The sequence below is a fragment of the Rhipicephalus sanguineus genome, chromosome 8 (genome assembly GCF_013339695.2).
Source record: "Rhipicephalus sanguineus isolate Rsan-2018 chromosome 8, BIME_Rsan_1.4, whole genome shotgun sequence".
NCBI classification, from domain to species: Eukaryota; Metazoa; Arthropoda; class Arachnida; order Ixodida; family Ixodidae; genus Rhipicephalus; species Rhipicephalus sanguineus.
The window spans coordinates 70,601,560-70,667,902 of record NC_051183.1 but is presented as its reverse complement, the minus strand read 5'-3'; the positions used below and the strand labels follow the sequence as shown (position 1 = coordinate 70,667,902).

Genomic DNA, 66,343 nt, shown 5'->3' with positions numbered 1-66,343 from the left:
GGTGAGAAGGAAAGTGATCTATTGTTTCCGGTTCATTACAACTGCACATAGGTTAGTTAATGAAAATCCTGATTTGTGGAGATAATAATTTAACCGAGGAACTCTACAGCGAAAGCTTGTTAGGGTCACCTCACATTGACGGGAAAGGCAGTTTGCGGTGTTCCATGTGAATTGCAAGTGCCGAATTCTTCAGATTGTAGGAGCGATGTTTCGTTGATTTTTAAGATTAATAGGCGTTTGAATCGTTCAGCAGTAATAAAAGAAAACTGTGGAGCTACTAGTACCACCGGGAAATTTAACGATGCCGAAGCGAGCGAGTCAGCGGTTTCATTTAGTGCAATTCCAGCATGCCCGGGGACCCAAAGAAACCGAACTTCTGATAGGCTACGCGGTACAAGAGACCAAAATATCCTGAGAAGAGGAGACTGCTTTGCGGACGTTAAATGTGTACAAACAGATAAAGCATCCGAAATAATAATAGCTTTTGATTGCTGAGAATTTAGTTTCCGAAGAGCCAATGTAATAGCCAGGAATTCTGCAAGATAAATTGGCGTGAAGTCAGGCAAACGGAGCGCAAAAGACCAATTAAGCTGATGAGAAAAAATGATGAGAAAACTGCGCCAGCCGCTACTTTTCTTTTTTTTTCGCGTTCGCGACACCATCTAGCGACGACGTCAAAAAAACTAACATTATTAAATATTATCACTCAAAGCTGTTGCTGTTTGAAAGAGTGTTTGAGCTTGAGAAGCAAAAACAATAATTTTCTGTAAAGTAGTTATATTTATTAAAAGGCGAGAAACGCTTCACGGTCCCCGTGCCGACGTCACAGGATGCGCGTCTACTTCCGGAAAGCTGTCCGCTTCACGATTGGCTGTTCTCTTCCTCTCGGCGGTTCTAGACGGGAGAGCTGCGCCTCCTCTCACTTTTGTGACGTAGGCACCGCAGAACGAACGCGAACGAACAAAGATCTCCGATCGCCCCCCAGGTGAGGCAGGCGCGCGTCGCAGAGCTATGTTTGGTTTGTATTAGCGTGATGCTGAGCGAGGCCGACGCTTTTACGACGCTTGGGCAAAGGTCGCCACCTGTCGGTGTGTTAAGGCATTGACAAAATTTAACTTCTATTGAAAACGCGCCGAATGGGACGGACGCGTAACGCGTTGCAGGTGCTAGTCGCGGAGGCCACAGCAATGACGAATTACTTTACCTTACCAATCCGAGACGTCAACACCACCCAGCCGACCGGGAGAGTGGTACATATAAAAGGCGCGTTCGTAAAGCCTCCAGAGTCTGTGACCGTGGCGCAGTGGATAGCGTGCCGGCATCTGTTAGTTCGGACCGCGCGGTCGCGGGTTCGATGCCCGTTGACGGTACCTTTTTTTCTTTGCCATCTGACTGTGTATATTTTTTCGACGTCATTTCCGTGACGGAAATACGTCACTGAAGTCTTGGTGGACCCCGGCATAAAACACTTTCGTGTTAAAAAATTTCACCATCTCCCACTAAAGGGAAGCATGTGGGGATGCGAAGGAGCGCATGGGTCGACTTAAAGTTCCGTTCATCACGGGCACCTTGCCCGATGTTAACGCGTCCTTGCATGTGGAGCACACCATGAATTCACTTTAGTTGCTGTTGCTGTTACTCATCCCGAACTCTTGTTGTAGCCCGCCACGCAGGTTCATCGTGCGTCTGCAGAATCTCGTTCCCCGACGCCATCACGCGATTGCTGAGAGAGTGTAAGGGGGAGAGGTCACAGCGTCTTACCCAGCCCCTTCACAGGCCGGAACGTGCTAGCGCGGGTCAGCACACGTGGTTTTGTCTGCGTTACGCCAAGCTAGGGCAGCATACGGCAGCCCGGGGACCTGAAGTGCTCGACACGTAACGTCATAAAGGCGGTCGAAGAACAAGACGAAGAAGACTTCTCCTTGGGCGTGCTCGCGCTCAATATGTTACAGATGGCTATGGTAGGTTTTGTAAAGCGGACGGTCGGCAATGGAACTACGGACAAAGCCCAGCGCAAAAGCTGCTTCGCATCTAAAAGCTTTTTCTTGTAAGAATGTTGCACAGCCTCGCCACAGGAATGACACGTCGAACCGAGCAAGGTCTGTGGTGTGCAATTTGTCCTCGTACGCTCCCAGTCAGCCCGAGATGAGCGTGCTCGAACTCGGACTGAACTTCAACACGAGTGCCGCACTGACCCCCCAAAAAATGATTTGTGCCGTACAGCATGCAATTGGTCAGGTGGATGACTCCGAGCGAGACGAGGCCCGTACTCGTGCGATCAGCATTCTCGCCAAGCTCCCGCGTAAACCGAACTCTGCCTTGTCGCCCGAACAGCATAACGCAATCAGCAATCTTCGCAGGAATCGCGGTATTGTGATACTGCCAGCTGACAAAGGGAATGCCACTGTTATTATGAACACCACTGACTACATCAGCAAGATGTCGGACCTCGTCCAAGATAGCAGCACCTATGCCGTCCTCAAACGTGAGCCCACACTCAAAGTGGAACGGGAACTGCAGAAGCTTCTGGCTGACGTTTTCCACTACGTGAATCCGCAACACAAGGCCCTTTATTTTTTGCTTCTTTGCCACAACGGCTCCGCCCCGGCACTGTACGGCCTTCCCAAAATTCATAAGTCTGGCACGCCAATGCGGCCCACCATGGATTTCACGCATTTGCCTCTCTGCAAACTTTCGAGTTACCTTCACAGTGTGTGTGCTCCACTGGTTGGAAATGGTTCCACGTTCTTCCGTAACTCGCAGGACTTCAATGACAAGGTGCGCCATCTCACTGTAGATGACGATGAAATCATGGCGTCGTTCGACGTCGTTTTTTTACCTGTGTTCCTGTGGCACTTGCTGTGAGCGCCTGCAAAGCTGTTTCTCACCAGCCTGCCCTGCAGGCTGGTGAGAAACTGGGCGAGCGCACCGTGTTTGAAGTGCAGGATCCCGCAAGACTACTGGATTTCTGAAGAATACATACTTTATTTTCCGTGGTGTCATTTACAAGCAACTGCATGGAGCCCCTGTGGGCGCTTCGATCTCCGTAACTGCGGCAAATCTGGCTATGGAATCTGTGGAAAGCCGGGCTCTGGCTTCCTTTGACCCTCCTCCGAAAGTATTCTTCCGCTACGTTGATGATTGCTTTCGCATCATAAAGAGAATCGCCCTGGCCGCATTCACCGACCTTTTGAATGACATCGAGGAAGCTATAAAATTCACTGCGGAAGAGGAGAGCTCTTATCGTCTACCTTTTCTAGACGTAGTGGTACAGCGGGACCGACAACGTCTGTCGCTCAAATTTGACAGAAAGGACACACATAGTGGGCGATATCTTCATATCGCGTCCGTCAATCCTGTAAGCCACAAATGGTATGTGGCTTTTTCTTTAATTAAAAGGGCCCAAAGAATTTTCAGCAAGCCAGAAGACTTGTACTCCGACTTAGCGTGCATCCCACACGAACTCGGCGCGTGCAGGTACCCCAGACATTTTATTGGTTCGTCCGAGAAACGAGCCCTGCGCCCGACTTAGCCACGTGATTCCCTCAGGCAGCGTCGCGCCTCCATTCCGTTCGTTCCCGGCATCAGCGAAGCGTTGGCACGCGTCCTGCGTGGATATAATGTGCAAGTCGCCCCTATTCCGAGCCACATGCTACGTCACGAGCTTGTCAGCGTCAAGGACAAACTACAAAAGGAAAAGTTCCCTGGCGTTGTGTACAAGATTTCTTGCGCTGATTGCAATTACGTCTACGTGGGTGAAAGCGGAAATTTCGAGCGACGACTAAAGCAGCACATGAATGACGTGAAAAACAAAAAAAGTCATTTCCAGTGCCCTCGCAGAGCACGCAGACAAAAACGCATCACGGCTTCGACTGGGACCAAGCTTCAGTTATCACCCGGGAAAAGAACTGGATGAAACGGCAATATCTAGAATCTCTGACTATCCAAACAATAGGGAAAACGCTTAACCGTAACGACGGCAATCTACCACTTACGTATCCAAGATGCCTCAAGCGATTATTTGACCGGATTTAAACTGGATGCTTCGGCCTCCCAGCTTAGTGAATAAGGCTTCCGTGTGGAAGCCGAAATGTCATTTCAATTTTTTTGACACCTCCTTGGTCGGCGTCCTGTCTTTTTCTTTCTACAATTTCATATGTCACGATCGTACGTAACACTCCCGCACAAGAAGCGACCGGCTTCACGACTTTCTTCTTGTTGCATATCTGGGAAGCTGTAACAACCTAGCACACAATGCTCGCGCCGACCCTTTCCATTTGTTACTGATGCTGCTAAATTTTCACCATGTGCCGAAGAAACACGCATGGTCGCAAGAGTATGTATCAGCTACCAACAACGCAACGATGCCAACCAATAGAACCTTGGTGGCTGAGACATTGCATAGCAGTATGGCGATGGAATATGGGTATGAGTACCGATTCACCAGCGTGGTCAGTCACATAAACTTCTGCCGATTCTTTGGCCCTCGTAAGCGACTCACGACGTCAAGTACCAGGCGCTGTCTGAAAAGGCAGGCACTCTTCGCCGCCACCGGCATCTATGACAACCCGATGACTTTCATACCTCAAAGTTGAAGCCACGCCATCCTGGTTGACAGCAAAGATCTGCACGTAGATTACCGTCTACCTGCTCCCACTTAGAGGCTCACTGAGACCATCTCTGGTGTACAGCAGTTCCGTATCGAGGCGATGATTTTAGGGAGAAAAGCAATTCCGTGACCCTGACACAGCTGATAGCTAGTGGGTGCAAGCACGTTAGGCATTCGGTGACTCGCTGATAAAGACGACGAGCAAAGTCCCAGAACAGCATCGTATAAAATCGGTTACGTCGACAGAACGATGTTTTTTGTTTCGTCCGTCACAGTCTCACGTGCCAAATCAAGCAACCATAAGGGAATTCAAATTGATATCGCGGCCTGCAGTACAAAACTTCTAATAACCAAGATATAACCGGATCAATCAACCCAAGTCATCACAAACGTTAATACTTAGCTACTAGCAAAAGTTGTTCAGTTCACATTCTTGATTCATGTAGCATAAAAAGAGTTAACGTTGCAAAAATATATACGGTATCTGTTGTATTAGCATGTTGCATGTATTATTTCCTGGAAGCATGTTTGTTTTATTGATTAATCTGCAGTTTCTTTTTCTATCAATATCCTGGCGTAGTTAAGCACGCAGTTGTCTGGGTTTTTTTCGCAGTTGGGATGTAACCCACAGTATCCACTTTATTTCTGAATCAAGTGTGAATTTGTTTAAAATTGTTTAAATCGTTAAGATGGCGTGCGATAACCAAGATACTTTGTGTTTATTGACAATACTAACTGGTACTAATATTAATTTGTGTATTTTTAAGTGCCGAAACCACGACATGATTATGAGGCACACTGTAGCGGGGGCTCCGCAAAACATCGAACATCCACTGTTCTTTACCGTGCACTGACATCGCGTACTGGTAACGTGCAATGTGCGATGTATGGGGATCTCTAGCATTTCGCCTCTATCGAAATGCGCGCGCCGCGGCCGGGATTGAATCTGCGACTTTCAGGTCAGCAGCTCAGCACTGCAACCCTTGTACCATCGAGGCGAACACTAAGTGCTATGCTGTCTATCTAAAATATGTCTAAATAATGACTGAGTGCTGGGCGAGTTGGCACTCCATTCCTACGAAACACTGCGCAAAATAAACAGGGACAGAGAAGATTTGCGTGTGAACTAAAATATGTGAACTACTGATTGCTAAATGTTGTTCGTCGCTATACCACTGGCCAGGGGACACTTTTGCACCGTCGGCCATTCTATAGCTACGCACATTTTCTGCGTAAAGCAGCTGTGACGTATCGACCCATTGTCCAAACAATGCCTCTGTTGTACAATGGATACGTCCGATGTAACGGGAAGCACAATGCTTCAAGCATATAATAAAGAAATACGCAGATCCAAACGCCGCGAAGAAGTAACTACTTTATTTCGGAAGTAGGCTGCAACAAGGTCGCGGACACCTAATAGCAGCATCGAAAGGAAACCTCTAAGGAAGCTGGGTCGCCACACAGCAGCCATGAACATCTGCACGGCATTGCACTTTTTATTGCTCGTTGTAATCTGCAACTCTTTGGGGAAAGGATTCGATGGTGAGTGCCTCAAATATCCAAATTTCTAGTTTTTCCCCTTGTTTAGGTATTCCATACCGATGGACGGCCTATCTCTCATGACAAGTTTACCGTATGGTACTCAAAGATACATAGGCCACGAGTACATTTGTTGGGGGAACGATATTTGTTATGCAATGTTCTTTTTCTGCTATGGGAATATTTTAGCAAATGAAAATACTACCACTACAACTACTACAACTACTACTACTACTACTACTACTACTACTACTACTAATAATAATAATAATAATAATAATAATAATAATATTAAGCTCCTGTGCTTTATATGTCAAAATCACGACATGATTACCAGTCATACAATTTTGAGAGATTCGAGAATTATTTTATCCGCTTGTTGCCTTCTTTAACGTGCACATACATCTATATAAACGAATATAAGTGAATTGCAGTGCATCGAAATGTGGCTGCCGTGGTTGAGAATTAAATCCGTGACCTAGAGCTAAACCACCATAACGGGTGAGAAAAGATTAATTTTAAGATATAATTGCATAGGTGTACAAATATATTGCGCAAATAGAAACGCTGGTGGCTGGAATTCCATATCCAGAAATTTTAAAGCTCGAGGAACTTTTTGGCAATGTGTAAAGTTACAGATCCGATGTCACTTTGCTGACACAATATTAGGTGCCACAATAATGCGTGACGGCACAGCATAAAAAAATTTGCCACGTACGAACGATGCATTTCGTAGTGAACGTCATCCTAGAGGAGAGCCTCAAGCAGTGATGGAGGTCCGCTTGTTGCGTAGTTCGTCAAAATACGCAACCAAATGAATCGAGCAGACAGTAAGGCCGGGGAAAGCATACAGGACGTTGATCTATGTCTTTGACTTTAGTGTAGTAATTGTGACGTAAAGTGAAATAATTGTAGTGCCAACCTTTACGCCGGTGGAATCTTTCATAGTTCATCTCGATCATGACCTCCCCGTCAAAGCATGTTGGTTCTGATCCCACCAACGGAAAGTAGGATTATCCACTCACTGCAATTGACATCAAAATTAGTACGCTGTAGTTCAAGACGGTAAATAACGTCATCTATGCTTTACGCACCCTAATTTGTCTGTTCGATTCATTTCTTTGTGTCTAACATATGGACAGGCCCCTCTAAAAAAATTACCCTTCTTTTCTTCGTCAAAGCACGCAGTTCATCGAAATGCACTGGTGAGAGCTGCTGACAGCAGTTCTAAGGTATTTGTCAAGAGATTTGTAATTCAGGAAAATAAAATCGTGAAGTTATAAATGACTCATCCGTGGTGCAAATTCAAGGAAGGCAGATGGTTACAAAAAGTTGGAGCTGCTGGAGCAAAATGCGAACGTAAAAAGCATACAAGATAAAGTACTTAACACCAAGGACTTTATTTCTGGTGTCTTTGTCTTTTTTCATTTACAGAAGTGTTGATTTAAAGCACTTCACACGATCCCATGAATCAATAAGGTGGGTGGGAGGTCAGGACAAGCTTAAAAAACGAAATATATGAAAAATACATAAAATACGTGTACGAAAATTTCGTCGTATACAAAACAAAACCTTCTAGAACACAGAAGTATTAGGAGCATCGTAAATACAACATATTACGTGGGGAGGGGGGCTGGGCAGGAGGATCTGTTTAAATACGTTAGTAACATGTTATACAAACGATTATGTAAGATTATTATATGAATGAAAATTCGAATAGTGAAACTTAGCGGAGAAGTTATTACTAGCCAAAGTTACACCGCAAACTTGTGCACGTTTAACTGTGCAGAGCACTTGAAAACCTCAGAAAGCACAATTCACTACACAGGATAATTTTATAGCTAGGGCATGGGTTAGGCGATGGTATGCTTATTAAAGGTGTACTGACACAAATATTTTGCATCTTGTTTTTTCTGTTGCAATAGGTATATGTCTAACGAACCACTTATCACGGCTGGAAACCTTGTAGGCTCGAACGCGCGATGGTTATTTTTTTGAAGATGGGTTTATACCGCTCATTCGTAATTTCGGTTTCGTAGAACACCGAGTGAGACGGCACCCAGAATAGTTTTTGTGTAAACATATCTGATTACGTGAGTACACAAAACCGCGTCCACATGAGCACCACGCGGACAACTTTTTTAAGCGAAAGATACAAATATGCGATGCGTGACCCCCGAAAATGCACTGCCGAGGCAAGGACGTCAGACTTTGCACTCCCATGCATGCCCCCCCCCCTCTCTTTCAGTTGAAAATGTCTACTAGAGAGAGCACTCACAAGAACCATGACAACCAAAACAAACTCAAGACGCAGGTGGCGGTCGGTTGTTCACATGAAGGCTAAATGCGCGTTTTGTGTGCAGTAGCGCGACCCGCACTTTAACAGTGGTTTTAAATATTCACGTAAGATACATTGAAAGTACGTGCGCCAGCCGTTTGCTGCGCCCTCCATTATGTCTACGTCTTGCGTGCAAAACAGAGGAATGAATGAAAAACTTTATTAGTGCAAAGGAATTCCCCCGGCGAAGTGGAACCCACTGTCCAGGGCCCCTGTTGCCTTTGCCATCTTGAGAGCTCTGTCAATCAGCTTGAGCTGTTTTTCAGGCTTCGAGCAGGACAGCACTGCCTCCCACTGCTCCGGTGTTGGTGTGTTGTTTGTTGACACCACGTTTGAGTGTTGGCAAGCCCATGCAACGTGATAAAGCGTTAGGTTTTGCCCGCAGAGCGGGTATTTCTTGTCGCATGTAGCCGTATAGATTTTCTTAAGTAGACTGAGATTTGGGTATGTATTAGTCTGCAGCTGTCGTCAGGCAACCGGCTGCTCTCTACTTAGGTGTTTGCGGGTTTTGGTATTCGTCCGGTGCAGTCGTATTGTACGTCGACAGCCGCAGAACTAGCTACGATGCGCACTGCACTTTGTTTGGTCAATCGGGAACCCCCTCAACAATGGTCAATTTTCAGCGACTCCAGAGCAGCCCTACAATGTGTGCTATCTGCTCTGCGTCAAGGGCCAAACGAACAGCTCGTATTCGAAATTAGATTTCTTCTTCATACTTCACATGAGAAAGGGAATCACGTGACGTTTCAGTGGCTGGCAAGTCACTGCAGCGTCGTAGGGAACGAACACGCCGATAATGCCGTTCGGGCAGCTCTTGAAAGCACACACGAAGATACCATACCACTTTCGAGGTCTGATGATGCCAGCAGTCTTCGAGGGCTTGCACAGGAGTTCACGCTCGCTCTATGGTGCCCATGAAGCGGTCGAACCAACTAGACCAATCGTCAGCGCCACATATCCCCTTTGATGTATCTCTGCATGCCAACTGGTCTTCGCCGAAGGGACACCACACTGCTTTAACCTTATAGCTAGTGGTGGCATTCACGAAATCATATTCTTTTAGCTTTCGAATGGCCGACAACGCTCCTTGCGATGTCTGTCGTTGCGAGGAGATGCTACACTACATCCTCTGCGACTGTCCGGTATAGAATGCTTAGGGATAGTCACTGGCGTCCGTTCTAGCGCACATTGACAATAGACAAATGTCTATTGAAACTATTCTGGCATGTCGTCGACAGAAGACATCGCAGCTCAAGGCGACGAATGCGCTTCTGAGGTTTCTAAGAGAAACATACTTGGACAAGCGGCTGTGACCGTAATCACGTAACACGCAAGAGTGGCGGACTGTGACTGACTGTCTGTGTGCTGTGTTATGCACTGTCTTTCTCTCTCTCTTTCCTCTGCATATTTAAAACTCCTACACCCTGTTCCCATGTGTAGGGTCGCCGACCGGTTTTCCTAAACTAGTTAACCTCCCTGCCTTTATCTTCTCACCAATATTTCTTTTTCTGAGTGTTCTAAAATAGCCCTTTAGCATCCAGTGCCTCTCTCAATGCCAGAGCATACGCCAACCGGGTATTGACGTCGGCGCGCTGGTTCCCAGACACAGCTTCATAGCCTGCTGTCCTCGTAGTGGAACAGCACAAGAAGCTGATTTTCGTTGGCTTGGGTATGCGGATGACAACAGTGGATATGCATCCGCTGCTGCACCGTCTGCACGATCCTTGCGAGTCCGCAGCTATTTCGGCAGTGGAATATTTGCCCTGGTGCGTGGTGGAAATTCCGGTTGCTACTTTCTCAGCCTCGAGGATGTTGATGCTTTTGATCGAACACCCACTACCGCCCCGGAGTGTTCTCTGTATGTGGTTGTGTCAACGTACAATACGTATGTTCTCCCTGTGACATTTCTTTCCTGTGCTTCTGATCTCGTGTTTCTTCTAGTCCTATGTAATTTCAGACGCGTGTTTCTAGGTATCGGGCTGATCTGAAAGATCTGGCGAATGTACTGCTGTATACTCTCCGTATTGTTCATTACTCTGCAAGCATCCCTCATGCCCACTATCTGCAGCGTGTCTCTGTCCATTGGAGTCAGTATGAGTCTAATTTTCTGAGCAGGAAGGTGTGCCTCGATGTGTTCGTGCACTGTGTCGTTTATGCCCAGTTAAAAAAATTACATCATCTCCCGTTAAATGGGACCATGAGGTGATGCGAAGCAGGAGCACTTGCACGATCGCGTTCCGTTTGCTTCCATTGGGCATGCTACCAATCTCGCGTCGTGGAACGCGAAGAGGAACACTGCGCGAGTCGTGTCTTCCCTCTAGCCTTGCAGTTAATTCTCACAGGGTGAGCGGGCAACGTGGTCGTCAGGCGCGCGAGGGGGGGAGCGTAGGAAAGGAGAGAGAGGGGGAGGGGACGCGCATGCGCTGGCGCTCATCGCGGCGTTGCGCCGGAGAGGGGCAAACCATCTCCCGCTGAAGGGGACCAGAGGCGATGCAAAGCAGCGTTTCGGCATGTTGAGCCCGTGCTTCAGAGGGGGAGTTGAGATGAGGAGAGGGGCAGGGAAGAGGGGAGGTAGAGAGGAGGAATGGGGAGGTCGAAAGAGAGAGATGGGAAGTGAAGGTGTGTGGAGAGGAGATATGTGGAGAGGGTTTGCACAGGCGCAGTATGGGTGGTCACGCCGCACACCACCACCACCACCACCTGTTTGAGCTCCCCAGTAATACCCTTGTACGCAGGCAAGCTAACCGCAATTACGACCAACCACGGTTAACCGTGTAGAACCACGGTTAGCGTCAACCACGGTTCGCCGATGTTACATGGCGCACAAGCGTCCTCGGTTAAAGCGCAGTTCTTTTGGCATGAATGGCTCCGTGTCTGGCGGCAGGCCGGCGTTCAACTCGGCTGTTATTTCCGCGTCCACTTTCGCATTACTTCAGGTGCTTTAGATGACGCAACTTGTTTTCCCAAAGCCTAATCAGGATTTCCGTGGTTCGTACTGGCCAACTCGTTCGTTTTTCACGAACTCTCGCCGGCGTGCACACGTCCTCCATGGAGGCCGCCATTTTCTCGGTTAACTGCCAAACCGAGGTCGCCAAACTCGGTTTGGTACAACCGCGGTTACCAGCGGAACCGCGGTTTCACATACCGTGTAACATAAGCGAACCGCGGTTGCGCGTAACCGCGGTTACACTAACCGAGGTTTAGGCTGTCTGTGTAACAAGGGTATAAGATGCTTCGCATCTAAAAATTATCCGTCCAAGTGTTGACTGGCAGCCCGAGGGCGCATTTGCAGGCTTTCCTAAGGATTGCCTTTAATCGTTGCATTTCCTGTTTGAGCGGTGTTTGGTAGGGTACATTGTGTAGAATACTATTATACAATCCTTAATTTGCCTGAGGGCGTCTTGTGCTAACAGGAATTTTCGTAATCCAAACATGGTGTGCGGCATAAGGTCATTATCTTCCAGGTGGGTCTCCAACCTCTGAAGCAAAATTCTCTCGTACACTTTTCCCAAGAATGGGGTCAGTGAATTGGGTATCCGATTTTCCGTGCTGGGAATCTTTCCGGATTTTGGAATGATCACTATTTCCGCATGTTTCCAGTCGGGATGGTACCCTGTTCCCAGTGTTTGTTGACGAATTCGCTAAACCTGTTGATATAATTTTCGTCCAGCTTCCTTATCATGGCCTTGGTGATGCCAGGCGTGCCGTTCTTTGTCACAGACGTCATAGTGTGTATGACTTCTGTGGTAATTGGTTCGTCTAGAACGGCATTCGCTTCGTCCGTGCATGCCAAGTTGGAGTCGGTATTCATTGCATCGCCGATATAGCGCAGCTTGATGTTTTCTAGCATTTCCCGGTCTGTGCTCTGTAAATGGTGCACGGTCCTTTGGGTCATCTTACAGTTTTCGGTCTTGGTCATAGTTGAATCTATGAGAGCCGTTAGCAAGGCCCGTGTCCTTATCCAACCTAGTGTACTCCGTAGCTCCTTGCATAGTAGGCTCCAGTTGCGCCTTGAGAGCTCCGTGGCATAGTCTTCGGCTTCCCTGATGACCGCGGCGACCTTTAGTCTGAACTTCCTGTTGTGTTTCTGCCGTTTCCATCCTCTTAATAGGCCACGGCCAGCGTCCCAGAGGTGTAGGAGACGCGCGTTTGTGAAGAGGGTGACATATCGGATTAGCGCTTAGTAGTCTGCCTTAAATCCTGCGACCCACCTCTTAATGTCCGGAAACTCCGTGTTTTCGGACTCCGCCCTAGTTTCTCTAAAGGCTGCCCAGTCTGTAATTCTAGCTCGGCCATGTCTTGTCTTGATCGGGAGGGTTTCTATCTAGATGCGCAAAATGCAGTGGTGACTGCCAAGCGCTTCCCCGTCGTTTCCCCATCGGGCCTCCCTGACCCCTTTAACGAACTCAATGTACGGGCACGAATCTGAGTTGATAATATTCCTCGCTCGCGTTGATTGGGTGTGGTCAGTAATGAGGCTGAGCCTTCTGCGATGAGCGTCTCTGGCTAGAGCCTTGCCTTTCTGAGTTTCCCTGATATACGCCCAGCTTTCGTGCCAGGCATTAAAGTCCCCTAGAATGACAAGACCCGGCTTGCCTGCTGCTTTTCTACCTTGTCTAGCAGGTAGCTGAGTTTCGCTTTCCGCTGGCTGGGCGGGCTGCATATGTTGAGAAGAAAGATGCTTTCCAGAGTTCTTTTTATAGCGAAAGCTGTTATGAGGGCACCACAATGACGGTTCCTGGCGCCATAGTTGCCTGCCGCCGGTGTTCGTAACTGCCATCGCGCCAAATAAAAAAACGAAATAAGTAAAAATATTGAGGATGGAACGGCTTTTGAACCTGCGCCCTCTGCGTTGGAGCCCATAATAATAATCCATGGGGTTTAACGTGCGTGGGAGTCCAGTATTCTAAAACAGAGCCATGCCGGTGCTTGAAACTGCCCGGCAAAAAGACTGTACAGGCTTCATGTCGGGAAGGAACCACATTAACATATGTAATATAGCGTAGTAGAAGAGTAAATTAACAACCAGCCGTCACACAACGCGAATTCTGTAGCCAGGCGTCACACAATGCGAATTGCGCAACTAGTGGGATGTTGAATGCTTCCAACCCATTACAAAGGGCTGTTCCATAATTCTTAATCTTCGCCAGGCACAGCATCAACCAAGTGTACATAAAGCCTTACAGGTGTTTAGTGGGTACCATGGTTCTCCGCAGAATGACGAAAAATGACATAGTGGCTGCTTCCTTACTTCAAAAAGTTATGATGATTTATAGCGTAGTGGGTTCCTCGCGAGTGCACTTTTATTGGTTACCAAGGAGGCGCATAAGACCCTTATGATTCATTCGCTCAGGGTCTCAATAAAGTTCTTTTCCTCTCTCTTTATCACATTAATGTATGTTATATAGCGTGGTGGGAGACTGAAATAAGAGCCGGGCGTCACACAATGCAAATTACGTAACTAGTGGGTCTTTTAGAGCTTCCAACCTATTACAAAAGGCTCAGCCATAATTATTCATCGTCATCAGCCGTCGCATCAACAAAGCGCACTTAATGCCTTAAAGATGCGGAGCTAGGACCTCGCTTCTCCGCAGGTTGACGAATAATGGCATAGTGGGTGCTTCCCAATTTACGGCGTCGAGGGTGCCCAGCTAGTGTACTTGCATTAGTAGCTCCAAGAAAGTTTAAAACGGGTTCTAGAAAGGCCGCAATCAGCCTTGAGTTATGGTTTTCTGTAGTAAGCCATCCGCCGGTGCCAAGGCTTTTCTTTTGCGATACGCCGGTAGCATGTTTACCCACCTTGAGGCTTTTTTTCGACTGATGTCATGGCTCTGGTGTAGGCAGCCACGTCGTTGTCAGCCATCCTCGCGCGCTCCGCGAATGCTCGAGCAACGTTCAGTCGGTCAGAAGGCCCAACGCCACCTTGGCTTAGAGGAGCGTTTTTTTTCTTCTCCTCGAATGTTCAAATAAGCAGACCATGGGGAAATCTGCAATTATTGTTCACAACTGGTTATCCATCAATTTCGCTTGGTTAGGAGAAAACGATGGAGTACTTCATTTGCGGCGACGAAGAGGCTTTCCGGGTAAGATGAGGCTTCGGGGCAGAAGCTCATGGAAAGCACGTTCACTCTGTGTGGCCCCCAGCGTAGTCTCCAAATAGACGAAGTGAAACGCCGGTGGATCACGCCAGAGTCGCCACTAACAACTCAGGCACGTGCAAGCTGCATGGGACAAGAGACGAAGTCGTGGTGCCGAACTCTGGTGAAGAGCTGGCGTTCTTCCAGTGTTGGACGTAGATATTTTCTCTGACTAGTTTGCTTGCAGGGCACAAGTTCGCCAAGTTTAAGCTACTGAAGAAAAGTGTGATTCTTCAACTGCAAGTGACATACGTGTTAAGGTTGATATTTCGCTGCGTTTTCGTAGATGACGCGTTTGTGTTCTCACAAATGTACCCCACATGTTATCTCACTTAAAACTTTTGCCAGTGCTCCTTTAACTGCCAAAATTACACTAGATTAGCTTGAATTTATTGCGTTAAATGAGTTTCCTGGTTATCAAACACCTGTTGATATTGTGTGACCTACAGATATCTGAGTCACGCCGTGAGTGCAAACCTCGCAGGTAATTCCACCGTTAGCATACGAAGCTGCTTAGGTTTGATGGAAGTATTGCTTCACTGAAATTCTCTAGCATTACGCTGAAAGCATAGGCAATGTTTATATTCAAACGCTCTCATATCTTTACTTTGTCACCTGGATCACCATCTTCTCATTGTAATGCCTTTTTAACAATAAAGCCTTCAATCAACCGATGTGAGCGCTGCAAAACGCTACAATCAAACTTTATTCCCGTTGCTGTTGTCCTCTACATGTCCCTCGTGTTTTGCCGGCAACGAAGGCAATAACTTGGACATTGAAAAAAAGCGGCTGGCGAGCAGCTGCTTTATATACGCAATTGTTGTATTGACCTCCTTGACTCACTGAAGCCTTGATAGCTTAGTGCAAAAAGTTCTTTCCTCCAAATGTCCTATGCACTGCACAATGCAGGTGTGACTTGGGTGCCTATGCTGTTGAACAGAACCAGCAGCGCTCTAATCTAAATCTATTCCTTTATGCTTCTATTCTGATTTGTCAAAGTTATGAAACGGTCAGCGGAAGCACAGGAAGGAGTGCGCAAAATTTTCTTAGCAGCTCAATGAAATTATGTTCCTAATCACAGGAGGATCGCAGCCTTGTGCTGCCGTGTGCAGCGTTCAGCACAAGAACGAGTTTTTAATAATAGCAGCAACACTCGAATGTTCTTTTCAGCGATAACAAAACAATATGGACGAATATGATCAAGAACTCTTTTCATTAAGGTTGCAGGCCCAGCCACTTTCGTGCGTGTTCCGAGATTACAAGGGTGTCAGCGCCGCTCCTGCATTTCGTACTTCACTAACGCGTCCTTGTTTACTGTGTCGTCTTTATTTCGCCGAACAAACGTTTTTCTGGTCATATTTTAGATGCGAAGTATCTTATGGCGGAGTTCAATCCGGGGGTGGTGGTGGTGTGCGGCGTGACCACCATTACCGCGCATGCGCATACCCTCTCCACTTCCCCTCTCCCCTCCCCTCTCCACTTTCAATCTCCCATCCCACTCTCCCCTCCCCCTTTCCCCATCTCCACTTTCCCACCCCTCCCCCTCTCCATTTCCCCTTTCCCCCCTTTCCACTCTTCCTCTGAAACGCGGGCGAGACATGCCGAAATTCTCTCCTGCGCACGCCGCGATGAGCACCAGCGCATGCGCGTCCCCTCCCCCTCTCTCTCCTCTCCTACGCTGCCCCCCTCTCGCATGCCTGCCGACTGCGTTCCCCGCTCGCCCTGTGAGAATGAACGGCCAGGCTAGAGGTAAGACAAGACGCGCGTAGCGTTCCTCTTTGCGTTCCACGACGCGAGGTCGGTAGCATGCCCAAAGAACGCCAACGGAACGCGATCGTGCAAGTGCACCGGCTTCGCATCGCCTCATGGTCCCCTTTAGCGGGAAATGGTGTAATTTTTTTTCTGCGCCAAGCCGTCGCTTACCATCGGGATTGATAAAACTTTGCTTGAAATGTGGTTTGTAAATTCTCTGTTTCCTCCATGGTTTGAAATATATCATATATAAAGATGCTATTCTGTTTCACTTCAATTTTTGAAAGTCATTGCTTTAAAAAGAAAGAAAGAGCAATGCGGCAGTGTTTTGAAGCTTAGGAATGTTTTTCCTGTGGAACAAAAACCACCGTGGTTCGTTGCAGCAAGAAATATTATAAAAGACATTATTTTCATGGTCGCATACAGGTGAAAAATTTTCTCAGAAAGCCTACATATTTCCATACTTATGCACAATACGCGACGTAAAAGACTCATCTGTCGTTGCACATATCCGAAGGAAAAAAAGAATTATAGTCAACGCTCTTGCAGACAAAAAGGGCAGCAGCAACGAATCGTACGCTGAAGACAAAACAACTGACGCCAGCCACATCCGGGAAAGTAAGGCTGAAACGTTTTGAAACCTGTTACGTGAATTCCTAAATACATGCTAAGGAGGACGGCAATACAACAAAATGCATAAAAGCTAGTCCGCTCGCGCATGTACGTTCTATATTTGAACAACAATATGCCTGTTATTACAGTCTGCGTGGTAGAATATGCAGATCCTCGCCCTTCACATTGCGTGTGCTTCGTCTCTCTTGTAAAACACCATTTCAAATCTAACAAATACGTCGGTATCCTGAGGCTCCGCCTATATTTCTGTAGGGAACTGTATTCTCAGCTTCGACGAAGTGACCACCTATAAATGCGCTACCCCCACGCGGCATATTTTCGCGTGCAAATTTAGTATGATACAGGTGCAAGCAAGTTTTTGCCTGCAATTCTTTATAATGGGCACTGCGCACTAACTCGCAAGAAAGAACGCATGAGTACACTGGCGCAAGTTTAAAGCTGCAACAATAGGAACTGGCCAAAAATAGTCATCGAAAGAAGTTGTAGGAGGCACGTGTAAAGCCAAAGTGAAAAAGGTTTCTTCCAGGTAATACAAATACTGCAGACTCTTATAATGCTGCAAGAAAACCCAAAAACGTTTCGTCATGTGGATGAAGCGGACAATATTGTCATGCTATTTTTCCCTATTGCAGCAAAAAAAATGTTTAGGCTTAATATGGATGTCCCTTGTGGTACGCGTATTCGCAATTCGGAAGTTTTTAGGATCGTGAGAAGCTACATCCTCCTATACTGGTGTTCTCAAGGTGTAGTTGACGAGTACACATCGATCCCCAAATATTACAACCGGACAAAAGGAGCAAAAGGCAGACGCCTATTGCTGGCTCCACTTCACGTTTGCAACTTGGAAAATGTGTTCAATTACAATAAGGCTCTTGTTTGGGCTTGTAGGTGCATTTTTGAGCACATACATTGGGGCTGCGCGAAAAAACACGGGCGAAGGGAAGCATACAGGACGAGCGCAAACTTCACCTCTGATACCGAAGGCCAAAGCAGCTCAATATAATCAGCCTGACACGCGCTAAAACACACACACACACATAAATTCTAAGAGAAGAGAACAGAGACAACGGCCTTGCTGCTGACGCTGTTCTTATTCTCTACTTCATCTTTTTCCCTCGTCGCACTAGGGGAGCATGCGCCCGTGCCCGAGCTCCACTATCTTCATTACACTCGGCCACGCTGCGCGCACGGTGTCCTGCCAAAAAAATGACCCTTAACTGACCGTGGTCGTTTCCTTGCTGGTGGAAACATTCAGAGGTCCTGGACGTTGAGCCATCATAGGTAGCACTGATGCTTCTGGCGGGCGGCATTGGCTGGCTCGTAGAGGCCGGTCACCGCCACGCTGCGACACTGCATGGACAGCTGCTGAAACTATCTCTGGCGGGCGGCATTGACTGTGCCGCGGCGGTCGCCCTCGGCCCCGCAGCGACTTTCCTTTGAAACCTGCCTCATTCCCCTCTGGTGGACGTAATTGGCGGTCTCGGTGTAGTCGTGGTTTCTGGTCACGACGATACTTGGCATGACATTTCTTCAGGGACGGTTCTTGCGGGCGGCCCTGACTATTTCGACATGGTCATAGGGCCAACCCAAAGTGCTGAGATTTGTGCCGTCGCCGTTTTGAAAATAGCAGAACATGCGGAACAGCTGAAGACGCAAAATCTGCAAAATGCCGTAGAGTGAAGTGTCGGATTATTTGGAGTCGTTTGCCTGCTTCATGGTTGGTCGAGCTCCAGCGAGGTGTACATCGAGGCTTCTGTGTCAATGAGTGCGTGATAACCTGGGATGAGCTGTGACTCAGCTCATGGTCTTGCAGCATTGTCGCTGCAGTTCTCTTTGAGGTAGTCGAGCTGGCAGGTCTTGACGGTGTGCGGCGGGCATTCAAGCTGTCCCGCTCGAAAGCAGTGCTGCCAGCAGGAGAGTTGGTCTGGCCCGGCAACTTATCGATGACTGTCACCTCAACCGGGATAATCACCTCAATTTCTTCTAAGGAGAGATCGATCAGGAAATCATGAACGTCCGCGCGCTCGTCCACTAACTGCGGCGTTTGGACATATGGCTCAGACTGGTCAGGGCAGGTCTTGTAGGCATCACTGGACAGGCCTAATTTCTGGAGCGATACACGTAGGCCGTTCTGTTAGAGCCATTCGTAGACTGGTGGGGACCGTGGATTCGTGGTTCGTCCGGCACGACAGGGGCCAACGCCTCCATATGCCCAAGTGCTGTCGAGCTTGGAGGCGGCCTCGCCAACTACTCTGGCTCGAATGTGTTGTTGTAGTCTGTCGTGGGGCTGGAGAGCACTGATGAACCATCGACGTGTCGCTCCAAATGAGATCCATGTCCGAGAATGCGCACGTTGTTTACCACGGGCACCGCTGCACCGTGCCCTTCACGATCTCGGTCACCGAGGCAGGGCAGGGGGCTGGAGGCCCGAGCTGCACCGTCGGGATTGTACGTCTCAGAGCTACCATCCGTGGTATACAGTGGGTTGGTAGGCAGGGGGTCGCAGGCATGAAAATGCGGACGAATGAGATTCGTCAACTTCGCACACCACTCCGACCAGGATCGCTGCCGCATGCCTTCGTAAGCATGCCATGGCTTGGCGGCATCGCGAAGGCGGTCAACGACAATCAGCCATTTTTGATGGTCCGACCAGGCGTGCTGGTTACCGAGTGAGTTGATTGTCTCAACCCAACCGAAGACGTCGTCCTGGAAGCCGCGGAACACCGGCACTGCCCAAACAGCCGACGATGGTGAAGCAGCAGGCAAGAACCCGGAGTTCAACGACGTCACGTGGTGGTGTTGACGACAAAGTTTCATAGGACATGCAAGAGGTCCGCGCCGTTGTTGGTTGAGGCACCCGACGAGCCATGGACGGTGTCCACGGTGTACACGGCGGTACCAGTCCTCACAGCGGATGAACCCATGGCCAAGGATGCGTGGACGGCATCCCTGTTCGTGAAGAGGTATCACGGCGTCGGCGAAACGGTGCGGAGCCGTCGAGGAGGCCTAGACGCCGTCCCTGAACGGTGCTGGCACTGGTGGCAGGTGAGCAGGTGCCGAGGAGGCCTGGACGCCGTCCTCAACCCGTGCTTACTGCGGCTGTACGTTGGCGGGTGCCATGGACGAAGAAGCCGGTACGTAACACTTCGTTTTCGTCGACTGCGCCATTGTAAAAGAAGAGAACAGACACAACGCCCGTGCTGCAGGCCGGCTGTTCTTCAGGCCGGCTGCAGGCCGGTCTGCAGGCCCACTGACGTCCCACACAGCAGGCTGGCTGCGTGGGACGTCACTTTCCTCGCAACAAGTTGGAAACGATGGACCAAATGCAATGGTCCAAATGCAATGCAACGAACACGTGTGGTGCTGATCAGATGAGTGGCTGTAGCTGTTTCTTCTTTTATTTTCTTTCTTTCACTGCATATATTTGCGAGCGCAGATATTAAACGTTAGTTGGAAGTTAGCGCTTGTGCTCGTCGTGTTCCTTTGTCCCTTGTGTAGAAGTTCCGCGCTATAAATCTCGTAATTATGGATTACCAACTAGCCCGAAGCAACGCCTTGCCGCGTTCATTGCTTCGCCCTTGCTTCGAAACTGTCACTTTTCTTTTTTTTAATCGCAAGGTTGCAGCTGTTGTTGATACATTTTTACTGGCGTCCAATGGTCTTAAAATCACACACGAGAAGCCGGCTAACGACAGTCTCCAATTCCTCCACTTCGGTCTATTTTTTACGCGCAACCACGTGTGTTTTATGTACACACCAGGAACTACCAAGGCTCTGCTGCCACATGAAAGTGCCCATTATAAGCTCACGGAAAGGGCAATCGCGTCCTTATGTTATCGCTCGGCACTGGACAAATCGTGCCACCATGAGGTGGAAGAAAGCCTTGCACTCCGCGAGCGACGCTTGAGCAAAGCTGGCTACCCGTCAGATGGGCTTTTAAGCTTATGTGAACGACTTCTTCAGAGTACGAAAGGGAAGATGAAGAGTAGCCAGGAAGCGACAGAAAAAAAGAGCAGTGCATGTAATACCCTACATCCACCGCGTGTCCCACAATGTGGAAAAAAGTTGCCATCCCTTACGGCATTAGAACGGTTTTTTTCTGCTGCGTGCAAGTTTGCCAAACTTTGCGCAATGATGAATAAAAGTAGGCGCGTGGTCCTGTGGTAAGCGGCACCTCGATCACTCCACTGAGTGTATAACAGGTGTGGTGTTCAAGGCGCCCCTGCGCTGGGGCGGTTGCTACATAGGACAGACTGGACGCTGCTTCAATGAGATGGCGCGAGAGCACATACTAGCTGTTCGTTCTCACACGGGTGGCCATCCGGATATACACTGTAGGCGATGCGGGTGTACGCCGAATTTGAGGGAGACAGTAATTTTGTACACGTCTGATGACACAATGGAAAGGGAAGTAGAAAAAGCCTTGTTCACTGCTAGCACTGGCCAATGCGTTAGCATGCCTTCGCTGTCTATGCTTCCTAAGGAGCTGCAATTTTAGGATGGTTTTGTGTAATCACATCTAGTGCTCCTGCTGGATAGCGCGTTTTCACCAGTCACCAGTTTCCAGTGTATGCGCGTGTCATTGATAATAATTATTAATCTGCATATTAATAACGTCAATGCTTGTTGATTGGTGGTTGTGCTGTACTCTTTTTACACGCCTTTTTTGTTTTTAGCACGTGTCAGGATGATGTTTAATCATATTTAGCTGCACTGCTTTGGCCTTCAGTATTACAGTTGAAGTTAGCGCCCGTCCTGTGTACTTCCCTTCGTCTGTGTTTTTATGCGCAGCCCTGCCATATGTGTTAATTTATGTTCTTTATGAACGTACGCAGTGCTTGCGCTAAACAAACCGTTATATATGGAAGCAAACGTTGATGTTAGTGACGACTTTTTCCTTGAAAACTGCGCTAGAAGGTAGGACAAATGCACCAAATGACACGTTTCTTTCAGGTTATAGTCGGGTCTTGGCACTGTGCCACCGCCGTACGTCGCCACCTGCAAGCAAGGCCACTGCATTGGTGGTGTCTTGGCAGTGCTACCCATGAATAGGTTTCATGCGTGAGGATAGTATTATCACGGGGTCGTGATGTCGACGAAGGCAGCAGTGGACGTGTCCAAGATGAAACTCTTTATAAGGCCTCACTTGTGGCCGGGAAACGTTAAGTCAAACTGCAGCAATACCCACTGTACACTGATAGCTGCGAACAGAGCGTCGACCTTCGATAAAATGAACATCGCTGGGATGCGCCGTCTTTTATACATCACGCATCGAACTTTCCACCCTTATCACAGGTGGTCGCGCAAGCTCTGAAGTAATCTTGACTATTCGCGTCATGTGCGCAATCTTAACAAAAGGATCTCCTACAATCCAGAATCTTGCCAGACATTCTGGCGCGCTTTGCGCAAGGCAGCAGCTACACGTAACAGAAAACATAGAAAAAAATGGGCCACGTAGCTGCGTGCTTCGCTGCAAATGTCGTCTAAAGACGATAGAAGAGGCGCTGCGTGAGATATGGACGCCATCTGGCAATACGTCGGGAAACATGAGTGCTGTGTTGCGGGCTGGTAGTCCCGGCTCAGCAGCAGGCGAAGACCGGCGGTAACCAACGACACCGGCGGGGACGCCAGCCAGCCCGAACACGGGGTTTGGCGCAAAGCGCCGAAGCAGACAAAACGTCCGCACTCAACGAGTACTCTCCACACACTCTTTTATTTACACGTCGCGTGGGTAAAACAGGAATGCCAGAGCGGCGCCCCATGGCATTCGTACAGTGCAATACTTAACGAAAACAAAACACAACATTGAGCTCGTGCAGAGGGCACGGAGGTAGGCAAGTTTCAGCGCAGTCACATTTTCAGCGCAGCTTAAGAAACTAGGGTTTCTAGAATTATGTATCTATATATTTTCTTTTGAAGGAACCCACCACCTAATACTTACCTAGTGATGTTACGCCTCAGATATGCATAATGTTTGCTTTTTGATCAACAATGTTCACATGTATGAACCTAGTCAGCCGTTCAAGATGGCGGGCCCTTGGCCAAGTGGTTCAACTTTGGCCGGGTGGCTGAATCGAGTGACGTACTGACAAACAGAAAGACCGAAAGACAGACCGAAATTTGTGCGTTTAAGTTCCCCAAGAAAGACTATCGTCTCTAAAAAGGAGCGTGTGTAGCATTGCCCTGCTCTGAAAAGGCATGGTCCCCATGCTTCTAACAAAACATGGAAGGAGAAAAAAGTGCATACACAAGAGAATTACAATAATAAAGCAACAAAGTTCAACAAGTAATAAGTACATGCAAAATTACAATAATAAAATAAAAGGTACAGTCCTCAGGTTCGCTAACGCGCAACAAACGGCTTAAGGCGCACGACATGGACGAACTGCTCTAGACAGTTCGTAATACCGTCCGGGATAACCTCGTAGTCTTGAGCGTCGAGACGTCAAAGCACCTTGTATGGCCCGAAGTATCGCCTAAGAAGTTCTTCACTCAGTACACGTCGGCGTATGGGCGTCCAGACCCACACATGGTCACCGGGCTGGTATTTCATGTGGCGTCTCCAAAGATTATAGTGACGGCTGTCGATTCTCTGCTGGTTCTTGATACGCAGGTCGGGCGAGCTGTCGAGCTTCTTGGGCGCGTTGCAAATAAGTGGCGACGTCAAGATTCTCTTTGTCGATGGTATCTGGCAGCATGACGCCGAGCGTCATTGCGGGCTCTTTCCGTAGACCAACTTGTACGGCGACAGCTCGTTTCTTGTACTGCCGTGTTGTATGCGAAGGTCACTTACGAAAGGATGGCATCCCACGTCTTGTGCTTGATGTCGTCGTACATGACCAGCTCGTTGGCGATGGTCTTGTTTAGACGCTCAGTGAGGCCATTGGTCTGTCGGTGGTAGGCGGTAGTGCGGCCGTGGCCCTTCTGGCTGTACCTCAAGACCACCTGAGCTAGCTCTGCAGTAAAGGCCGTACCTCTGTCGCTGATGAGGACCTCTGGGGCGCCATAACGCAGGAAGATATTCTCAACGAAGGACTTGGCTACCTTGCTGCTGCTGCTTTTGGGCAGGCCCCGTGTTTCGGCGTAGCGGGTGAGGTAGTCGGTAGCTTCGACGATCCACTTATTGCCGCATACCGGCGTTGGGAACGGCCCCAGGAGGTCCATCCTGATCTGCTTGAACGGTCGCCGAGGTGGCTCGATCGGCTGAAGAAACCCTGATGCTCTTGTTTGCGATGTCTTGCGTCGCTGACAGTCTCTGCGTGTCCTTACGTAGCTAGTAACGTCGGCGGCAAGGCGCGGCCAGTAGTACTTTCCCTGTACTCTTGCCAGCGTTCGGGAACCACCGAGGTGTCCTGCCGTAGGGTCGTCGTGCAGGGCCTGGAGGATCTCTGGCCGCAATGCCGAAAGCGCCACTAGAAGGCACTTGGTTTGAAGTAGTGAGCACTTTTTTAGAGAATGCCGTTGCGTATGAAATACGACGCCAGTGCTAGCTTGAATACCTTCGGTACGACCGTGGTCTTGCCCTCGAGGTATTCCATAAGGTATCTGAGTTCCGGATCAGATCGCTGTCTTTCAGCAAAGTCGTCGGTACTGATGATTCCCAAGAAGCAGTCATCATCCTGGTCGTCTTGCGGCGGCGGGTACACGGAGGCACGTGGCAGGTAGTCAAAGTCGCAGTCTTCTTCCAGGGTTGTAAACGGCGGCAATGTCGAATTCTTGAAGTCTTAGGCTCCACCGTGCGAGGCGATCTGAAGGGTCCTTCATGTTAGCTAGCCAGCACAAGGCGTGGTGGTCTCTCACAACATTGAAGGGCCTGCCGTAGAGGCAGGGGCGAAACTTGGATGTAGCCCAGATGATGGCTAGGCACTCTTTTTCTGTTGTCAAAAAGTGGTTTCTGCCTTTGATAGCGACCGGCTAGCATAACTGGTGACCTTTTCCTGCCCGTAAGTCTTCTGCACAATGACGACGCCGAGTCCTACCTGCTTACGTCGGTATGGATTTCCGTTTCGGCGTATTCATCGAAATGCGCTAGTATCCGTGACATCTAAAGGCGTCGTTTCAGTTCTTCAAGTGCTTCGATTTGCGCCATTTCCCACTTGAATGGCACGTCGGTCTTCGTGAGGTGCGTTAGCGGCTCGGCGATTCATGAAAATTGCTTGATGAAGCGTGTGTAGTAGGCGCACAAGCCGAGAAATCGGCGTATGGCGCTCTTGTGGGTGGGTGTCGGGAAGGCAGCGATGGCAGCTGTTTTCCACGGGTCTGGGATGACACCATCCTTGATGATGCCGTGACCCAAAAACAAGAGCTGCTCGTACGCGAAGCAGCACTTTTCATGCTTCAAGGTGAGTCCCGAAGTTTTCATTGCTTGAATTACAGCTTCAAGGCACTGAAGGTGTTCGTCGAATTTTGAGGCAAACACAACGATGTCGTGCAAGTACACGAGGCACGTGTGCCACTTCAAGCCGGCCAGTACTGTATCCATAACTCGTTGAAATATCGCGGGTGCCGAGCAAAGACCAAAGAGCATGACCTTGAACTCGAACAGGCCGTCTGGTGTTATAACGGCAGTCTTTTCTCGATCTCTCTCGTTGACTTTGATTTGCCACTAGCCCGTCTTGACGTCCATCGACGAAACTTATTTCGCGTTGTGGAGTCGATCTAGGGCGTCGTCTATTCGTGGGAGAGGATACACATCCTTCTTCGTGACTATGTTCAGGTGACGATAGTCGACGCTAAAACGTAGGGTTCCATCCTTCTTCTTGACTAACACGAAAGGTGACACGCACGGACTCTTGGACGGCCGGATGATGTCATCGCGTACTATTTCTTCGACCTGCTTCTTAACGGCATCGCGTTCTCGCGTCGAAAATCTGTACCGGCTGTGAAGGATTGGTCGGGCATTTTCTTCTGATATTTCGCGACTGGGGTCTGTCGAATTCTTGACGACGACTAGAAGCAGTTATTGAACTGCAGCAGCAGGGATTTGAGATGGTCTTGCCTGTGCTTCGAGAGGCTCGGGTTGACGTCCGAATCTGGTTGGGGAACTCGATCAGCCGAAGCAGGTTTCGTAGCATCGAAAAGGGCGAAAGCATCGCTGGCGTCTACGAATTCATCGAAGTAGGCGACCGTCGTGTCAATGTGTAGGTGCCTATGTTTGTGGCTGAAGTTTGACAACACTACCTTTCCTTTGTCATCACGCAGATCGAGGGCGATGATCACGCAGAAGCAGGTGCTGATCGCCCTCGATGATGCCTTCGAAGTCTAAGGGTTCTTCGGTGCCGATAGAAATAATGACGCTGTACAGAGGTGGAATGGTGACGTATTCTTTTATCACATTCAGTGCGTAGCTCTCTGGCTTCGTGTGGGACCCCAAGGCTTTTAAATGCGGAGCATTTCTTAGTCGCACCTGCGGCGTCGGCCGCCGTCCACACCCCCACTGCGAATGCTCGGCTCGTCTCGGGCCGGCAGCAAGCCTCTCCTCTCCGTCCCTCGCATGCTCGGCTCGTCTCGTGCCAGCAGCAGGCCTCTCCTCTCCCTCCCTCCCTCCTCTCGATCGAACGCGGGCGGTGTGTATATAAGCGGCGGAGCGCGCGTTCGGAATTCAGTCAAGGTCGTCTTTACTTGGCTTTCGCTTGACTTGACGCTTTGCTTGACTCGATTAGATGCGATGGAAGCAACAGTACCTTCAATCAGCGTCCCACCACTCGTTGAAGGCAACGTTACCCCACCCCCACCGTCGTCGGCGACAACAACAGCAAGCAACGCAGAAGAAAAGGCTGCGAAGAGGCGAGCATACGACGCTGAACGCAAGCCTTTGAAGCGAGCTGCGGACCCGAAACTTCGTGCACGAAAAGCTCCTTCGAGACGCCAACAACGGGCTGCGGATCCTTCATTCGGGGAACGAGAAGCAGCTGCGAAACGCCAACGACAGGCTGTGGATCCTGAACGCCGTGCTCGAGAAGCAGCAACCGTTCGTCAACGTCGAGCAGCGGATCCATAACTCGGCAGCGCGATGCTTCTGCGAAACCCAATTACGTAACATTCACGCATTTACTCGAGTTCCCCCCGTGGAAAGATGCGGGCGACATTTTTTTCTGAGGTTAGTGCTATTGACTGAGACTTCACATAGATCACGGCGCCATGGTGACTTAGGAAGTTCCTCCGAAGTATCACATCGCTGGAGCAATGTTGTAAGATGAAAAAGCTCGCAGGATAAGTCCGGTTTTGGATGGTGACTCTTGCGGTGCAGACTCCAGCCGGCGTTATTAGGTGGCCTCCAGCAGACCCGATTTCGGGGCCTTGCCAAGCAGTCCTCACTTTCTTCAACTTTGTGGCGAAAGGTCCACTGACGATGGAATAGTCGGCTGCAGTGTCGACGAGAGTGGTGACGCCGTGGCCGTCAATAGTACGTCGAGGTCGATAGTCCGTCTGCTTGCGTTCCGGTCAGGTCGCGGCGTCGGATCACGGATACGTTGGCTTGCTCTGCTGTTTCCACGTTGCATCGCCAGGTATTCCTAGGTCCTCGATGTCTCGACGTCAGGGCTCCGTTCGGCTTGCATCATGTTCTTTGAATTTCGTCGCGGTGCCGTCTTCCGTGGTGGCGGATCTTCGATGATCCGTCGTACAGCAACCGGACCTCCATCGGTCGCTGTCCTTAGTTTTCCAGATACGGGCTAGGTGACCGGCTCCGGGCTGGGCCAGTGTGCTGGCGGCGCTGCGGTGAGACATAGCGGCCTGGCGACGGCGAATGGGAAGGTTGTCGGGGCGTCCACTGCATTCCTGCAAGGTAGTCGGCAATGTCACGTGGTTTTTTATCTCGCTGAGGACGCAGCGCGTCAATCGCGAACACACGCAGTCCCATCTGTCGGTACTGGTAGCAGCGGTAGGTAGGCTAGCTTCTCCGCAATAGTGGAGGAATGGGCGGTGGTCGGGGACGCGTCAGACGACGGTCTTCCTCGGGGTATATCGCTGGCCGGCTGGTGGGCGGTATGACGTCGGTGGTGGAGGCGGTGGTACCTCGCCGGGGAACTGCTAGGGTGGCGCGTGGTGTTGACCTGGGCGAGGAGGGGGCGCGTTGCGTCGGGCTGCAGCAGCATAGCTCATTACTTGCAGCTGCGGCTGCGCTGATTTTGGGGGTGCCCAGCCACTGCTGAATTTCCTCTCGGACGATATCTGCGATCGGGGCAACTTGAGGCTGGCACGACGGGAACATCCGACGAAGTTCACAGCGCACTGCGGCCGTTATGGTCTCGCGCAGATCGTCGGAGCCGATGGCTTGAGCTGCTGCGCTGTCTTGGATCAAGCGGTGGTTGTACTGGCGGCTTCGCATTTCTCGCGTCTTCTCGATGGTCGCTGCTTCTGAGACGAAGTCCTGGATGTTGCTTGGTGGGTTCCGCATCAGTCCCGCGAAGATCTCGTGCTTGACTCCTCGCATAAGGAAGCGAACTTTCTTCTGCTCGGGTATGGCAGGTTCAGCGTGGCGAAACAGCGCGACTGCCTTGCGCAAAATACACGTGCAATGGGCGTGTAACAGAAAACATACAAAGAAAGGGGCGTGTGTGGCAATATGGCCCCATTTTAACGCAATAGCGTTAAAGAGCTCGCTTCGTAGAAATTCTGGTATCGGCGTCAGGGTCAGCGTCAGTGTCGTTGGTTGTGAGCTAAAAATCAGCGTAGTCCGTGACCGAACAATAAAAAAAAGATGCAAATAAAATAAATAATGAAAATCTTCAGTTCGAGTGAGAATTGAACTGAGGCCTCTGTGTGGCAAACAGCTGTTCTACCAAACAGCCACGCCATTGCTTTAAACTGCTTCCGAAAAAACACAATATGAATGTCATGTAGTGGGAGGAGTCTCCTTAGCGTGAAATATTGCGTGGCTGAAGCGTGCATTGCGCCAGGCGTCAAACATGTGAATTGCACGACGAGTGGGTGTTTTAAGGCCCACCCATTATAAAGCACTCAGACATATTTAGACATTATCAGCTGCAAAAGCATCAAAAAAGTGAGCCAAACAAAGTGAGCACAGACTTGCGAATTGCCTTACAGACGCGTTGGGGTCGTTCGCTGACTCGGCAACGGTAGAATTTGGCGTAGTGGGCACTGCGCAACTGTACTTGCAGGAAGCATTCTAGGATAGCTTGAAACGTACAGTGCTACGCGCACAGAAGTTCGTTTTCTTGCGGCACAGTTGAGGCATGCGCCGACAACCAAAGCTAGGCTAGCAATTGATAAGGAGATGCGAACAGGCTCCAATTACGCTATCGCATTCTACTTTTGAAGGCGAAGCTCAAGCCTCGTTGAAGTTTGATTTTTGGAAACTGCTTTTGATCTTGGACGGTGTATGTAGCACCTATATATTGTTCACCTTATTTATCGGTATTGATATGCATTGGAACTAGCAATAGGTCTTTGTCGATGTATTTTAAGCCACTCTGTGCTGCTTGCTCATGGTATTCTCTTCATGTTAGTATGCAAGAACTTCGGCACATAATTTTGGGTGATATCAGGGTGAATCATGCGCGCGAGAAAAATAACATATCCATTTAGAATGTAGCCAGGATTTGGGGAAAATATGGCGGTTAATAGTGCAGTGTAATAAGTATTTGTTTCCAAGGGACATGCCAGCGAATAATACCCTCCAAATAATTATCGAAAGGTATGAAAAAAACATTACCAGTGCTTTATTGGCTGTACCTGAATTTAAGCGTGCCGCCTTATAATGGATACACAATGATGGTAGTCGATTAATGTTACACTCCTAATTATTATTATAGAATCGATTGTTTAGCCATCGCATGTATGAATTCGGAGGATGTTTAAGACAAGGCGAAGACCTTGTTGTTTACATGGAGCCCATACAGAACTTTAGCAATGTGTTATTGTTGATTCACAGCATCAGGTATTCATAGGACAAAGGTTGCGCCGCATTTTAATATTGTACTCTTCTCTGGGAATGCGAACACACTGTAAGTATAAAAGTCTACGTCAATCTATATCAAAAGACACAATAAACGGACCACACCAACATACCAGCGATGTAGGCAGTGTGAATGTATGGTTTATACCGTGTCCGTTGTTTTGTTCTTAATTTTGCTTAAATAAGCTACGCAGCAACTCGAAAATGGAAACATAGTTCTAGAGTGATTCAACAAAACTCTAATATCGCAGGCTTTCTCTTTCTGTGCATAGGGAAGGTCATTATAATACGCATCACAGAACTCAGATCTGTGGTTTATAACTACAGAATTTATCTTTGTTCTCTATACGTTTCGTCTCACCGGCACACTTTCTTTCAGATTCTTTCATATCAGATTATAGATGCACTGTACCTCCAAGAAATGCATCACAGAAATGCCAGCCCCGGGGATGGTACTTTAATCAATATACAAGACTCTGTGTACCAAGTTGTGGTAGAGGTGCTTTTACAACCCAATTTGAATGCATGGGAGCATGCAGAAGTGGTGAGCCCTTTTTTGCATTCGCCTTTTTTTTTCATTTAGAGGCCTCAGGCTGCTTTAGCGGCTCTTTTATGAAACTTATTTGCTGTTCATAACTACCTAGATAAGCCGTCGCTTTGAGCACTACAAGAGGGTTAATTAGGAATTCCACCAGAGCAGGCTCATTTTACCCGTTTAGGTCAGAAAATTAGGCGAAATGCTGGACACTTTTCTATGGTATGCTGGCACTTCGCACAAGGGTTATTTGGGGAGTTTGTTGGTTTTAGATTATCTGCGTACATATAGAAGCACTACATCAAATCCAAGAACTCGATAAGTCGATAGACTAGAAACATGAGGAAAAGCGAAGCGAGGGCGAAGGGTGGTAAAATTAAGAAATTGTTCATGGCGAGTTCACTCCAGTGTTGTATATAGCCTGCCTTTCTGGTGAAGTCCTTATTTTTATCAAACAATTCCTAGTATGGGCCTCCAGAATCTCGTAAATGTTTGAGTACTTGTGCTTTTGTAAGAGCTCGTTGTGTAAAGCTCAGCTAAATCAAAAAAACGGTGTCATCTAACTTCGGCGAATGACGCCACTGAAACGACGAAAGCGAGCACAGCTTGCACTTCCCCGTTCTTCTGTTTGTTCAAATTTCACTACGTTCTTCTTAATGACGATATCGATCCACTGTGGTAACTTCATGTGTATTTCAATGAAAAATGTCAACTTTGCAGTGGCGTTCATAAAGCAACCTGATTTGTGGAGCAAAAAAACGTACATGCACCAATGGCTATTGATTCCGGCTACAATATTGCTCATGCCTCTCTGTCTGTAGAAACGTTGCGTTCCTACACCATTCTTCGTGTACTCTGAAGGTACTGCAAGCAACGAAGGTATATCAAGCGAACCATTTCTTGGATCGGGTAGATATGTGGCTTACATTGCTCATGCCTCTCTGTCTGTAGAAACGTTGCGTTCCTACACCATTCTTCGTGTACTCTGAAGGTACTGCAAGCAAAGAAGGTATATCAAGCGAACCATTTCTTGGATCGGGTGGATATGTGGCTTACATTAGTCTGCCCGACATCAGCGCTAGGAAAAACACATCATTTCATAACTTAAAAAAAAGAAGGAAGGTACATGACTGAAAAGGTACAAATGGCTCGAAAGCTTTTAAGAGAGAGAGAGAGAAGGAATGTAGAAAAGGCTGGGAGGTTAACTAGACAATGCGTCCAGTTTGCTACCCTTTTAAAATGAACATCTATCTAATGTAGTTTGTTAAATATGACATTTTTCGTTAAAGTATCTTTGAAATTTCATTCCCCTTCTTGCTGAAGGACTCTTGTGGCACTCTCTTGAAAAATTGTTGAAGAAATTGCGTTGTCCCCCGAAGAAAACAAAAACAGTGTTAAATGATCTATTACAATTAGTTATGAAAATTCAGTTTCGTGATGTTCTGTATTGTTTAAAACTGTTTGCTGCAACAATCCCACTGCATTGGCCATGTACGGGCCTAGGTGTTTAGAACTAGCCGCGTACTGATGTTTAGCACTAGCTGCGCTTGAATTAACTGGCACATGATTATTATCCTGTAATAAAACAAAACTTTTATTAGTTAGCGAGTGCCTAGAGATACCTTGGCAGCAACCGAGCTGAAAGGCATTGTGTAGCACTCATTACTTTGCTAATGCCACTAAGGGTTTCATTTTGGAAGAACATGCTGCTTCTTTGATATTGCAAGGAAGAAGTCAAAGCGATTGTGGAAAGGTATTTTAGTAGCACTTTCGTTGCCATCAGCGCCCACGACGCACATAGCCATGAACCTAGAATCCTGTTTGCAGGAAGTGGTCCCGAGGCCAAAAAATCAACACATCTCTGTGACTGCGTGTACATTGGATGTGCTCCCCAAGTGTGCTTGTCATTCTGTCCGCCTCTCCCTTTCCCCTGTATGTCTTTTCGCCCCTTTATTCCTTTTCCCTGTGCAGGGTAGCAAACCGGGCGCGCGTTCGGTTAACATCCCTGCATTTCCTTGCTGATGTTTTTCTCTCTCTTTGTATTGGTGAAAGTGCATTCATTTCACAGAGACACCTCGGAACACCATAAACACGACCACGCTCTAAAACTATTTCATAAGAAATTCAAAATTTTGATATTTTCTCATCTGCAATAAGGTAATAAAGCTTGTAATACAAAGATTTTTCACTCGCCTCAATTCTGCACAAGAATGGGCGCCAGAATTAGTCGTCGATGGTCCTTGATTTTCATTTTTCTATTGCAGTTCACACAATTCCTACATGGTTTCAATTACTCTATGTATTAATGGTACATATTTTATAAACCTAGTTTTTGTCTTGCACATAATTGAGTTTCTAGTTACGCCGTACAGGAGTGATTAAGTTTCAACAGTTGTCATTCTTAATTGTCTATTTGTTGGTGTAACATGTTGTCAGGAGCAACTATAATACATAGTCTTATGTTTCTATGCGTATTTTTGTTCCCTATGATCACTTTCAAAATATGGTTTGGTCGCCTGGTATACTCTCAATCGGGAGAGATATTTCTGTAAGTGAGTTAATAAACGGAACACAGCCATCAACTATTCACATGAGCCTGTGTGTCGAAACCTTATTTAATAAACATTTTTCGCTGTGCAGTTGAAGCATGCGGATTCCCATTGGAGAGTTCCCTGTGCCTGCTCAACGTGTTTGCTGTGTATGTATACGATCCCATCGCAAAAAGTTGCTTCATGTCGTACGACTGTTCTTTGTTCGGAAATAAGTTCCCTACCGCCAGAGAATGTCAACGAACCTGCGAAGGAGGTGAGTGAAGACGTGTTTAAGGTGTCGCACACTAAATCTATAAGTACATTTCTACGGTCTTTACCCCATCAAGCAATATTTTATACCAGGATCGTAGAAAATGTCTGACCTATTCAGTTTCTCAAATACCAGAGGCCCGTGTGCCGTGCGATGACAGTGCGCGTTAAAGAACACCAGATAGTCAAAATTTCCGGAGCCCTCCACTACACCGTGCATCATAGTCATTTCGTGGTTTTGACGCGTAAAAACAGATAAAAATAATAATTATTATATTTATAAAATAATGTAATAATAATAATAATAATAATAATAATAATAATAATAATAATAATAAACAATATTATTACTATTATTAAATTTCTGGAATTTATATCCTACATAAATTTGCTGTTGATCAGTGAAGGTTCGTATTTTATTTACTACTATTAAATCATGAGTGTGCGAATACAGGAAAAATTCTATGAGGAAGGCTCAGCATCTTATTTTTTCTTTGTAGTGCTCGCCATCTCCCACTTTTGTTAAAAAAATCCCGGCCATTAACGTAAGAGTGCGGTGGTGCTGTGTGCTGAGAAAACCAACAACCTAAATGCCACATCTGAGACATCGCCAAGAACTTTATTTTGCCGCGCTGCCTCCCTCTTCGCCTATCATATTAGAACTACCATCTAGTAGCTGATCGTAGCTCCGACAAACAGTCACCCACTTACCCCAGCATATTGAATGAAGATGCCGAATAATACCTCACCCATTACAAGCGGGTATGCCATTGCAACTGACGAATGATGGCGCTCAAGCATCGAATGTGGTCTTCTACGTTACTGGTACCGCACGCGTAAGAGATGACAACCATTACGCAGAACTGACGACAAGGGGGCACTTTGTTATTCAGGTAAAAATGCTTGGCTAACTGCGCAGCGAAACCGCTGTGCTCTTACTGTGCTGTGAAAAGCGCTTGCTGCCTTAACCATGTTTAGATGGACAACACCATGCGTATTGCACATACTCGCCTAAAGGGTAAGGACTAAATATGCTAAAATGGCCTTCTTGCGTTTCGTGTCCTTTCTATGCCTACTCGTGTTTTTGTATTACATTAAGCCTACGGGTCCATGACCACAAAAACGAAATGAAACTACTGTGTTATTGAGTTGTACGCGATGTTCAAAGTATTAAGTCGGTATCTGCGATTTTAATATCCGGCTGCCTGCTATCTTCTTTCGAAGGAAAAACATAGCATAGCAAAACATAGAAGCTTGCACACAAGAGCGCTGCCGAGCAAGTGAATGCACTGCTTTTCCTGCGGCTTGATGAAGCTTTTGCAATGAATAATATGAACCTTTTGCAATCAATAAGAAAGAAAAACATGCGTCAAAGAGCGATTAACACCAGTTCTTGAACATGAGATTCTGTGCTTGTGGTGATTGTTGACGCTGTTTTGACACGAGACAGAGGCAATGATGCGGTCTCCTCATATCATTTTGTTGTTCATGGTTCATGCGTATTTTTCCGGGCCTTTTCATGATATTGTGAGCACAATATTCACAGCACTCGTCCTTCATCTTCTTCACCTGTATATAATCATCATCACTGTCAGCGCCTTCTTCCTTCGTTGAATTGGTCAGGTGGCCCTGCTGAATAAAAGGCATCGAGTCCTCGACATTGCTGCCGTCTTTCAGAGTGGTGGAGGCTGCTTTTGATCCTCGAGTCCTCTACGACGTCGAGTTCACTGGAGCTTCGTTCGGGTCGCCGTTTGCTCAGCATACCCGCTGTCATGGCCGAAGAGACGCTGCCTGGACCGTCCGCCAACCCCGTCCAACCACCTGCCGCCGCATGGACCGTCACCATCCGGCAGCGGGACCCACCCATCTTCTCCGGTCTCCCACGCGACGATGCTGTAGTATGGCTCAAGGATTATGACTAGACAAGTATGTACAACCAATGGGACGCACCTTCTATCAGTCCGAAGTAGCAAAACCGCCGTTTTTTAACCACGAGGGCAGCTTCGCTGACTGGCTTACCTTCGCTCAACAAATTCGGAGGATTTTCGGGACCCCAAGCATACATTCTGAAGTCTCGAAGAGGAAGCTCGACGGACGCGTACAACATCCAGGAGAGACGTACGTTCCGTACATCGAGGACGTCCTTGCCCTTCGACGTCGCGTAGACTCGGCTATGACAGAGGCTGATCGGGTTCGACACATTCTTAATAGAATAGGCTACGTCACGTTCAACACTCTGGCTGTCAAAACCCCAGCACCGTCGAGGATGACATCAGGACTTGCCAACATCTCGATGCACTACACGCTATCCGATTGCAACCCGACACCTGTGACATCCGGCATTCCTCGTATGCGGATTTGCGTACGTTGATTCGCACTCTGATTCGCGAGGAGCTTCAAGCGCACATACTGTCATATCCGCCAGCCCCACAGCGTCGCTCTTTGTCAAACTAGTCTGCGCGACATTATCAAAGAGGAGCTGTCCTCCATGGTTTGCGCTCTCACGTCTGACATTCAGACGCCACCAACTCCGCCCCCGACATATGCGCAAATCGCAGCCATGCAACCTTCCTTGGCTCAGAGCGTGCATCCTGTTCCTGCTCAGACCAACTTAGCAGCATTTGCGCCACGTCCACCTGTCCCATCTACTTCTGCCTTCTACGGCCCCTGGTGCTCGTCTCACCCGATATGTTATTATTGTGGCATTCGAGGCCATATTTCACGATTTTGTCGCAAACGCCAGCAGGACAAACGCCGCGGCTATGACGTCTACGAAAGAGATTCGTCAGTTAATTCGCTCGCCGCTCTCAATGTGCTTCCTTCTTTCCGCAACGAGACGTTTGCGTCTCACCAATGCAGCGACGCTTACTGCCACTCTATTATGCAGCGCCTTCACGGTTCGTCTCGTCCTCCCAACGCCCGCGCCCGTAGCCCAGGTGCAGAAATTCAATATGAAAAACTCAATCCTCTACCGCTTTGTATTCCACCCAGAAGGACAGCGTTGGGTTCCCGTCGCTCCTCGTTTACTCAGAGCGAAGATATTAGAAGCATTTCACGACGACCCCAAGGCTGGTCATCTCGGTTTTCACAAAACGTATCCGCAGTCGTTTCAAATGGCCTGGACTCTCCACCTGCGTAGCACAATATGTTGCTTCATGCTCGCTCTGCCAGGGCCGCAAACGACCCACTTCATCTCCGGCCGGAGTCCTACAACCTCTTCAATGTCCTAACGCTCCATTTAAAGTCACTGGCACCGACCTCTACGGACCACTGCCAATATCAGCGAGTGGCAAGCGATGGATTGTCACTGCAGTCGACCACTTGACAAGGTACGCCGAAACAGCTGCACTCCCTTCAGGATCAGTGGCGGACATCGCCACTTTCTTCCTGGAAGCTATCTGTTACAGCGAAAGCTGTTATGAGATCATTTCACCGGCCGTTTTTGGCGCCGTAGTTGTCCGCCGCCGCCGCCGCCGCCGCCGGTGTCCGTAACCAGTATCGCTCGAAATAAGAAAAAAACGAAATAAGAAAAAAATTCCAGGATGGAATGAGGTTCGAACCTGGGCCCTCTGCGTGGGAGCCCAGTATTCAACCTCTCAGCCATGCCGGTGCTTGAAACTGCTTTGCAAAAAGGTCCTATACAGGCTTCATGTCGGGAAGGAACCACATTAGCATATGCAATATAGCGTGGTAGAAGAGTAAAATATATAATAATATCTGGGGTTTAACGTCCCAAAACCAAGGTATGATTATGAGAGACGCCGTAGTGGAGGACTCCGGAAATTTCGACCACCTGGGGTTCTTTAACGTGCACCTAAATCTAAGTACACGGGCCTCAGACATTTTCGCCTCCACCGAAAATGCAGCCGCCGCGGCCGGGATTCGATCCCGCGACCTTCGGGTCAGCAGCCGAGCGCCATAACCACTAGACCACCGTGGCGGGGCAGAAGAGTAAAATAAGCACCAAGCGTCGCACAACGCGAATTCTGTAACCAGGCGTCACACAATGCGAATTGCGCAACGAGTGAGTTGTTGAATGCTTCCAACCCATTACAAAGGGCTGTACCAGAATTCTTCATCGTCATCGGGCACAGCATCAACAAAGTGCGCATAATGCCTTACATGCGTTTAGCAGGTACCAACGCTCTCCGTAGGATGACGAAAAATGGCACAGTGCCTGCTGCCCTACTTCTCAAAAGTTACTATGATTTATAGCGTAGTGGGTTCCTTGCAGGTGCACTTGTATTGGTTGCCAAGGAAGCCCATAAGCGCATGATCCACTTCCTCGGGGTCTCAGTAAAATTACAATGGTTTATAGCGTTGTGGGTTCCTCGCAAGTACACTTGTATTGGTTGCCAAGAAAGCCCATAAGCGCATGATCCATTTCCTCGGGGTCTCAGTAAAGTTCTTCGCCCCCCCCCCCCGTCTCTCTCCCACGTCAACGTATGTTATACAGCATGACGGGAGTAGGAAATAGCGACCGGGTGACACCCAATGCAAATTACATAACTGGTGGGCCGTTTAAAGATTCCAAACCATTACAAAGGGCTGAGCCATAATTCTTCATCGTCATCAGTCGTGGCGTCAACAAAGTGCACATAATGCCTTACAGACGTGTAGCTGGTGGCTCGCTTCTCCGCAGAATGACGAATAATGGCTTCGTAGGTGCTTCCCAACTTCACAAAAATTGTGATTTATGGCGTAGTGGGTACCTTTCTAGTGTACTTGCATTGTAGCCCCAAGAGAGCTTAACAGGCTCTAGAAACGCCGCTCTTCCAGCTTTCGCTGTAACTGTGCTGCGGGTTCAGCGCAGGCCTGGTGTTTTTTGCGACATGGCGCCCCCCTCGGCCTTTTGAGTGACCGCGGCAAGGCATTTCTCTCGAAAGTAGTAGAAGATGTTCTCCACGCATGTAACACCATCCATAAGACGACTTTCAGCTACCATCCCCAGTCTAATGGCCTCACAGAGCGCTTTCATCGAACTCTGTCGGATATGATCTCCATGTATATCAACGCCGACCACACCAACTGGGATACCATCCTGTCATTCATGACCTTTGTCTAAAATACCGGTACGCAGCGCACCACGGGCTACTCACCCTTCTTCCTTGTCTATGGCCATCAAACGACATCTCCCCTCGACGTCTCCTTTTTTGATGTCCCCGTGAACTCGTCGGCGTCATCGAGTGCGCACTTAATCTCTCTCCTGGCCACTTGTCGCCACCGCGCCGGCCTCAATACCTAGGCAAGTCAACAGGAGTGCAAGACTCGCTACGATGACGTTCATCGCGTAGTTCAGTTCAATCCCGGACACGAAGTATTGCTGTGGACCCCAACGCGAGTTCCTGGCCTATGTGATAAGTTTCAATAACGTTTTATTGGCCCCTACGCTATTGTCGAGCAAACTTCTCCCGTTAACTATCGGGTAGCTCATGTTACTATGACTTCCGATGGTCGTTGCCGTGGCACGGAGGTTGTTCACGAGTCAACCTTACAACTATTTCTACGACGTACAGCAACGCCATAAACAGCGGCCAGGTTGGCCGCTTCCGCACGAGGGAAAAATAAGTGTGAGCACATTATTCACAGGATCCGTCCTTACTCTTCTTCACCTCTATATAATCATGATCACTGTGAGCGTCTTCTTCGTTCTTAGAATTGGTCAGGCGGCCCTGCTGAATAAAAGGCGTCGAGTGCTCGACATTGCTGCCGTCTTTCAATATATTTTCTTGCCGCAATGAACTCTTCTTTTGTAGCCTTAGTTACACTGGCCGAGCCGGTGTAACCTTAGCTACACTGGCCGAGCCGGAGTGGTTTGGCGTGCGCGTACAAGAGCCGTGCTGCGCATGCGCGAGGAGCAGTGATGTCACACAGCTGGCGCAGCGGAGCCGCCACCTCCGCTCACTCCACCGCCGCCGCGCGTGACTCGCCGGTCTGCACATTTCAGAGGAGTGACGTCATAGCTGCGTCAGACGGCGCGCGCGCAGCTGCGCGCCTTCGCTGTGCAGTCGCCGTGCGCCACTGCGCTGGAGCCGCTTAATAGCACCTCTGGCTGGAGTTTGCCAGTGTGGTATAGCCATGGAGAACGAGAGCGCAAATGCTGCTCACCGGCGCAGAAGAGCGGAGAAGCTTAGCTCATCGGATACCGAAGTAGTTGCCTCGCAATTAGTGGTTGAGCGTAGGAACAACGAACGGCACAAGGCTAAACGTAGTGCGTAGACACTGGAGCAAAGGAAGGAACGTCTAGCAAAGCGGCGTCGCCAGGAGGCTGAGCGACGTGCCCGACCGTCTCTGTAGCAGCAACAAGACGCCGTTGATGACGTCAAGGCTCGGCGATCGACTGACTATACGGTGAAACCTAGCGAAAGCGCCAGTGCGACTCAAACCTTCGAGATGCACTTTGTAAACAATCCGTTTGGATATCTGTGCGACGTGTGTGAAAGACTGTGGCACATGAAAGACTTGACGCCGCTAAGTAGTGTCATGCGTGAAACGTTGTCTTTAGCGGCGGCGCCTGAGTGGGTTGAAACCCTGGCGCGGGTTATAGAATGATCAGCTGAAACTTAGCTCACGCTACGTACATCTTTCCATAGCCGAGCTAAGCCACTACAATTTTTACACATAGTGTGTCTGGCGGACGCACTCTAGCGCGCTATTCTCTATTCATTCACTCCGAAGATCTCACGTAAATTATTTTTTTTTCTTTCGTAGGTGAGAGCTCAGCTATAAACCAGTTGACCTGGTCTTACAGCCTACAGAAAAATGTGCCTTTACACGTGGTTTGAACTATTTCTGTTCAATGAGATATTGTTCTCACAGAAAATTTTTGAAATCACACAGGACGATTCGAAGCTCTGACTCAAAAAATAGACTACGATTCCCTTCTGGCTGCCGGTCAACAGAGAGTTATCGGCGCAGCAGGCTCATCTCAGTCGCAAACGCAAATAGGTGGTCCCGGAGGAGTCGGCTTTCCACAATTTCCAACCGGTAAGTGATTCCATCTTTGTTCGTTCAATTATTATTTTGCTTCAGCTGATTGTTTTCTTATCATAAGCGAGTTTGTCGCCTTATGTGTGATCGCATTTTTGTTTTATAACAGGGTTCACGATAAAGAAATTACGTAAACGCATCGATATATGGGTCAAAGACTGGTTTACGCCACATCCTACCTTTGGCAGGATGTGGCATAAAGCAGGTGTTCATATTCGTAGATTATCGACACGCCATTAATTTTCAGATGTCGCTGTCAAGCGGACAAAACATAGACTAATCATAGCGAGATTTGCGTCAATCAGAAGATAGAACATCAGCATTCGGTGATGTACTTGCGCTCATAGGCGTGCTCACGGGGTGGGGGCGGGAGACAGGGGGGTGGCAGCCCTACCTAGTCACCTAATAAGAAAGGGGCGCAAAGTCTGCCCCATACAATGTATTAATAGGGAGGGGGGGCCGCGATGAATCTTCGCCTTCCTGAAGGGGAACTCTGCGCACGACTATGCTTGCCCCGCTTTTGGCTTACAGTGAAGTATGTATTGCAGTTTTTCATGAGAGAATGATTTATCCAAATATTGCTCTCGGAGAAATGTCCAGATAACTTTCCTGTATTCTTTCAATCGTTAGTGACTACTTATATTTAATATATAGAAATAAATACATCAGTGACAAATTCGCTATACTAAAAATGTTTGTGTTATTTCGATTCTCTATATCGTGGATTGTATGTAAAGTTCAAATACTTGCTGTCAAATAAATATTAGCAAAGAAGCATACACATTGCCACCGGTTAAACAGAGCTCCAGAACTAACCACAATCGGGCAATCTAAGCGTACAGCGCTCATATCGATACATTCAGATACTCCTTCTTTCCTAGCGTAATTGAAATGTGGAATGAACTGCCAATGTGTGTTATGCAACAGAATGATTTTTACAAATTCGAACAGACCTTGGGTGACTATCTCTACTAGTGTACCACTTGATCTTCATGTATCCTATATTTGTGTATTTGTGAATGTTCTTATTTTTAACACGAAAGTGATTTATGCCGGGTCCACCAAGGCTCCACTGGCGTATTTTTGTCAAGGATATGCTGTCGCAAAATATATAGATTAACAGATCGCAAAGAAAAAACTAGAAGGAAAAGGTCCGTCACCGGCAGTCGAACTTACGATCCCTCGCTCGGCAGCGCGCGGCACGAAACCACTCGGCCACAGACGGCTCGTTCTTGACCGTACTAACAACCAGCTTTTTAAGTACACCATTTGCCGCTGACGGTACTCAGAGATCAGTGGCACTTCTGCGTGTTTTCGTTATCACTAGCGAGATAACGCGAAGGGCTCGGTGGGCGCGCTTTAAAGCTCATCTCCCCACGCGTTGCGATGAGCGCGCGCCTCTACAGGGCGTGGTAGCTCATGCGCGCGCGCTCATCTCGTGGTTGCGGTAGTTCTTACGTATTGTGCTCTCACCGCAAGTTTGGGTTGAAATTACAAAGAGCACAAAGGCCACTTCCCTCAGTGCAGCGGCCGCTTTTGCGAAACGAGCGTATTGCTCACACACAAAAGAGTTACAACTGTGACAGTTAGTTCGCGCTCATCCTGTGTATGTTCTTTCCGTGCGTCCTTTCTGCTCGAGCAGTGCACTGCAAGTTTCGACCTGCGGCAAGTTCTTCGCGCAAGAACGGCAAGTTCTTGACATGACATTATAATTTGTTGCTATAGCATTCATTCCTTCGCCCTTGTGGCGAAACAACGCACAACAAACGCTCAAGTATGTCCGGGAAGGCAGGTTTACTTTCGTGTTATACCGATTCCCATTACAGAGAGACCAGTCATGTCATTTCTTTGCGTTACCCTCTCTGTAAGGACCCTCGGAAGAGGGTTGATAGTATTGTTGAATAAATAAAATAAAATAAAGGTTATACCGGTAATGTAGGCAATATTTTGTCCGGCATTCCAGCTGTGCTGTGAGCCCGGGATATAAAACAAAGTGACTATGGGCATTATGGTGCCATTTACAACATCACTTAGACGTACTGTTAACCCACCTTCATTACACACACACACAACACACACACACACACACACATACACACACACACACACACACACACACACACATATAGATTGTCAAGGAAGAGACAATGCCCGTAGGCTAGGCCGGCTGTTCTTGTTCTCCACCTCGTCTTTTTATGCTTCGCGCTGGCCGGGCGCCGCTCTGTCTTCCTTACTATATATATATATATATATATATATATATATATATATATATATATATATATATATATATATATATATATATATATATATATATATATATATATATGCTTATGAAAGCTCGACGTAGCTTTCGGTTTTACTCAGTGCAAGCATTATTATGCAGGCCCAGGACAACTGCCGGGAAGCACCCAAGTGTCGGGCGCCAATGGAAGTTGGAACACTTCTCTACAACATCAAACAAGTTCGTCCCAGCAATCATCTACAACTTCGGTGAGAGGAACAACGATTAGCTCAACGGTAAACGGTAAGTCTACTTTTTTTTTATTTCCGTTAGATTCGCATTGAAATACTATGAAAGCTACAAAAACTTGCCTTTCCTTTTTCTTAGAGGCAGTGCGAAAAATTCATAACCGAGCGTTCAGTCTTGAAATGTCCTTGTTGAACAATAGCAACATTTTTTTAATTACCCTCCTTTAGTTGTTTCTTTACTGGATTTCGAAGTTCACATCATTCGGATAACAAGTAAAACTGCAGGCCCCTGCTGAGAATTATTATACCCCAAATTATTTCTAATAAATATTATGACAATTCATGCAATCATCTACGCTACCATGTGGTATTTCGAAGGTGCTTGTTATGCCTTTCGGTTGTAAGTTAAAAGAAGTTGTCCGATGTTATTGTTCCGCACAACATTGTAGTAATGTGTACTTTTGTGGCGCAATAAAACAGGACTAGCTGAGAAGAGAAAGTGCTCTGTATGTGTGCGTAGGACAACAGCAGGGAGGCCATACGTCTACCGGGAGCCAGATATCTAGCACAACCGGAGGTGGCACAAGTCAACTGACTGCGTTGCAGTCCAGCAATGGCGGTGGAGCTGTGGTCATCCAAACAACAAATGGCGAGTGAATTATTTTAAGTGCTGTGCTTGTTACTACATGTGTGATTTGACAAATGCTATCGAGTTAGCAGGTTACTAAAATCGGAAGCCCAGACGTAGACTCAAGCAAGAAAAGAAAAAAAACATCTAGGTGCGGCTTTATTATCGCAAACACCAATAGCGTAGCTGAAGGAAACCCTCAGCAATGAAAGTCCTACAACACTTTACTGTGTCTTGCTCTCTTATTTCCTCCTCACCCTTATACTCGCTTCCATTTCTCGTTTACCTCCTCCTTCCTACTCCTTCATCGTGTGAGCTTCACTTGGTCGATGTCGAGTTCTCCCACTTAACAGCATTCCTACTGGGAAGCCAAATAGCATCACTCGCGGCGTAAAAGTTCAACTTAGAGGAAAATAAACAGCCGGTCTCCGTCTTTGATGGTACTTTACGTCCAACGTTTTCACTGTTATTCTGAGGTTTGCCTTTTGCACATTTCTTCATTACATCTTCCAGGGAAATATATATATAAACCATAAATTACAATTTCCACCTACTATTGACTCGGTGAAGATTGGTCGCTGCACCCAGAAAGTGGTTCAAATCCACCGTTTACTTTTCACTCAGTAACAAAACAAACGTTAAGAACTCGTAATTACCTTTATATACAGCAAAATTTTATGGCGACAACTTCTTTCGCGCAGCCAGCCATTTCTCTTTCAAGAACATTTTTGCGATATGTGTTAGAGATTTGTTTACCAGAAGTTTATGAACCAGAACCGATAAAGTAATGCCATCGAGAACATGCTTAAATAAGTGTATAAATTATATATTAAGAAAGTTGGAGCACATTTGGAGTTTGCAAAAGAGTAATAGACAGATAAACTCACTTTCAATTGCTTTGTTCATTAATCTAACCGTGTACGTAGATTTAGGTGTACGTTAAAGAACCCCAGGTGGTCGAAATTTCCGGAGCCCTTCCCTTCGTCGTCTCTTATAATCATATCGTGGTTTGGGGACGTTAAACCCCAGATATTATTATTGTACTATTTAATGTAAGCGTACATTTATGGATCTCCCATGAAAAAGAACTGACAATGGAGAAAGGGCCTATAGATAAGGAAACCAGACCACAGGCACACCCAATATCAAATGAAGCGGCACACTTCAGCAGGAAAGAAGCTAGACAGTCGAAACACTTACCTGCGCGTGCTCAGGATTGCACAGCACCGCCTGTCTGGCACACGGGCCGGCACAAACAGAAAGCATGGCTTTCGTCATATGACATAATCGGAGACCGGCTTATGCATGTATTTTCCGGTGAAAGTTACGTGCCGAGCCCTTCCTATAAACGCGTTTCTTAATTCCTGGGTCTTCATGAAGCACCACAATCATGAAATTTTCGACATGCACTACTTTTTTGTAATATGAATTCTTGCAAAGTAGATAAATGTTTTATCAATGACGGGCTTTGTCGTGTATAGTGTACATAATTATTTATTGAAGTCGAGGTTCTGACGTAAAACCGTCTTCTCGGGAAGTAACATGACGAAAAGTGAAATAAGAAGAGCGACCACAAAAGACTTAGAAAAAGGCACTCCGGCTTCCCTGAGGGCCGCCTTGTTCACAATGATGCATTTTTACATAATACATATGTATTACTTGTGGGCGCTAAATTATTCAAACAAGAAAATGGCCGACAGATGTAATATCATAAGCAAAGTCAGCTGAAACACCAAATTCGTGCCCATGTAACGATTACGTCTAATGAGCTGATATGAATATGACGTATGAAATTGCCAGATAAGTTTCTGCTTGGGCATTTAGTCTCACGAACACTTTTGCGCTTGCCAAGTTCATATAGCTGCTGTGGTCTGTAAAATTGAACTTCAGCGTCTCATCTCATATTGCTGACGAGTGTACACTCTTCTAGTACCTTATTAATATCACGCAAGTGTAGACCCAAGGTTAAGCTATTGCCTCATTCCGCCGAGAAGTAACGCGATCAGCATTACGGCGATAAACTTGACACAGGTTTCCTTCGAATTGATTGTTGGGCGAGTCGGTATGTCATTACGAAAAACATGGTGATCCCTCTGTCATAGGAATCGGTATAACACGAAAGTGAAACGTGTCTTCACTGACGTAGCTGAGCGTTTGTTGTGCATTCTTTCGCGCCAAGCGCGAATGGATGAATGCTACAGCATCAAATTGTAATGTTACGCGAAGAACGACAAGCCGCTCGAAACTTGCAATGCGCTGCTCAAGCAGAAGCCACCACGCCCTGTCGAGGCGCGCGCTAGTCCGCGTGGGGGACAACTTTTAAAGCGCGCTCTTCGAGCTCTTCGCGCCATCTCGCTAGTGATAACGAAAACACGCTGTACCGCCGATCTCTGAGTACCGCCACCGGCAAATGGTGTACATAAATAGCTCGCCGTTAGCATAGCAGAGAACATGTCGTCTGTGGCGGAGTCGTTTCGCACTGCACGCTGACGATCGAGAGGTCGTAAGTTCGACTCCCGGTGACGGAAATTTTGTTAGAGTTTTTCCTTTGCCATATGTTAGTCTTTATATTTTACAGCGTCATATCCGTGACGGAAATGCGTCAGTGGAGCTGTGGTGTACCCATGGTGCACCACAGCTCCATGGTGCGCTACCATGGTGCGCTAGCGGCCGTTTCGCTAGCTTGATCTACCCCGAAATTGGTATTGCGCTAAGTTACTGTGTAACGGTCATAAATAACACAAGTTAACGTGAAAATCATGACACAAATGTCATGTGCAGCATGACTTACGTGCCACGCTCATGGTGCGCTGGCGGCCGTTTCGCTAGCTTGATCTACCCCGAAATTGGTATGGCGTGACGTTACTGCGTAACGGACATAAATAACACAAGTTAACGTGAAAATCGTGACACAAATGTCATGTGCAGCATGACTTACGTGACACGCTCATGGTGCGCTGGCGGCCGTTTCGCTAGCTTGATGTGCACCAAAACTGGTATCTTGTGACGTGACTGTGTGACGAAGATAAACAACACTAGCTAATATGAAAATCATGACACGCATGTCACGTACAGCATGACTTACGTGCCACGCTCATGGTGCGCTGGCGGCCGTTTCGCTAGCTTGATCTACCCCGAAATAGGTATTGCGCGACGTTACTGTGTAACGGACATAAATAACACAAGTTAACGTGAAAATCATGACACAAATGTCATGTGCAGCATGACTTACGTGCCACGCTCATGGTGCGCTGGCGGCCGTTTCGCTAGCTTGGTCTACCCCGAAATTGGTATTGCGCGGTGTTACTGTGTAACGAACATAAATAACATGGGTGGCAGGCATTTTCGTCAGTGACAGACAAGACGATGTATGCAGCTCTTTGCTGGCTGTTTCGCATTACATCGATTCCCACAATGCTTGGGATCTGGCGGTTTTTTAAGCTGATAAATGCCTGTGTTCTTTTTATATGGCTAGTCCCATGGTTGATCGGGCGTGAACAATGCATGTGAGCTCACTGGAATTCACACGCTATCTGTGGAGTACTAGCAGTTTCATTACACAAGCTCATGATAATTAACGCGTCATTTAGGAGAAATGTTAACTTCGAAAAGCTAACTTTCGAATAAGTGAGAAACATTTTGTTTAGTTTTTACGTGGAATTTTTGCGTCCTGGATAATTTATCATGAATGTGAGAAAACACAACAATTTCTCTGAAAGAAAACGCTGTGTGCATGGGTGCAGGACTTCAACAACTGGGAGGCCAGACAACAACCGGGACCCACGTTTCCAGCGCAGCTGGAAGTATTAGCGCAGGTCAAGTGTCTACATCACAGTCGAGTGCTAATGGAACTATGGTCACTCAAGTAACAAATGGTAAGTGAGCCATCGAGGTATTGTACTTTTTCGACTGATATATTTTCAGGGAACCATTGGTGAATGGAACTGCCTTACGAATATAAATGATCACATTCCAAAATATTGTTCAGCCTTTACCGTTGTTGTTCTCTCATTGCTACTACTTTTGTATTTGTATTGACCACACTGCTTGGACCATGAGTCCGCAGTGTTGAAAATGAAAAATAAAATGAATAAAATTGATCGGCATGCTGCTATTAATGATTGTTTATTCGTTGATAACGACTCTTCTAATTCTTTTGCATTTATTCAATTTATTGGCTCCTTCGTTATTTACAATCTTTTCAAGCTCGGAAAATACCTATTCACGCCGATTTACCTAGAATATCTGATTCCATTTTTAAATTAAATCTCTTTAAGGAGAGTTTGGTGCCTGTACATGGCTCCGGCTACTCCTCTTCCCTTACCCATTAATTAGCGCCACGAACCTATATATAAAAATAGAGTGTTTTAAAACTTACTCACGGCAATGGCCTTTTAAAAGAAATGTTCTCACGTCATGCATAATGTCAATTCATGTCTAGCTAATTTGTTTCATATGTTTCATACAGCTTACAATATTACCTGTACCAAACAACGGCGAATGAATGTCTAGGCAGCATTATCCAAACGAGAAAACTGATAATGAATCAATACAAAGCGTACGCTGCCTCAATTAGTTTATTGAATATTACAAATATGAAAGAGAGAAGTAAACGTGCACATGAATACAACTTGCTGCAGGTTGGTTCCGAAGCAGCGTCCTGTAAATTGCGCTTTTAACTCAAAAAGTCTTGATTATTCGCGTAGGTGTGCACGATATGCACAGAACATGCTAGCCAGTGCCACTAGCGTGAAGTGCTGCCTTTTGTAGCCCTTTTTTTACAAAATATTTGTTCGTTTGATACTGAACGTTCACTCAGAACGAACTTTCATCAGAGTTCGTACCGAGAATATGCATAAGGTCGTTGCTGCTATATGGATTATCCCCGCTTCGCAATAATAATCCTTTAGCTGGTGCAGGGCAAAAAGAATCGCAGAAACAAACGGGGATCATCCAACAAGGTTCCAGCCAGACAGGAAATCAAGGCACTTCGGGTGGGCCAGAAAAGCCTCGTCCTGAGCTTAAATTACCAACTATAAAAGTATCGAAAGTTACACCTCCTCCAATGGGTGAGTAACTTCTTCGAAACTTATTGACGTTTATATTTCTCCTACTGTGCAATGCTTAAGCAGCTGAGACGTAATAACGTTCATGTAAGTAACGAACAAGTGACAAGACATACAATGTAATGTCAGGATTTAAATGGTCTAAAAATGGAAGCGATAAAACATGTTATTGATCTGCTTAGTCCATATCTGACACACACTTACAACGTTTCCTTAAAAAGCGGCATTTTTCCACAGAATATGAAGGATGCTAAGGTGACGGTGATCCACAAAAATGGAGATAAAAACACTTTAACTAATTACAGGCCGATTTCAATTCTTCTCCCGCTTTTTTCCAAAGGACTTGAAAAAATTATTCATGTTAGACTATCGAAATTTTTCGACAAACATTCCGTTATAACACAATCACAATATGGCTTTAGATCAGGCTTCTCAACCGAAAGAGCTCTATTGTTTCAAAAGGAATTGATTCTCAAAAATATCGAGGCCAAAAAATTCACACTGGGGATATTTTTAGATATGTCGAAAGCATTTGACAAAATAAACCACAAGACATTATTAGGAAAACTGCAGTGTTATGGAATTCGTGGTGTAGCCCTAAATCTGATCGAAAACTACCTAACAGACAGACACCAGTGTGTATCTATAAACAGGGAAATTTCGTCTGTGCACACTGTTAAAGATGGTGTTCCCCAAGGTAGCATATTGGGTCCCCTTTTGTTCATCATATTTATAAACGATATTGTACATGTTGACCCTTCAGCCCAATACATAATCTACGCAGACGACACAAGCTTATTTTTTTCAGGAACGAATGTTAGTCATCTCGTAAATACAGCTAACTCAACATTACAAAAGATACACAGCTGGACCCTCAAAAATTCTTTACTTATAAATTGTTCCAAAACAAAAGCTGTTCTTTTTCGCTCCAAATCCCCCCTAAACGAAGTCACTGAATCCTACAATCTCATGTTAAATAACATCATAATCGAATTCTCCTCCATCGCGAAGTCTTTGGGCGTTGTTTTCCATGAGCACATGAAATGGGATTATCATACAGAATTTTTATGCAACAAGCTTTGCAAAGTCTTAGGTATCTTGAGAAAATGTCAGGGTCTATTGCCAGTTCCTCAAAAACTTCTGATATTTAATGCGCTCTTTACATCACATTTGAGTTATTGCAACTTAATTTGGGGTAATGGAACAAAGCAACCTATTAGTAGTCTTATTATCTTACAGAAAAAAGCGCTACGTTCTGTTGCTAACCTGCCTTTTAATGTCCATACTTCAGAAATATTCGTTAAATATAAAATAATCAAACTAAACCTGCTCTACGAATATTCCTTAGTAATCTCTTTTAGATCGGATACCATAAAAGGTCGCGGCTATATACGTAGTTTAGCTAACTTACAATTAAATCTTTCGACGCGCCTAAACCGACATTCCGAACATTGGCATGTGCCGAGACCACGCACAAATTATGGTTTTGAGACATTGCAGTATTGCTTGCCGAGTACACTAAATAAATTAGGAATTAATTGTGAAAATGTTCGTACGCTCTCTAATACTTCAATTTTAAATATGCTTTATTAGTTTGTGTGTGTAGTATTATTTGCTGTTTTGTATACTTCTTTCTTCCGATTTATAGCATGTGCGTTGCCGGGTTGTATAAGTTTGTATAACTTCTTTGTTCCGATGCAAAGCATGTGCATTGCTGGTTTAAGCTGTTTTGTGGTTTACTTTGCTTTTGCCGTTTTGTTGTCACAGTGAACATGGGGATGCGGGGCTTTGTCAAGCTGTTTTTATACAGCTTTTTTCCCCTGTCCCTGCCACTTACTGTACAATTGTACGTGGTAAATAAACTCAACTCAACTCAACTCAACTCATATGACTAACATGTTCCTGTTTACAATCTTGCGTCAGATAACTTGGATTACAGTATTTAAATCAGTAAATCAAAACTTGAATACAGTAATTTATACACCAAGGCCGCATAAGATGATGCAGCTGCATCATTTGTCGTTTCATGGCGACTAGGTTTGTATTGAGGCTGGTTGCATACTGTAAAGTCCCCTAACACCATCTTGTTTTTCTATAGTCATCTGGCAACCATGTAATCCGGAACACTTATCACTGGCATTCTCACCGCAATAAACATCAGCCTTCGAAAACGAACAACAATGGCGTGTGACGTCTCTTTCGTCTCCCAATAGATTCTTTACATACCAAGTGCATACCTCATTCACTTAGTGAATTATTATACACCTAGTTTCCTATTCAAAATTATTTGGCCTAAAATTACTTAGCCTTGTTTGTTGATTATTTACTGCGTAATTATTGTGTATTTATAATGCCTAATAAAACTGCGCAATTGCTGCTGAAAAATAAACATGGCAGGGAAGGAAGATGAAAAATTATTACAAACAAAACTCAAAAGCTTTTTGCCGCACATTCGAATAAAGGTGTCCTCAAAAATTCTGAAAGAGCCACTTGGACTGCTGCAACCTCGGCTGGAAAAGGCTTTTACGTTTGTTCTTATTTTTAATTTTTTTTCTATAGTGGTCTTCTGTTGGAGATCTTATGAATTTAGCAACATTTGGAATACGTTTCTTTAAATACGTTTAGAATGTTGCAAAACGTAGCCTTAACGACATTTATTAGCGCATTATGTGCGATTCCTTTCAAGATTTACAGGGCTGTGGGACAGTCTCAACATTTGTCTGCGTTGCCTTTGGCAACCACTTACTTCAGTGTCTCTATTTTCTTCAGATGACGAGTGCAAAGTGACACTCCCTTACGAACCAACACGAAAGTGCCGGCGTCCAAGATGGTATTACGATAGTAAGAAGCAAGCCTGCCGTCCAAGCTGCAATAAAACAGCACCCTTTTATAACAATATAGCCTGCGATGGAGTGTGCCGAACTGGTGAGAATTCTGTGCTTATTTTTAAACAAAATGCTGATATGTTGGGCGGGCGCACGGGGGTGGAGGAAGGCGGGCTCCGCCCCCCCCCCCAATCACGTAAGATGGCGAAGCGGGGTGAAAAGTCGCTCCCATGCTTTTATTCATTCCGATATGTCCATTCATTGTTTAATGAGCAAGGTAATGGTCATGCCGGTAATTGATGAAAATGTCGGATGTTGGCGCCTGATGCTGCATTCTAAAAGCTATTCCCATCCTTAAGCCCCGAAAGCCAACGACCAAAGGCAGGCTGTTATAAGAAGCACTTTATCGCTTGCTTTTATTTTTCCATTCATGTGAAGCGTGTTGTCTTTTGGACAAGATCAACGGGGGCAGGGAGGCTGCGATGAAACATTACCCTCCTTCACCTAAAGGGGAACCCTGCTCACGCCTGTGAGTATAAGGACTCCGCACCTGAAGTACTGTGACACAAACTAGGCTCCAATAACTCCAGTGGGCAACGGGATTCTAGGACTTCGAACGGCCTGTTGGGCCGCCAAATCGATTAAGCTACTGAGAACGTCATCCTCCTTTTCAAGATGACTCACACTAGCCATCGCTGCTATGTATCATGCTGTATACATTTTTAACTATGAGGGCTGCATTTATACCCTTACCAATGCTTCTTCTTCCATGGCACACTGTTATGGCTGCAAACAGTTCTGGTTTTCACTGCAGCAGTGTACGCTAAGTAAGATACTTAGAGAAGCCACAGTGTAGCCCATTGGCGTAACGTGATTGCGTCGTGTGTATCAATGCGCGACACGGCAGTTTCGCACGACTAATATAGAAGCTTCTTTCACGCCATTTTATCCACATCAACACGCCGCTGTCATTAGTTTTATTTCACTCGAATGGTATTAAAGAAACTATCCGTTATCCACATAAACAATTCCTTCTGAGATCTTCAGTGCTACATATTAGGGATCCCAAGTATGAAAGTACCCCTATTTTATAGAAAACGTACACCTTAGTCTGTTTGTGGCTTGGCCCGGTCAATCTTTCTTCGCTTGTTGTCCACGGCTTTTCAGGAAATAGCTGGTTCGCACTGCGAGGGTGAGAAATTGAGCATTCTAGGTATTCCGGGCGTTTTTGAGGTATCCCTACGTGGAATGCTATACGCTTGAGTGCCCTTCACAGAAAGGGCATCCGGCGGGAGACTCTGTAGGGCAAAAATTGTTGCTGAAAGGAAGGTTTGAGAACGCATTAGTTTGGAGCTGGCGTGAAGGAGCAGCATCTGCAATGTTAGGCGTGCTCTTGGCGGAGGGAGGTTCTGGATAATCTGTATTGCTGTGGTATGTGTGTGTATGTGAGTGGTATTGTTCCCGCCTTGTATGTACTGGGCTGGCCTTACGCTGGTATCTGGAGTATGAGGCCTTGGGCTGTCACATAAACGCTCCGATAGTCAAGGAAAGACGCATTCTCAGGTCTCTAACCCTTTCAGACGCCAACTGTGAACTGTCTGTAAATGTGCCAAATCGAGGAAACGTTATTTCAATGCACTGGATAGTCCTTTGCAACACAAATAATGTCATAATATGTTAATTTAGGTGTGCTATAGTAACTAATCCTAATTAAGCTGTAAATAAAGATCTATTGATCTTGAAGTTATTAATGCTCTGCTTCTGCATAAATAGAATAAAATCGCAGGCTAGAAATATAGTGCAAGTTCATTTTTGGATATGTTCATTTGGAGCAAAGAAAAATCATACTTTTCACATGGCTCGCAGGAAGCGGTAGGTCGAACGACTCGTCGAACGTGGTAGTGCCCTCAGTAAAGTGATGATATGCTGCAGCAAACTGTGAAATAACGTTAAATGAAGACAAATTTATTACGCACGAGGTTCAATTCATCCAAAGCTCGATATATCTCGCTCTTTCTTACCCCTTAGTGATACCAATAGCAAAAAGAAGTGGTGTACACAATTGTTTACATAACATGTCAAAGGGCTAAACAAGATAGACTAGTTGGATGTCTTGGTTTCGGTGGAGGATTTTATGAAAAGTCTGGGAGATATCACCTTTTGGGTAGTTTGATGTTATTACATAATCCAGGCTCTTAGCTTTTGGTCTTCGGGCATGCATCACGAACCTGCGCATACACTTTCCTTCGACAGTATATAGAATAATATGTGTATGATGCACCATGACGTACTATTTTTTTCGGCGTTTATTCTCACATAAATCAGTTTACTGAATTCTACATTTATAGCAGCAGGAAATTAATAATAATAATAATAATATCTGGGGTTTAACGTCCCAAAACCAAGATATGATTATGAGAGACGCCGTAGTGGAGGGCTCCGGAAATTTCGACCACCTGGGGTTCTTTAACGTGCACCTAAATCTAAGTACACGGGCCTCAATCATTTTCGCCTCCATCGAAAATGCAGCCTCCGCGGCCGGGATTCGATCCCGCGACCTTCGGGTCAGCAGTCGAGCGCCATAACCACTCGACCACCGTGGCGGGGCAGCAGCAAATTAATAAACATGTTCGATATGCACTGTAAAGCATTTCCATGGAACCCAACGTCATTATGAAATGCAGCATATAAATGTAGCAAAATAAACAATGAAATTGACGCGGGGACCATAAACTCACAATAGATGCACCAACTATGATATTAAAACAATATCAAATTCGATTAATGCATATGTTATGATCCTGCTTGCTCGTTGATTGTTCCTTTCTGTCTATCAAAAATCAATCTGCTGCGTGTTTTTTTTTTTCAGCCACGTGCTAAACATATTTCTGCATTACATTACACACATAATAATTTCTGTATTACACACATAATAATTTCCATTGTAACTTGCACATTCGAAACATCTGTTCTTTTGGGCTAATGGCAAAGAGATGTATAACATCATGCTGAATTTAAAAAATAACTCGTTTTGAAGTCAAGTTTGCGTAAGGTAGATTGAAAGTAGAAGAAACTAGTTCGTAACTCATTTGATCTAGTAACTGAAATTCGCGCTTTTGCTGTAGGTTTATAAACATACAATTTGCATGCTAATGTTATCCGAATTCAAGTGCGTATTTAAATACAGCAGCACCTAGAGTCACCTTGCAATGAGTCGCAAGGTATGAGATAATTTTTTTTCCTTTCTTTCTTGCAGTGGAAGCTTGCGACTTTCCAATGGCAAGCATCCCTTGCTTCTTCCGTAAGGTGCACGTTGTATACATTTATAATCAGTGGAGGAAGAAATGCATGAAAGGATACGATTGTTCCTACTTCGGAAATAAATTCCCAACTTTAAGAGAATGTAAACAAACTTGCAAACTCTATGAAGGTAAGTACGTGCTTTTTATAAAGCGCTCAGATAGAGCCATTTTCACTGTCAGATGTAAGGACGTTGCTAATACGTGCTGCAACTAATTTTTTTTTATTTTCTTTCTTGAATTTATAAAGTAAGACATAATTTTTGAAAATAGCGCTGGTTGTAGCGTATGAAATGCAACTCACAATTCTTGCATTATTTGAGAAAATATTAAGCAGCGCGTAAAACTAAAAACGTTATAGCCTATACAAATAATTTTAGTGTTGACTGCGCTTTCACATTTAGTAACAAAGAAAACTGCGCATTTTTGGTGGTCTTACGGCTTTCGAACTTGCGGCGTCCCTAATGTACGTGTATTTCGGTCCATCTCTCAGTTACACGTGTATTTTACTCAAATAAAGTGTTTCGCAAGGTTCAAATATTTTTCGAATTTTCTTTGATGACAGCTGCATGAAATTAGTTACGAAGTAGGTGTAATTCATAAGCCTGATATGTTAGCAGGGTCACCCGATTCAATTTAATAGATTTCTTTAGCTGACATGACAATCATGGTGCCAACCGTAAAAAGCAAAACCGCAGTAGCGTCCAAATAAAACATAACTGAATCATCTGCCCATGCCACATTGCTGATGACAGCATCTCAAAGTTTTAACCAATTCATTCAGGTGAAATACGTATGAGACATCATTTCTAGGCTCGTATAAAATGCGTTTTTTTGCTAAGCTGTATTTATTCTTGCCGTAAACGCACTCGACGCATAAGCTCCGTTTTGAAGCATAACTGGGAATCAGCATTTTGTGAAGAGGTTCATTCGACAATAACTAGGGACTTTTCGTGTACTGTTAAACATTTTTTTTCTCAGCTTTGATGATTACTATGCTATCTATCATGTAGGTTTGCGCAGATGTCATACTTGTTTAATTTATTTTCTGACGTCAGAACTTCATTGTAATCACAGATCGTCGCAATGTGGAGAAGACCACGCAGAGCAGCTCTCAAATCTCCACAAAAAGAAACAAGATACTTTCAACTATGACTCTACAACAAAAGATGTCGCAATCAGCCATATCTTCCGAGAAAGGGTCTTTAAGTTCTCAAACAAGCCAGGGTGAGTGATATTCTCGACGGTTGATGTGCGTATGTCTAGTTTTAAGTTCTAAGGTATACGAGTCTGTCCGCGTATTGGACGTTGTAGCCAACCCCACTTGCAGTTGAAATATATGTTCCCTTAGCGGTCGCGTAAATGAACAGAACCTCTGTTCATTGGGTCGCAACAAGTTCGTCACGTTACCGCCTTCACATGTGGATAGGTAAAGTGTGCTGGGTCGCCAAGGAGGGCAAACATCCTTAAAGAGTCAAACGAACCTTGGTCAGGAATACTGACTCGGTATTCTGCCAAAACGAATATACGAATTTTCGTCAACATGTTCTCAGTAGAAATCTTTATTCTGATAGTAGTTACGAAGGTGGGAGTAGGATGGGGGATCGCACTATTAGCATACGCGAGAAATTGATTTTGTTTTTCCTTATGAAGCTGAAAAGAAGAAGCCTATAGGAAGAGTCAGCTGTGTTAATAACAACCTATCTTATTTTATCATTTCAATAAAATAAAATATGCTAGTTTCGTCCGCGAAAATGATGATGTGATATTCACATACACGGTTCTTGGGGCTCTAAGTATTATTAAACGGCCTGGACTGAAATCACGCGCAGGTAACTGTGTGAACACGGGCGTTTTGGAATTTCACCCCTATTGGAATAGATCCGTCGTGGCTGGGGTTGAACCCGCACCCTCCAGCCTATAGGAGCTTGACACCTCAGGCGTTTGATATTTCGAATAAATATGCATGCGACAAATTTCTGGAATATTTCTGCGTTTTAAAGTCAACAACATATGTTTTCGTTAATTTCTTTATTTTACTGTTTTTCATTGTGACGTTATGTCATTCATCAATGAGAACAATTATATTCGTGCAGGTCAAGAATCGACAAGGTCTATATCAAGCGGCACCCAATTATCCCACTCTGTGGGCCACTCAGCGACACAACAAAATTCGGATACCCATTCCGGCGTTCAAATCACGGGTAAGTGGTGCTTATTTACGTTTCCCTGTTTACTGTCGTTGATTTGGTTCTCTTGTTATAGTGACTGCTTTTCCGTGCTTGCTAATGGCGTATGATAAAATATAGAGGCAATCTTGCGAGCAAAAAGAAAAACGAATTTTGAGAAACGAGCAATCGTTTTTTATAGTCGTTTTCTCCTTTACTTTTGCACGGTGTAATGTTTTTTTTTCTGTCTTTAAAGTATGGTTATTGGCTCTGAGGGATAAAAGTTAGATAAAATTGTACATTGACTGTATTTTGACAGTTCAATTGACGGTGACGTACTTATGGCGCAGGACGTGGGGCAAGTCAATAATAAATTTTTTTCAGGTCATGGAAAAAAAGCAAATTCTTCTGAAACCTATCAAATCACCAGTAATATGCAGACAACCCATGTTGGGGAGCTAATGCTTCGCAATAAACATGATGTGAAGTGGACGCAATCAATAGAATCTAACTGACGCACAAAATGGCATAAGACTGTGTCGTATATAGCAGTGTCTGCCAAGAGCAGTATCACATTTCGGAGCAGTAGAATACGTTGCTGTCCACAATAACCTGGAAGGGTAAGTGAGAAAACCTCTGAGGCATTCCTCACAAGCACCTTACCGGCCCTCTTATGCGTAGATCATCGAAATAAGCGTAGAAAACAGTCTCTTGAAACACAGCCAGGTTGTAAGCAGCTCAGTTTACAAAACATATCCTGTACTAGTTGCCTCAACCAATACTGCCTGCCTTTTTGGAGTCATTTGCGTAATTTTGGTATGTTTATGTGGCTTCCCAGAAATCCATCGAAAAAAGGTTGAGTAAATGTCAGCTCAGCATTCCTTACGTATCTGATCGGAAATTTCCGATAGAGTCTTCGACGATAAGCTTAGGCTCAATGGTGCAAACGTTAGCCCATCCTTGTAATCACAGTTGACGTACACAGTTCGTAGATGTTTCATCAGACTATTATATAATTTAGTTGCATCTTCTGGGTACAGGACAAGGACAGGCAAGTTCTACGTCGATCAGCTCCCATGTTTCCGGCCAGATAAGCAAATTGGATTCGACCGGAAGCGAACAAGGTGGTCAGTTGGTTTCAGGGATGGCTGGAGGCTCGGGCCTTACAGAGAATCACATAGTAGTGGGTGAGTCACTATGGAAAAATTTCGTGGTGTTTTTCTTGCTGCATGTCAACATGCTTCTCAAAATGAAACCAGTAGGGAAAGTAAATTTATAAAAGAATAGAGAACATTTAAAAACCGACATATACATGCTTGTATATATTACTCTGCGCTTTAAACAAATCACCATCTCTAGGACTCGGTTTCCCTATATATCCACTGTATGCGCGCATTTAATAAAAGTGGACAATAGAAGCAAGCACAGAAAGCACTTGATGAAGAAGAGTCATCGCTTAACGACTACAAGCAAATATCAAACTGCAACATTCGAAGAAAACGTAATCCCATTTGAAATAAATAGGTCACGCGGCTGCACTGCCATGGTTAATAACTAATTATGCAAGATAGCGAGGCTAAAAAATTTTAAGTGATGGCGTAGTACTTGCTTTCTGCTTCAATTTAGCGTTTGTGGCGTCATTAAAGCAATTATTATGCACCTATTATGTATGTCTGTAGTATACTGCTCTGATATAAACTAATGATGAGATCTATTACACTAGGTACTTGTGAGCCTTGTGAAAGTTCATTTACCTCTACTTGCTGATGGATGCTCTAACTCCGGGAAAAACATGGCTTTCGCAGGTGGATCCCAACATCAGACAATATCTGGAGCTGCCGTAGGCTCTCAACAGTCCAGGGAGGGAGAGACTACCATTTCAAGTGGTCAGCACATCTCGTCGCAAACAGGTGCGCTACCGGGACACGTGTTCTGAATACTGAACTGCCAGTGATGAGTAGCTTGTGTTCACGTTTCTTTTTTAAATTTGGCTAAAATTCTATAACTTGATAGATAAACTTCAATACCAACACGAGAAAACGACCTTTGAAGAACAATACCGTCGCAGATATGAAGCCATAGCGAGAACTATCGGTGTGAATGAGCAATCTTATGAAACTGCAACTCCGAATCACTATCCCCAGAAACACGTATAGACAAACCGCGTATACAGAAATCACGAAAAGAACAAAGATTCGTGGGATATATCGCATAATTGGGTATAAAATTTTTATAAGATCTGCCATATCTTCAATGGGAATTCCGGTGCGCAAGTTGGTTTCATGACACTGCTTGACGTTAACGCAAGGAGGGAGGCAATAGGCGTTTCTTTTTCTCCGCGATTTGCAATAGGGGGTTTGGCTTATATGCAGGCGCAGTTCGTAAGCGAGAGAAATACAACATCGATCTAAACAGCGACTGAACATCCTAATATGCGGCTGTGCGTGCTTCACGGACGCCGGAAGCCCCTAGTCTGCCTCGGCCCTAATGTTGGCGTTGTTTTGATACCAAGCATCTTATGGTGGAGTTCAATCCGGTGGTGGTGGTGATGTGCGGCGTGACCACCCTTACTGCGCATGCGCAAACCCTCTCCACACACCTCATCTCCGCTCCTCCTCTCCCCCTCTCCGCTCCCACACTCCTCTACACTCCCACTTCCCCTTTCGCGCGCCTCATACTCTACTGCGACGAGTAGACAGCAGCGACGCCTCCGGCTTCTTGACGTGGCACGAGCGGCCGATGCCCACCTCTGCTTCTGTGGCTCTAGACGCGGGGCGCTCGTGCTCTCCTTCCCTCGCTGAAGAATCCCACGGCGACACCAATGGCATGAACTGCAGAGAGGCAGACGCACATGATCTTGCTACTTTGCGGGAGTCGAATATCTCGGACGCCGGCAAGGGCGTCCGCAGAACTTATTGCAGGGGGGTGCAAGGGGGGGGGGGTGATCCAGCCCTGACAGCTTTCACTGCCATGAAATCACCGGCAAGATTATTCAATAGTGTGCAACGCGCGAAATTGGTTGGAAATAGAGAAAGCCGGGACCTGAGTGTGCTAAACAAGCTGTGCAGCTCATTGCTACCACATAGAAAAATATTATCCGAAATTCCAGGGAGGGGCAGCTGCCCCCCCTTGCACCCCCCTCCGGACGCCCATGGACGCCGGCAGTTCCACGCAGTGGGAGCTGGATGGAGACTGGAAGACAGTGCTGATTCTACGCCAGAGGAAGGCACAGGCTCGGGAACGAAAGAAAAAAAATTACACCATCTCCCGCTCAAGCTAACCATCTGCCCGCTGCTTCGCATCCACACATGGTTCCCTTTAGCGGGAGATGGTGTAATTTTTTTCAGTCATACTAAGTGGGTTTCTTGGGATGCCGCACGCAGAGACGACGTACAGCATCTCTCCTTACGTTCGACTCTGTTGATTCCCGCCAGCCTTGCTGAAAACAACCAGGTTCTTCTGTTTTACGGCAGCCATTGCTTTAGCAAAGGGAGCTGAATAAAGAAAGGCGACTCCGCTCCACTGCAGCGGCCAGAATCATAGAAAGCATGCGACGGCAAGCGATATTACTTACTTGCTCTGAGAGGCGCCCTCCTAATCATACTGCTGACTCTCTCAGAAGCATGCTGGAAAGTCCCCCTTCCCCCTGTCAGGAAAAACCAGCTTGTTCTGAGAGAAAGCCAACTTCTTAGGGGGTGTCGCACTGCCCAATGTTCAATATATCAAGTCGTCCGACTAGTTTTGCTTGACATAGCCGTACGTTTTTCTATACTTTGGTGTTGAAACATTGTCGTCTTCCAAAATAGATTGACGCTCAGGATAATTCCATTTACCCTGGTTTGTATAGTCGGGCTTGAGTCTGTAAGAAAAACTCGTTGCACCTCTAGATGTTCAGGCAGACAACAACATAAAACAAAAATCGCTTGCTTCAGGGGCAATACGATGTAAACCTATACGTTCTGTTTAAGAACTGAGCATGCCCACACAAGCTGACTCGTGTTTGCTTCAAGAAATCCAGAGAAAAGCGTGGGAGAAAAAACAAATAGCCAGGAAGTTTACCTCGTGCTTCGACAGATACCGTTAGGCCTAGCACAAGCAATAAGTAAAGTTCAGGTTCTTTTGATGATGAGAAACCACACTCCACACTCGGAGCCCGAGACGCACCACCCGAGGTGATATAAACGAAGTGGGAGGTGAAATTAAGTTTGAAGGTAACAAAAACAACGCTCCACACTCGGCGCCCGAGACGCACCACCCGAGGTGGCATAAACGAAGTGGGAGGAATTAACGTTGGATTCGCTGGTCGCTTGAAGAATGAGATGCGCTGGAGAAGTTTAGAGGAAAATCAAGACAATTTATATTTACACACTTACACAAGAGTTACAAGCATAAATGTTACAAAGAAATAAAGAAAAACAAGTACTGGAAATGAACCGTCTGTAGGGCGACCCTACGAGATTCGGCAGAGCCGACGGTGCCGAACACCTTAAGCCCGGTTCAGAACGCCAGACGGGACACCGGGGCCGCTTTTTATTACCCGATGCTCCGCCTTTACATTACTGCCGGCGAATAGCCGCCTGTTTGCCCTGTAATTGGGCGGTGCATGCAGCAAATCAACCAACTCGCGACAAGGTCACCGCCTCCTTACATCTATGCGGGCTCATGCTCCTCGCCCCAAGCAACACACAAACAAGAGGCAAATAAAAATAACGTAAACTAAAGTTACTGTGGTCAGGGCAGGCTCAGCTGACGCTACACGTGTCTAGAGCTAAGTGTACGCGTGCAGTGACGAGAAACGTGCCTGAGAAAAACGACCCTGGTGGTATGTCAAATACATCTGCCGAAGGGACACTCCACTTCGACCACCCTCGGGCCACTTAACTGCTCCCCCCTCTGCGCTCAACGTCGCACGTGGCACCACTTATAAGCTCGTTTTCCAGCCCCCGCTCCAGCGATTTTGCCTAACCAGACTGTAAAGCAAAGTGCGGAAATGGATGCCACGCCGAAGGGCGGGCCAGCGTGCAAACAATTGACAAAGGTGCCGACCGAGCGTTCGATGCCCCACGACGGAGGCCCGCTCCTCGTTGTTCACGCATTCTGGCGTCAGGAGCCTGTCCCCCTTTAGAGACACCTGAAGTACGCCACACATGACGAATGCGTCCGGCGACCGCGCGATGCACCAAAAAGCAGGCCGCTTGGTCCGCTACCTCCATGGGTGGCGCCCGCGAAGCGCGCGAACGGGAAACGGCGGGCCCAGCGGCGGCCCATTCATACGCCGCGGAAAGGCATCGCTGAGCAAACAGGGAGGTCATTACAACAGCGTTTCCAAATTCTTCCTGCCGCCGCCCGTGAGTGGGGCCGGGCACCTTTGTCCCGGACGCGACAAGGAAACCCGATGGGCTCATCCATCTAAGTACTCTTCGGGGCGATGCATAGGCACCTCGAAGCACCCCTACCGGCGTGACCGCCCAAGTTGGCCGCACCAAGTAAACAAAAAAAAGAACCGTGCTTCCGGTTTTGACGGCGGTCCTACACAATATATTGCGTCATTTTGTATTGAATGCATGTTACACCACGCTGCGTATGTAGGAATGTCGTAGCTTCACTTCGCTTATCATATATAAGCATGCGCGCCTTAGTTTGCTTTGGGTCCTGTGGCGCTAAGTGAAAGATATTTATAATGCACATATGCAATAATTATGCGAAAAACTCAGAACATTAAACTTTGCTCCCAGGTAATTCATTCTTAGATGGCGCAACATTTAATTTTGTGAAGACTTCAGCACTCTCAAGTAGACTGAATTTGTTCATGATACCAGTTCTATCAGACCATTGCACTAAAGAAGTGGTTCAAAGGACGTCACTAGATCAAGAAGCACACCAAAAGTCATGACTGTTACTGCAGAGGGGAAGGAAAAAGTTGCCTTTATTCGATTTCTTCATACAGTGGGTCCTCTCTCATAAAATACAGTATAGTCCTGCGCTGGAGTTATAAACTACTTATTTTAGACAATGTAAAATTTAAAACAATAGCAAATTGACAGTGCCGATATTATTTTGTTCACTTTTAATAATAAAACGGTAACCTCCTTTGAATATACAGCCTAACGAGATCTATATATTGTTTTCATCACACACAGGTTAAGTATTTTTACTTAAGATTACAAAATGACTTCAACCTAACCTTTCACGAGCTACAGGTATTCTAGGCGAATGAAGTTTCGTGAATTGCTATTTATTATGGAAGTTTCTCAATTTTAATCGTCTTAACATGGTCTTGATTGAGTAAGGCGTCAAACAAGGCAATGCAATCCCTGCAGTGCTGTTCACTTTGTGCCTAGAACTTACTATCAACAGGAAACAACTGAACAGCAAATATTAACGTAAAATATCTCAGTAGCATCAGATTTACAGATGACAATAGCTTTTCAGCAAGGGATGGTTAACGACTCAAGCAGAGATAGTACTAAAATATGCCTGTAATTGAATATCCTGAAGACATAAGTAATGAATAATATCAGGCAAAAAAAGGAATTCGCTATTGGCAACGAACCATTGGAGTACTTGCCGTGAATGCCGTTACCGTGGTTAACTGCTAACAGGTGAGCCAACACGTGAAAACGAGCTCCTCTCAAGGAGAAAGATGGGCTCGAGCCCATACAGCAGCCATTAATGAACCCTGACTGCCAAACTTCCGCCCCCTAGCTTTTCAGACCAAATGTATATGTCCATTACACACTTGGAGTTCTAACACGCAGGAATGAAATTCGATGAGAGCGAGAGAACTCGAGAATAAGCTTAGGCCCACGCAAAGCCCAGTGGAACGGAAAATAGTAGGTGTTACATTAAGAGATCGCAAGATAGTAAAATGGGTAATACAACCGAGATGCGTGGCTGATATTCTAGTACTGTCGCGCAAATCTTTTACTACCGTGTGCGAGCGGCACTTTTTTCTGTGTGTCTTCTTCATGTGATTGAATTAAGTTTCAAAAACGGTGAGGCCAAATGCATGCCCACAAAGCACCTGCCTAGAAAACAATTTTTTTTGCATCTCCGTTCCATTACACGACATTGACGCACAGAAAAGTCACCGTTGCACAAGTTACATATTTGGGCGGCTGTACCTATCAGGCGCAAGAAGTGGACGTGGTCCAGCTACGTAATGCGTAGGATAGACAACCGGTGGTCACATAGAGCAACGGAGTGCATAGCAAGAGAAAGTTAAAGAAGCCGAGCACGGCAGCGTGTTAGGGAAGAAATTGCAGGGAAAATTGGAATTCGCTCGTGCAAGACAAGAGAACTTGATTATTATTGGAGCATAAGCCCTTCAATAGATATAGGCTGAGAATTATTATTATTATTATTATTATTATTATTATTATTATTATTATTATTATTATTATTATTATTATTATTATTATTATTATTATTACTATTAATGTTATTATTATTTCTTCTACAGGAGCAGGTCAGCGGAACACAATCCTTGGCACAACTGGTAGCTCTGAAAATTCCATCCACACTAACTATAATGGTTTAACTGGGAGTGGCCAACACGGCTCGACTGTCTCAGGATCGTCTTCTCACTCTGTCCTTGTAGGACATGAAGTTGTTACAGGCAAGTATATTTTTCAACGTTTTGTCACCATCTCTCTTCGTGGTAATTTGGAGGCTTATGTTAAGGACATGTAGCAATTGACGCATAACTGCACTCAGCAGTACAGAGGTGTTTCAAATGATCTTAGATAGTGTACAGCACATAAAATACATTGAACGTTTTCCTTGTCCACGTAATGAAACGCTTTACGAAAGCGGAGTTCTTCATCTACATGCATATCTACACACGCATCTACACCACGCAAAATATGCACGCTTAGTCTACAAAGCCGTACATTTGCATAGAACAACGGTATTTTAGTTGCATAGTTTTTCAAGGCTGCTTTCAATAAAGTTAAAACGCTCCGTCGAAATCACACAAGCATAAAAAATTACGGCATCGTAATGCAGTCGGAAGTCAGCTGAAACTTGAGGAAAAACCACTTGCGAGAGTTGCACATAGACTCGCATCACTTACTCACGTTAGAACGTATAAGGCGAGGTCCTCAGTATGCTTCATAATCCTACAGATCACATGTTTTCATATCTTTAGAAAAATCATTGCTGGTTAAGAAACGGCGGTTTTATAGCTTTGATAACTCGTATATATATATATATATATATATATATATATATATATATATATATATATATATATATATATATATATATATATATATATATTAGGTTCAGATGCATTTGGCCTTCTATGTATGACGTATTTTTCAGCCCCTTGTATGCAATGTGATAGCCTAGGGCACTAATGTTTGCGAGAAATCAGAACTAAAGAATGGTTACATATCGGGCCGTCTGTCTTCTGGTTTTAGACATATATGTCCTTACTAGGTCAAGTTTCTTTGCAGTTCCACCTGCCATTTTTTTCTAAATGCTAAAATTTTCTTTCAACGGTGTAGTTGCTCTGTTATCTACTGTCTTCTTTCGGTAACAGGCAGCGCTATAGACGCGGATTAAGGTTTGTACAGGGAAAAGACAATAATTGCGCCTTGCGCACGCACACACACACACACACACATACCATGCAAGACCCACTGCCTTCATTCCTGTCCCAGATCTTCTATGTTCTTCTTCAGTCATGAAAGAACGAAAAAAAAATGTTATGTTCTATTTTTTTTAGCTTCGTGAAATAAGTAGTAAGTACGTCATAGCGTTAATGAGCTCGTTTCGCAGAATGTCCGGTGCCGGTGGCGGCGTCCGCGTCGGTGGTTTTGAGCGAAAATACTAGATAGATGCAAATAAACAAAAAACATATAAAATATATTTGATTCGAGTGGCAGTGGCACCAGTACTTCTGCGTGGCAAGCAGGTGTTCTACCAAACAGCCACGCCCGTGCTCGAAAGTGCGTCAGAAACAAAAAAAAACACTATATGAATAGCATATAGTGCGAGGAGTGTCCTAATCACCTGTAATATTGCGTCGAAAAACTGTACAATGACACGAGGCCTTGCCTTACGGACCCGTAGTGGTCACTTCGCAACTGCAGTTGTACTAGGCATGTTGGGATACAATCTTAAGACTAAAGAAGGGGAGGCGGAAAACAAAACAGGGACATAAAGAGGAGACCGACTACGCGGGCGCACACTCGCAACTGGAAGTTATTAAAGAGGCAATACACATAAAGCTTACAACTTGGGCACGTGGTGCAGGTTCTCTCGCCTATAGAAATGGAATGACTTTCCACATCTGATTTGACGCACATGCGTCACCCCTTTTTTTCTTTCTCTTCCTTTTTTTTTTTCTTACCCTCCCCCTTTGTTTCGCCATGACGCATGTGCGTCAAATCAGACGTGGAAAGTCATTCTGTTTTTATAGGCGAGAGAACCTGCATCACGTGCCCAACTTGTAAGCTTCATATGTGTGGCCTCTTCAATCAACTTTCAGTTGCGAGTGTGCGCCTGTGTGGTCGGTCTCCTCTTTATGTCCCTGTTTTGTTTTCCGCCTCCCCTTCTTTACTCTTAAGATGAATCGATGCTAACTAGCCCAAATGGCTGTTTTGCTAACATACATTCTAGGATAG

General features: G+C 46.1%; 2 protein-coding genes across 3 annotated transcripts in view; both read left to right on the top strand.

Moving 5' to 3' along the window:
* The first annotated feature begins 5,964 nt into the window (after positions 1 to 5,964).
* LOC125759458 (uncharacterized) lies at positions 5,965 to 43,382 on the top strand. The gene is made up of 6 exons (XM_049418269.1): positions 5,965 to 6,151; positions 30,307 to 30,471; positions 33,103 to 33,267; positions 40,104 to 40,250; positions 42,640 to 42,780; positions 43,246 to 43,382. Exons 1-6 carry the CDS (start codon positions 6,079 to 6,081, stop codon positions 43,380 to 43,382), a joined length of 828 nt encoding a protein of 275 aa, XP_049274226.1. The 5' UTR covers positions 5,965 to 6,078.
* Positions 43,383 to 47,100: 3,718 nt separating this feature from the next.
* The window catches only part of LOC119402063 (uncharacterized), a 54,566-nt gene continuing 35,323 nt past the window's right edge, over positions 47,101 to 66,343 (top strand). Inside the window, exons 1-9 of one of the 2 annotated variants that reach the window (XM_049418487.1) lie at positions 47,101 to 47,228; positions 48,273 to 48,422; positions 51,189 to 51,344; positions 54,501 to 54,674; positions 55,621 to 55,770; positions 56,640 to 56,747; positions 57,752 to 57,898; positions 58,517 to 58,621; positions 64,174 to 64,329. In XM_049418487.1, the coding sequence (XP_049274444.1) occupies positions 47,207 to 47,228; positions 48,273 to 48,422; positions 51,189 to 51,344; positions 54,501 to 54,674; positions 55,621 to 55,770; positions 56,640 to 56,747; positions 57,752 to 57,898; positions 58,517 to 58,621; positions 64,174 to 64,329 (1,168 nt within the window). In that variant the 5' untranslated portion in view covers positions 47,101 to 47,206. Of the gene's footprint in view, positions 47,229 to 48,263; positions 48,423 to 51,188; positions 51,345 to 54,500; positions 54,675 to 55,620; positions 55,771 to 56,639; positions 56,748 to 57,751; positions 57,899 to 58,516; positions 58,622 to 64,173; positions 64,330 to 66,343 lie in introns of both variants that reach the window. The other variant, XM_037669146.2, reaches the window with a different exon arrangement.

Coding starts and splice junctions, on each gene's coding strand:
- LOC125759458 (XM_049418269.1), top strand. CDS start 6,079: ATGAACATCTGCACGGCATTGCACTTTTTATTGCTCGTTGTAATCTGC. Junction 40,251..42,639: donor CTTTCCACAATTTCCAACCG/GTAAGTGATTCC, acceptor ATTATTATGCAG/GCCCAGGACAACTGCCGGGA. Junction 42,781..43,245: donor GATTAGCTCAACGGTAAACG/GTAAGTCTACTT, acceptor ATGTGTGCGTAG/GACAACAGCAGGGAGGCCAT.